At 33.3% G+C, this 72089-nt stretch overlaps 4 protein-coding genes and 1 long non-coding RNA gene across 13 annotated transcripts; 2 read left to right on the forward strand and 3 right to left on the reverse strand.

The window, feature by feature from the left end:
* Positions 1–22500: 22500 nt before the first annotated feature.
* LOC145031873 (uncharacterized) lies at positions 22501–24525 on the reverse strand. Its single transcript, XR_013677045.1, has 2 exons — positions 23055–24525; positions 22501–22938 (listed from the first exon to the last, which is right to left on the reverse strand). It is a non-coding gene; the product is annotated as an uncharacterized LOC145031873 (long non-coding RNA).
* Positions 24526–30409: 5884 nt separating this feature from the next.
* On the forward strand, positions 30410–32076 carry LOC145031874 (phosphopantetheine adenylyltransferase-like). 7 transcript variants are annotated; one of them, XM_078980522.1, is made up of 7 exons: positions 30410–30548; positions 30798–30840; positions 30923–31102; positions 31233–31304; positions 31390–31449; positions 31534–31698; positions 31779–32076. In XM_078980522.1, exons 3-7 carry the CDS (start codon positions 30971–30973, stop codon positions 31875–31877), a joined length of 528 nt encoding a protein of 175 aa, XP_078836648.1. In that variant the 5' UTR covers positions 30410–30548; positions 30798–30840; positions 30923–30970; the 3' UTR covers positions 31878–32076. The 7 variants fall into 7 exon arrangements, with proteins under 7 accessions (XP_078836648.1, XP_078836649.1, XP_078836647.1 ...); XM_078980523.1 differs by having other exon boundaries at positions 30954–31102; XM_078980524.1 differs by having other exon boundaries at positions 30428–30548; positions 30802–30840.
* An 8537-nt stretch (positions 32077–40613) lies between these two features.
* LOC145031875 (laccase-11-like) lies at positions 40614–42867 on the reverse strand. Its single transcript, XM_078980529.1, has 5 exons — positions 42673–42867; positions 42430–42581; positions 42080–42324; positions 41853–41981; positions 40614–41759 (listed from the first exon to the last, which is right to left on the reverse strand). The coding sequence occupies exons 1-5, from the start codon at positions 42787–42789 to the stop codon at positions 40705–40707; spliced, it is 1698 nt and encodes a 565-aa protein (XP_078836655.1). The 5' UTR covers positions 42790–42867; the 3' UTR covers positions 40614–40704.
* An 11641-nt stretch (positions 42868–54508) lies between these two features.
* LOC145031876 (tubby-like F-box protein 2) lies at positions 54509–56033 on the forward strand. The gene is made up of 4 exons (XM_078980530.1): positions 54509–54859; positions 54960–55047; positions 55126–55255; positions 55356–56033. The coding sequence occupies exons 1-4, from the start codon at positions 54509–54511 to the stop codon at positions 55984–55986; spliced, it is 1200 nt and encodes a 399-aa protein (XP_078836656.1). The 3' UTR covers positions 55987–56033.
* On the reverse strand, positions 55814–71154 carry LOC145031877 (transcription factor BEE 2-like). Of its 3 annotated transcripts, none has more exons than XM_078980532.1 (5): positions 70740–71154; positions 61127–61315; positions 60903–61037; positions 56303–56374; positions 55814–56220 (listed from the first exon to the last, which is right to left on the reverse strand). In XM_078980532.1, exons 1-5 carry the CDS (start codon positions 71028–71030, stop codon positions 56218–56220), a joined length of 690 nt encoding a protein of 229 aa, XP_078836658.1. In that variant the 5' UTR covers positions 71031–71154; the 3' UTR covers positions 55814–56217. The 3 variants fall into 3 exon arrangements, 2 of the variants coding, with proteins under 2 accessions (XP_078836658.1, XP_078836657.1); XM_078980531.1 differs by having other exon boundaries at positions 55814–56229; XR_013677046.1 differs by lacking the exons at positions 55814–56220; positions 56303–56374; positions 60903–61037; positions 61127–61315 and adding an exon at positions 67564–68134 and having other exon boundaries at positions 70740–70879.
* Between the last annotated feature and the right edge of the window lie 935 nt (positions 71155–72089).

Consider the following 72089-nt stretch of genomic DNA (forward strand, 5'->3'; position numbering starts at 1 on the left):
GCGGGCACCACCAATTCTAGGCCAATCAAGACTAAATTCTTATATGACTCAACATATACGCTCAGCGACTATAGTTGAAGTCTAACAATTTTAGAGGATGTGTAGTTTTAATATCATAATAGCTTTGTATAGAGACCCGGTACTTCGTATTTGTACCCATAGAGATAAAAGGTGATTTTAAATCGACATAAAATTCATTTAGGTTTTAAAAATAAAATCCCGTAAACTTATGGATTGTTCCCTATGTGAGCCGTTATAATCATAGTATGACTATGTGAACCTGCCACGACGTTCTCAGTGTCGCGAAAAATGAAATGACATTTGTCACCCGTAGACCTGCAGGTCCAACTGTAGCTAGTAGCAAGGTGTGGGGTGTCAATCCCAATATAGATCTATATACAAGTATCACGTTCTCCCTCAAGGAGATTCTGATTATAACTACCAGGAATTATATCCCGCACTCGGACGTACGGGGAGATAGAGAGATAGAGATCGAAAAAAATAGAGAAACTCACAATATAGGATAACAAGTTTACTTGAAATGTGTGTGAATATAAATCTTTCTTGTATGAATGTACCCTTTTTGTACGAGTGCGTAGAGTGATGTATCATAAACTATACCTATTATAGTTTATCTAAAATGTATGTAATATGTATGAACCCTTTTTATGGAAATGTAACTAGTGTTGTGAATTTATCAAAACATAGATTAACTTTCGTGAAATGTGTGCGAATAGAAATCTTTCTTGTATGAATGTACCCTTCTTGTACGAGTGCGTAGAGTGATATATCATAAACTATACCTGTTATAGTTTATCTAAAATGTTTGTAATATGTATGAATTCTTTTATGAAAATATATTAGTATTGTGAATTTATCAAACTATACCTCTTATAGTCTAATAATACGTGTTCCAAAATGAATGAATAATATTTAATATTTAATATGAATGTCTTAATTCCAGTTCATAATGATAAACTAACATGGAAACACATTCAAATATTAGAACTTATGATTATACACTTTGCTCAACATAATACAAAGTGTTATGATATTTACATGCTGTTGGCTAACTTTAGCCATTCTGCCCTGTATTTGGAAAAATCATAGAAAAATCATACGAAGTCGAAAACTAGATCCGTAAATTTTGAGAGTTCACAAAATGTGTCTAGTTTTCTCATAAATTTTATCTCAATTTATAATGACCTCTAACTTGGGTGAAAAAGTCCAAAATCACAGACTGGTCCGGATTGTTGTTTGAAATGATAGGCAGTTTTGTAAAAATCACCATAAATTGTAGAAAAATCGTATGGAGATGTGCAAGTAGCCATTTTAAAGCTAAAAACTTGAGAAAACATGAAAATGTAGGGGTATGAACTCACCTTGAGTGATTTCAGTAGATGATTGTTGAAGAATGGAAGTGTTTAATTCAAGAACACTTGGAGATGCCTTGAAGGTTTTCGAGAATCTAACATCATAGTTAGGGAGTTTGTGTAAGCAACCAAAGATTTGAGTAGAATGAAGTGAAATAATAATAGGGAGGATGAATTTTTACTTACTAAGTGTGGAAGAACACTTGAATCCAGCCTTGGATCTCGAAAATTTGTGTAGAAGAGTTTGAGAGAAAAAGTGATGTTTGTTACTTAGTGGAATGAGAGAAATGAGAGAAAATGAGGAGTGTGGTTGATTGTTCCAGCTCAAAAACGTGGGAGTGAGTGAAATTTGAGTGTAAGGGAACATTGAAGTGACATAGGTAAGGTGGGGAGGTATGGCTGGTCATAGAGTGGGTGTGGGGTGGTTGCTTGTGACTTTGATTTTTTTATATATATTTTTTTAACTTGCAAGGCACAATGGAATATATTACTCCTATAAAGGAAATTGACTCAATCAAGGACGATTTCACAATTACAGTTCGGATCATACGTCTTTGGACTCAAAAGTCAAGAACAATGTCTTATAATAGTCTATATCCCATTTTTAGTTTAATTTTCTAAATATATGTGTGGTTGTCTATGTGTGTGTATCTCTTTAAAAATTCTGCAATTTCATCATTTTATGACCCCCATTTGCGAAGTTGAGTATTTATTTCCAAAAATGCGAAACTCCAGGGACAATATTTGAAATCTTCTGTTTTCTTCCCCAATTCGCATTCTACTGTGAAATACTTCGCATCTTCATTCTTACACCCTTCGCATCCCTTCGCATTAATCACCTTCGCATTTTCATTCTTACACCCTTCGCATCCCTTCGCATTAATCACCTTCGCATTTTCATTCTTACACCCTTCGCATCCCTTCGCATTAATCACCTTCGCATTTTCATTCTTACACCCTTCGCATCCCTTCGCATTAATCACCTTCGCATTTTCATTCTTACACCCTTCGCATCCCTTCGCATTAATCACCTTCGCATTTTCATTCTTACACCCTTCGCATCCCTTCGCATTAATCACCTTCGCATTTTCATTCTTACACCCTTCGCATCCCTTCGCATTTTAACCTAATTAATCAAATGCGATTCACAAAATTTTTCATTCCAGATGCGAACACAGTTTAGTTCTTGAACTCTAAACTTGCGAAATCAAAATTTTCATATGTTGAACCCATATGCGAATATTAACCCAATCGACTTCAAATTGATTCATAGATGCGAACACTCGATTGTTTTACCTTCGCAAAATGAGCATCAACAACTCCACAATCGAGTTTTTAAATTCTTGCAACCAACAATTTCATAGTCCTTGACTTCGCGTTTTTCTTCATGAATCATCCCTCAATCATCAATCCAATTGCGAATCAAAAACTCATATGTTCTTGCTTTATCGATTCATCGACCTAATACACAAGGTTTAATAGAGTTGACCGGCTTGACTTGATGACTTGACTTGACTCAAGATTGACGATTGTCACAAATTGACCCGAATATGACGGTTGTCACACTATAATCAATGCACATTCGAAATAATCCATCCTTCTTCTTCATGAACAAGACCGGAGCTCCCCAAGGTGAGAAGCTCGGTCTTATAAAACCCTTGTTGAGTAGTTCGTTGAGTTGACCGGATAGTTCTTGCATTTCGGCAGGCGCTAGACGATAGGGCGACTTAGCTATGGGAGTAGCTCCTGGGATTAGGTCGATTCTGAATTCAACCTGACGTTTGGGAGGTAAACCTGGAAGGTCCTTTGGGAAGACATCAGGGAAATCGCATACTACGGGAATGTCTTTTGGCTCTTTCGATTTCTGGCTTGTGTCGACGATGTGAGCAAGGAAGGTGCGGTATTCCTTTCGTAAGTATTTCTGAGCCTGTATACTGGAGATGATACGAAGACTCGTACCTGGTTTATCTCCATAGATCATTAGGGCTTCGTAATCCGAAAGGTTCAGGCGAAGGGCTTTCTCGTAGCATAGGATATCAGTGCGATGAAGACTCAACTAGTCCAAACGAACAATAACATCGAAATTCTTGATTAAGACTGGTATAAGATCGATTGGAAATGAGTGATCGTCTAACGTGAGAGTGCAACCTATGTATATTTCGCTAGAGCTTTCTGTTTTCCCATTAGCCATTTCTACGATGAATGTTTCTTTTAGTGGTTGAGGGGTTTGTTTTGAGTAAGTGTTTAAAGTTATGATTTACGAAGCTTCTTTCTGCACCACTATCAAATAAGACACAGACATAGGAGTTGTTGAGAAGAAACGTACCCGTGACTACCGTGGGATCCGCTACCACTTCATTGTGACCGATAGCGAGTAATCTTCCTGTTCCCCCAGTATTTGTAGCCTTCGGACAGTTCTTGTTAAAATGACCAGCTTCACCGCAGCCATAACAAGTCGGGGTCACTCCTGCACCGGGAACCTGTGTGATAGGTTTGGGAGGGGCCTTGCAAAATCAGACAGTATGGCCCTTCTGGCCGCAGTTGGAACACTGCAATTCACGGCAGGGGCCATTGTGGTGGAAAGGGCACTTGGGACATTTGGGTAGATTCCCACTATAAGCTTTTGGTGGTGCAGGGGTGGCTGGAGTAGTGGCAGCATGGACCGCCACGATTTGCTGGTCCTTGGAGGAGGTTTGAGTTTTCTTGTCCTTCTTCCTATCCCAACGCTTCCTCTTCCTATCAGATGAATTGGGTGGTGCCGTGGTAGTTGTGGTTGTTGTTGCTGGAGTGGAAGAGATTTCATGATTGATCAGACTCTGGGCTAATTCCTTGGCGCTGTAGAAGGTGGTAGGGCGTGAGGCTAGAACATTTCCCCGATACGGGGGCACTAAACCCCAGATGTACCGTTCAATCTTCTTGCTTTCGAACGGTGTCATATTGGGACACATAGCCACCAAGTCACTGAACCTGGCCGTATACGCTATTATGTCCGTCCCTTTCATCTTGAGGTTCCAGAGTTCCTCCTCAAGTTTCTAAATTTCGCCCCTAGGGCAGTACTCCCCTCTCATGAGATCTTTTAGAGTGTCCCAGCCCATGGCATTGGCTGTGACCAAGGAGAGTGCACTGACATGGCCATTCCACCATGTCAAGGCCCTGTTAGTGAGGGTAGCAGTAGCGAACTTGATTTTGCTCTCTTCGGGGCAAGAGCACATTTCAAATACAGCTTCGGTTCTTTCGAACCATCGGGACAATGCCAGAATTCCTCTGGTACCATTGAAGAAGGTAGGTTTACAGTTCATGAAATCCTTATAAGTACATCCCTGCACTCGTTGGTGGACTTTACCAAATCTAGAATTTCCACCGCTCGCATCACCCGAGTTCACTTGATCCATGGCTACTGTCACCGCTGCAGTCATAGCCATTTGAACAGCACTGGATCGAACTGAGGAGGATGAGGTGGTGGTGGAGGAGAGGTTTGAGTTGCTGGTCTTCCTCTATTTGAACGCCTTTGCGGAGGCATCTTTCACTAGAAGACCATAGAAATGATAGCAATAGTAAGAGTTTATTGCGAAGATGAATAGAGTGTTTCATGGATTAAATCACATAATTCAAGATGAGAATGAGAGTCATGGCAATAGGGTAGTTAACTGCCAATATACTGGTATTAATGATGCAACACAAGTTCATGAAAATTGACCTAACAGTAGATCTTACATCAAACCATAGGGAAAATGCTGGCAGTTTAGAGGTTTAACTAGAGTACTTTTAAGCTAGGAATGTTTACAGACAAGAGATCTACAGACCATCGAGAGGAAAGGCTAGTCCTTTAAACAAAAGAGTGGGGTACTAGACGTCTTCTACTGGCGACGGTTACTTGTTGGGCGAACCCTCAGATCCGCTAGCTGACTCATAACTTCTTGAAGGTGTCGATCATGAATCCTTTGACGTGCTCGGAGTTCCCTAACTTCGGCTCGAGATGCAGCTAGCTGATGCTGCAGAGCCTCATTGGTCCTCCTTGTCCTGTCCACGGCTTCTTCGAGTTGGCGGATGCAGGCAGTGTTGAGATTCTATTTGGCATCCACTTCTACAACTCGACCAATGGCTGCTTGGCCCTGCTCAACATTCCTGGCGATACTTTGGACCATGATGGGCAGAACTCGATCCGCTGATCCTCCTTCGCTTATGTTGTAGAAGCTTCGGTCTCCATTGTAAGGCAAGGGCTGACCCTGCTCCTCGCTCCATCGGTGCAAGGATATGGCCCACATAGGAGTGGGACCCTGAGATGTCGGACGGGGGTTAGGGTTCGGGGCTTCAGGAGGTTGGTTGTTAACTTCTGGTTCGGAGCTCGAGCTATCTGAGAAGCCTTCAACATGATGATCATCCAGAGGGATTGGGTGATCATCGTCTGACTCCTCATCGAGCCATCCCCCATTGCCCTTGTTCAGATAGTACGGATCACCGGGATGGTGGAAGCCAGCCATGTTATCTACGCGAGAAAGGGGAAAGGAAAGGTTAATAGATGTACTATTCTAAGATACTTATAGGATGAATCGTTATTAGTCGACCCAATACTTGCGTAGTGCATACCGATTACATGTAACCGAAGCAAGATAGTCCTTCGAATAAACAATCCTAACTTCAGACCCCCAATCAAACAAGAACAGGGAATGAAGCAAAGGCTACAAATTCTGAGTCTATAGCGCCCTAGTCACATGTAACCGTGGTGTATCCACTTAGCAACTATTGTCCTACTAGTAACGACCCTTATAGTTATCGCATACGTATGTTTTTAGAGATACAGAATACTCCGATAGTATTCTTATGGTAACGTTATTGTGGTAGTGTTGGTAAGTTTTTAGACTTGTTGCAACATCACAACCAAACTTAGGCACATGCTAGTCACTCCCAGGAAAATGTAGTAGATCAGGCTACATTCCCCAAATGTGACTATATGTCTTTAAGCCCAATTGTGCTATCCAACAATCTTAATACTTTTGTTTTGTTCTAGGGTGATACTGACTTCTGTGTTTTATAGTGATGTGTGTGTGTATATATATATATATATATATATATATATATATACTTAGTTAAATCCTTTAGATATTTAACATTATATATTCTTGGTCAGAGTGTTTTAGTCCCGAAGTGTTTATAGTTCGTATATCTATTATAGGTTGATATACTTGATTCACTATGAACAATGCTCTGATACCAATCTGTCACACCCCAAAACCGATAACGGCGGAATATGTTTCGGGGTGGAGGACGTAGTGTACAGTATCATCACAATTGCATAATCGTAAAAACAAGAAACATACAACCATTTCATTTACATAGTGAGTTTAGTTACAAGTGTGTTACGTAATGTTCAACAAACACCAAAAGTAATACAAAAATAAGAGATGGATCTTGTATGCTCCACCTTCTCCAAAATGCTGCACCTGTACCTGTCTATCTTTGACCTGAGGATACAAGTTGTTTTGAAAATGAATATCAGCATAAAGCTGGTGAGTTCATAAGAGTTTAGTGTGCGTTTTTGTATCAAAAAGCATTAGAACCGATAGTATGAAAAGCTGTAAATTTACAGTCATAAGTAGTAGTAAAACCTAGAAAAATCCTATATATTCCAGAAATACATTGTAAGTGAAAACCTTTAAGAAACATGTCATTTTCATCTTTGAAAACCATTTATCGTAAAAGTATAATAGTGACCCTCCAATAAGTAATGCAATATGGCAAGTTATGCCTGAAGTCAATAATAGTGGTACCAACTTCCTTTAGTATTAGATACTTGGTTACTTCGGGATATTAACTTAACCTTTAGTTTAGTATTTTAGTGCGGTTATAGTGTATTTCTTGTATGTTACCAATAGTGTGAGTAATAGTGGACCCCATGACCTTCCCGGTCATGCACAGTGTAGTGAAGTAGTTGCATCCCTGGACCTGTGCGGCTCGGACTGAAGTTAACAGTCGGGATGTAATAGCGTCTGCCCCGTATAGATCTATACATATAGTGTCGTCTTCCTGTCGGAAAACTCTGGGCGTAGTGGGTAGCGAATAGAGTATCTCGTAGTGAGTTAGTGTGTTATCGTCTGTTTAGTGCTTTCTCTTTTGTTATAGTGTGGTAGTATTTTAGTATAGTTCATAGGGTGTTCTCTTACTAGTGTATTGTTTGATAATAGTGCATATTATAGTGTAGAGAGTAATAGCTATAGTGAGTAGTAGTAGTAGTAGTAACATTAACTATACCTATTATAGTTAACTTAGTGTGTATGGTTCTTGTCATGTTAGTGATTTAGGCATCTAATGAAATGAGAAGTACTCGTGTCCCATACTAATATACCGGATATATAACTAAGAAATCAATGACAGTCGGACGGATAACCACTACCCTAAGCCCACAGTCAAACAAGAACAGGAAATAAGGCGAGCTATCAGTCCTAAGTCCTTCAAGTCTTACTTATATAATTATATTAGCGTGGTTACATTTTATAAGAATATTTGTTTAATAAAAGTATTGTCCAAAAGAAGCATTTAAAAACTTGATTATTTATCCAAAATAGTTTTGAAAACGTAGAATCTATTTATAAGGCATAGTGATAAATCACATGTGATTTGAACTAGGGATAGTGAATCACATGTGATTAACTTCCGTAACATGAATAATTGTCTTGTATAAATTTCCATAAACATGTATAATCAACTTGTATCCCCCCTAAAACATATAAAACATTTGAAAGGTTCATTTAAGGGGGTATGAACTCACCTGAAATCGCGTAAATCGGGTGAATCGGGTAAATCGGGTGGACGTGTCGGTTGAGCGTTTTGTACCAAATAACGACTTGTGCACCTTTTAGGACCATAATGTCATATGAAATATGTATTTTACTAGAGATTAATCATTTTATGCCTTTCATTAAAGTATTTAGGCATTCTAGCATCGATTCGGGGTTTTAGGGCCTAGAAGGGGGTTCCCGGGAGTGGTACAAGGCCAAGAGGGGTTTGCGGGGGAGTCCATGAGTTCACTCCCTTCGAGTTTACGGCCCAAAGGCCACTCCTTGGGAGTTTACGGCCGTAATCCCCCTAGGCTTGGCCGTAAACTCATGCATTCCTCCAAAAGTGCAAGTTAAGGCCTTATTTCACTTCCCAAATTTTCTAGCAAGTGCCTAGGACCAATTTGGAGGGTTAAAATCCTCATTTTGTGACATTTTGGGGAGTTTATGGTCCTAGCTTAGGCTTGGGCTGTAAACTCCATTTTGTTCTTCAAAAAGACATGTTAAATGGTCCAAAACACTTTCCTACACTTTAGATAAATTTTTGAAGGCCTTAGATGGGGTTTTGGGGACTTTTTGGCATGATTATAGGGTGTTTACGGCCTAAGCTTAGTATTGGCCGTAAACTCCTCTTTTTGGCACCAAATTGTGTTGTTTAATGGTCTTAAACATTTCCTAGGGTCATAGCTAATTTCCTTCTTACCCTAGATGACTTTTTGGGACTTTTACCAAGGGTTTTTGGGTGTTTACGGCCTAAGCATAAGCTTGGGCTGTAAACTCCTTTTTAGGATTCAAAATCTTAAGTTTTCATGTCCAAACTCACCTAGGTAAATCCCTTAATTAGTACACAAGCTTAAAGGAAGGAAAAATGGGGCTTTTGGAAAAGTTTTAGGTGTTTACGGCCTAAGGGGCTTCCTAGGCCATAAACTCCCTTTTGTTCCCTAAATCCTATTATTTTTGGCCTTTAAATACAATGAAGTATGTTTAGAACAAGATATGGAAGAAACCCTTACGTTTGGAAGTCGGAATTCGCGGTTTTGTCGTCGAGTTCGGGTCTAGAGAGAGAAAGTAGTGAGAGAGTGTGAGAGGGTGGTAAAAGAGTGTCCAAATGGTGTTCACTCTTATTTTATATGCCTCGGGTATTGCACCCGGTACACGGCTACCCGATGCTAAAGTTTAACGGAGTTAAAACTTTTTACCCGGGTGAAGTGGTTAAAAGTATATAGCTTTGTTTGGTTGAACGGGGTTAACACTTACAAGTTATAATTACTTATGATAGTATCAAGAAATATAAATAACTAGATATTTATTTATTGACAACTCCAATCATTATGGGAAAATAATATATAACGACTAATTCCGTTAGTGAAGACGGGATTATGTAGCGACAATAAGTTTGGGTTGTCACACCAAGGCTCTTCAGGAAGGGATAACTGTGACCCGAGTCGAGGTTAGGGAACTTTGGGAGCATCAAGTTGCATTAGAGGGAAGTGTGATAGAAGCAATATCATAGTGTAATCCCAAAGATCTCATGTGCAGAAAACCATAGTGTGATGCGCTGCGATCGAGCTGGCTCATTTCCTTTGAAAATGAAGTACCTGAAACCAAACTGAAAACCGTAAGCACGCAGCGTAGTGAGTTCCCCAATCATACCATATACCATACAATCACATAGCATACATACTGCTGGGCAATTCTGGACTTCCCGACCTACCCATGTCAATCCATTGTAGGGTGCTGACCTACCCATGTCAAGCTATTATGGGGTGCTGATCTACCCATGTCAAGTCATTCTAAGGTGCCTGCCTACCCACCGGTGTATCTCACCCGGTCACGGGGACTATTTCACCCTACCACTATCACATAATAACATATAATAATCATGTTGTCAGACATATTTGGGGTGTCTGACCTACCCTGCGATCCTAATGACCGAATCGGGAGACTATTCCCCTCCTACTACCACTATCACATTTAGCGTATCATACTGGCACATAGAACACAACAGGTAGTAGCAAACCAAATAATTATCACAAAGACAATCATCTCAACTATGATCAACTACTATTGGGTCGGCCTTGGTGCCTTAGACCCACTTCTATTGGAAGGTAACTAACCTCACATTGCTGAAGTCCCGCAGATCCAACCCCAGCTGTTGGATGATAGGTTCCTAAACTATCAACATGAAAATAACACCCAATTAATAATTCGGTTCCAATACATAATCATATGTACATGCTTGGGGTAAAAGACTGCTTTACCCCAATCTTAGCTTGATCCAAACCCAAGGCCCAATCCAAAGGCCAACATATGACCCAATTTTCCAAATTGGGCCCAAACCTTTATATGGTTTCACTCTAAGGCCCAACCATTTATTCTAGTCCAGCAATTGACATTCTAATGGCCCAATATCATATAATCATTAAGGCCCAAACTATGGCCCATATATGGCCTAATTTTCCAAATTGGGCTCAAGTCCTCATATGGGCCTTACCCTAAGCCCATCAACATATTCTAGTCCATATCATTATTATTCGATGGCCCACCAATAACCCAATCATCAAGGCCCAATAGAAAGGCCCAACAATAAACCCAAATGAAATTAGGGTTTCACATAAAATGACAATTAGGGTTAAGTGTTTCACACTTAACCCATTAAGGACTTAATCCATTAAGTCCAACACTTTACTAAATAAATCATATGGTGTGATTGGGCTTAATACACAATTCCATTCCAATGGCCCAAAAGTGGGTCCCGATAAGTCCAAAGCCCATAAATCCAATACTAGGGTTTTCTAAACCCTAATTAGGGTCTCTAATCCCATCTTAGCCCAATAGGCCCAATAGCTAGGTCTTTTGATCAATTAGGGTTCATTATGCCAATTATGGTTTCACTAGGCCCATTAGTTACATGTGATGGGTTTTGGCCATATGAACATTCCTATGTGCACATGCAAACCCTAATGCTTGGATCTAGGTTTCTCTAATTAAACATGCATTGAATCCAAGACTTCTAATGGCTAATAAGGTATAAGAACAATACAAAATCAGAGTTAGAAGTTTACCTTGAAACACTTGTTTGATCTTCTTGTTCTTGGAGCTCTAGAGTCACAAATGTCACTCCTCTAATGGAAACACTAACTAGCAAGGAGGATGATTTAAGAAAGAGGAGAGGGGACAAAAATCAGCCAGGGTTCTTCCAAAGACACAAGTGCCAATTTCCCCACCCCAAGAGGTCTATTTATACTTGTAAGGCTCCTAGGGTTTCACCCTTAAACCCTAATTGGATAACTTAAGCCCTAAGCAATCCCAATCCTTTCCATGATAAGCCTTGGACGATTTTATGGCTATCCTTAGCCCTAGAAATCGTCCACCCCTTATCCTTAAAAGATATATAGCCCAAAGTGTAACTATCAAACAATTGACAGTTTATACCCTCTTATTTAATTAATCTCTTAAAGTCACCAAATTAATTCCTAATTAATTTATGACTTATATTAATCAAATAATAATATTATTATTCCTTATATTATTCTCATAATATATTAATAATATTTATTCTCTCATAATAAATCACCGTGTTAAGTTGCTATGGTGAAGGCAACCCAAAAGGACCATGCACAATCCGGTCAAATACTTGCCTAATATAGTTGCAGTCTTAGACACTATTCCAACAGTCTCCCACTTGGATAAGTCTAGTAACTATATGCACAAGTACAATCCGGTTTGCAATCGTAGCTCTCAAAGACGCTGTCAAACTCTGATCTAATCAATCTTGTCCTTTAGATAAGGGATCGTACAGTCCTCTGTTAGATATCACGCTGACAATTCTTTGGAATAATTAGTCTAGCATTTGGTTTCTCGATCTCCGATTTATTTGACATAAAACTTAATCGAACACATCAATTCAATTCTGATCGGGCCCGACACATAAGTCAAATCAAATCATCGAGCGACCGAGATATCGCTTTTACCCTCTTAGGATAAAAGTTACAGATAAACTTCGACTTATATGCATTTACTTATTCATTAATCAACTATATACAACAATACGTTTTATAACACCGAGTTACTGATGCGTTTTCGCATTATCAATGTACAATCAATTAACAAATAACAAACCATATATCTAGGTTTTAAGACTATATGATATTATCGTCTTGCGATCACCTTTTATATCACATTCCATAAGGTGATTCTAGCAAGCGCGGGTTTGTTCCAATGCTCAAAACCAGTTCATAAGCACTCATGAATGTTGCAGCAATCTTTTGCTATGTCTAATACCATTTAGACAATCTACACACCAATTCATGACAATCTTCATTCATATCTACTTCCGACATATGAACGATTGTGGACAATTTGAATAATTCAATTATTCCTAATAAACTCAATTATTCTGGAAGTCAAAACATGCAAAGTGAAACAATAGTTAAACAATTAACATAAGATAGTAACATTACTCATAAATAAAACTACTTTATTTAATCATCAAATGTTAATTACATTTATCTATTACATGTTTCTAACACTATCTAATCTATGCTAATATCATCCTTCATCCCAATACTTCTAGCATGCTGCAAGTGCTTAACCCTACTTAGTCCCTTCGTAAGCGGATCTGCTGGGTTATCTTCTGATGATATCCTCTTCACTACGAGTTGTCCTTCTTCTACACGATGTCCGATGAAATGATATTTTCTGTCGATATGCCGAGATCTACCATGATCCCTCAGTTCCTTGGTCAAGGCAACCACTCCTTCATTATCACAGAAAATCTCCATGGGCTCCTTTATGGCAGGTACAACTCCAAGGTCACCGATGAAGTTCTTTAACCATATTGCCTCCTTCGACGCCTCGATCGCTGCAATGTACTCTGATTCGCATGTTGAATTAGCTACGGTTTCCTGCTTGGAACACTTCCAAGTTACTGCTCCTCCATTCAGGGTAAGGACCCAGCCCGACTGCGAACGGTAGTTGTCCCTGTCGGTTTGAAAGTTGGCGTCACTATACCCTCGCACCTTCAAGTCATCACTCTTTCCGAGGACTAAAAACCATTCATTTGTCCTCCGAAGGTACTTAAGGATATTCTTCACCGCAATCCAATGAGCTCTGCCAGGGTTCCCTTGATATCTACTAACCATGCTCAAAGCAAAGGCTACATCAGGGCGAGTACAAGTCATAGCGTACATGATTGAGCCAACTGCGGAAGCGTATGGAACTTGGCTCATTTCAGCTATCTCAGCTTCGGTACTTGGACTTTGAGTCTTACTCAACTTGGCATTACTTTGTATCGGTAATTCTCCCTTCTTTGAGTTTTCCATACTAAAACATTTTAGTACCTTTTCTAAGTAAGTGTTCTGACTAAGTCATATTAGTCTCTTACTTCTTTCTCTTACTATCCTTATTCCCAAAATATAGGAAGCCTCTCCGAGGTCCTTCATAGCGAAGCACTTCCCGAGCCAGGACTTAACCTCATGCAAAGTTGGGATGTTGTTTCATATGAGTAATATGTCATCGACATATAGAACGAGGAAGCTTACTATACTCCCACTGGCTTTGACATATACACACGATTCATCTTCATTTCGTACAAATCCAAACCCTTTGACTTTCTCATCGAAGCAAAGATTCCATCTGCGAGACGCTTGCTTAAGTCCATAAATGGACTTCTCAAGCTTACACACTCTATTTGGATGCTTCGGATCGACAAAACCCTCTGACTGAGCCATGTAAACATCCTCGGCCAACTTCCCATTAAAGAAAGTGGTTTTGACATCCATTTTCCAAATCTCATAATCATGAAATGCGGCAATAGCTAGCATCACTCTAATAGATTTTATCTTCGCAACTGGTGAGAAGGTCTCATCATAGTCAACTCCGGGAGTTTGAGTAAAGCCCTTCGCAACCAATCGCGCCTTATATGTGTGTACGTTTCCATCCACATCAGTCTTCTTCTTGAAGATCCATTTGCACCCAACGATCTTACGTCCGGGCACATTTTCAACCAAATTCCAAACTTGGTTGTCATACATGGATTGGATCTCGCTATCTATTGCCTCTTTCCATTTCGCAGACTCGGGGCCTGCCATGGCTTCCTTATAGCTATTAGGTTCATCAAGGTTTATTAGTGTACTATCACTAATATACGTGTCGCCTTCAGTAGTAATATGAAAACCATATAACTGGGGTTGAACTCTAACTCTTTCGGAACGTCTAAGAGGTAATGATATGTCAATCGGTTCAACCGGAGTTTCTTCCTCGGGTTGAGTGCCAGCGGTAGAGGTTTCTTCATCTATCTGCTCTTGAATCTCTTCAAGCTCGATTTGCCTCCCACTGTCTCCTTGGTCTATGAGTTCTCGTTCTCGGAAAACTCCTCTCCTCGCAACAAAGACGACATTGTCCTTCGGTCTATAAAAGAGATATCCAAAGGATTTCTGCGGGCAGCCAATGAAAATACATCGCTCATTACGAGGTTCGAGCTTGTCGGGAGTATCTCGTCTTACGAAAGCCTCGCAACTACAAACCTTGATATGTGCTAACGAAGGAGCTTTCCCCGTCCACATCTGGTGAGGTGTTTTGGCATCCTTCTTGGTAGGGACTCGGTTAAGGATATGGGCGGCAGTCTCTAAGGCATACCCCCCAAAAAGAGATAGATAGCGAAGCACGACTCATCATAGAGCGAACCATGTCCAACAAGGTTTGATTACGCCTTTCTGCCGCACCATTCAACTGCGGTGTCCTAGGTGGCGTCAATTGTGAAACTATTCCACACTCCTTGAGATAATCGTGGAATTCAAGACTTAGGTACTCTCCTCCTCGATCAGATCGAAGCATCTTGATTTTCCTGCCCAATTGATTCTCCACTTCATTCTTGAACTCTTTGAACTTTTCAAAAGTTTCTAACTTTTGCTTGATTAAGTAGATATACCCATATCTACTATAGTCATCGGTAAAAGTCACGTAGAAGCGGTTTCCATCCTTCGTGGTAGATCTAAATGTTCCACACACATCGGTATGTATGAGGTCCAATAGACCCTCACCCCTTTCGCACGTACCAGTGAAGGGTGACTTAGTCATCTTTCTAAGTAAACAAGACTCGCATGTGTCATCTTCCCTAAGTTCGAATGACTCCAACACTCCATCCTTTTGGAGTTGGGCTATGCGTTTCTTGTTGACATGTCCAAGACGACAATGCCACAAGGATGCCTTATCCATACTATTGGAAGAATCCATGCATAAAACATCATTTCCTAAGTTATCAACAATCATAACAGTTTCATAAATTCCATTACACGATATTGCTTCAAAATAAAAGACACCATTTAGATAAGCCAACATAGAACCATTCTCATTATTAAAAGAAAATCTAAAACCTTGTCTAAACAAACCATGAAATGAAATGATGTTTCTAGCCATTTCTGGCGAATAGCAACAATTGTTCAAATCTAAACATAAACCATTCCTTAGCACTAAAGAATACACTCCAATCTTGGTCACAAGCGACGATCTTCTGTTCCCCATGATTAGATTTATCCTTCCATGCTCCACATCCCTATTTCTTCCTAGTCCCTGCACATCAGAACAAATGTGATAACCACAACCGGTATCAAGAACCCAAGAAATAGCATGAGATGAATCGTTATATTTAATTGTGTATATACCTGCGAAAGACTGCTTGATCTTACCTTCCTTGATAGCTTGTAGGTACTCTAGGCAGCTTCTCTTCCAATTCCCTATTTTGTGGTAATGGTGGCACTCTGCCTCCTTTGGGTTAGAAGTAGGCTTAGCGGGATCAACTTTTGTCCCACTAGAAGAGGAACCATCTCGAGACTTTCCCTTGCGGTGGCTCTTAGACAGAGCCTTCCTCTTCTTGCCTCTTCCTTGCCCAATGACCAAAATAGGAGCAGCGGGTGGATTGGGAGTAGGTGCAACGGACTTGTCCTTGAGATTGCTCTCAGCAACCCTAAGGAGACCTTGGAGCTTACTTAGGGTGACCTCTTCTTTGTTCATGTGGTAGGTCATCCTAAATTGGTTGTAACACGGAGGCAATGAGTGAAGCACCATGTCGATTGCTAAGTCTTACCCAAAGTCAACATTTAACTTGCGAAGACGATCGACATACCTTTGCATCTTTTGCAGGTGCACGGTTAGAGATTCACCATTACCCATCTTAACGGAGACCATGTTAATGAAAACCTCGTAAAGCTCTTGTCTCGCATTTTGATGGTATCTCTTCAACAAGTCTTGGTGCATTTCGTACGGATACATGTCCTCGTAGGACTTTTGGAATTCGGAGTTCATAGTGGCTATCATGATGCAATGAACCTTTGTTGCATCACGCTCATGAGTTTCAAAGGTGGTGATTTCAGCCAGAGTAGCGATTTCAGGATTGATCTTCTCGAGCTTCTCATCGTGGACATACTCCTTGTTCTCATAGCAAGCAATTGTGAGAATGTATCTTATCCATTCGCTAAAGTTCGTCCCATCGAAAGTGACCTTTTGACAAAGGCTCATCAATGTGAATGAGCTAGCAGCAGCGTTGTTCGCATTCGACGTCTACAAATAGAAAGGACAAAGATGGATTAGAATATGAATCCCTTATTATCACCAAATAAGAAAAATTAGGGCTAGGATCCAACAACAATATTTACATATTAGAAAAGGGATGCTGTAATCTAACATGAAAACAATTTGAAGGTAAGTGAATGACGATTCACTAATTCTCCACCACAAAACATAACTTTAATTCCTAAATGTATTGAGAATTCCTAGGTTTGGATGAGATTCATTGAAACTTTTCAATCGCATGTTTAAATCTCGATATGCCCCTCTTGTTTGTGACTGGGATACCGAGGATCACAAAGTGGGTGTGAATTACCATGCAAATGCACATGGTGCCTTCATTGTAACGATCACCTATTCGATGTGCCGGTAAACCACACACGCTCCATCGAACTATGATAAACAATGAATCACCCTTTGCCACCTTCGCTTAGAACCAATTAGTGTGCCGGTAAACCACACACGCTCCACTAACTTCTTAGCAAGGTGCAAAGTGTAATTTCATGGGACTGCATCAATTCACTTTTCCTAAAGTAACTAGGATTGGGAAATTTTTGAAAACATGTAGTTACTTTGTATTTCATATTATACTTTTAATGAGAGGATGAGGTTGCCCTATCCTACCCGTTCGGCTAACGACCCTCCACCGATCAAGCAAGCGGTAGGTGTGAGTGTACACCCATTAAGCGCCATTTTATAGGCCGCAACCTTATACCCACCTTATAGACCGGCTTCGTGAATGAGGCCTACTAACGGTAAGACTAGAATTTTAATTATACATATATATATATATATATATATATATATATATATATATATATATATATATTAATCTTGTAATATTATATTAGTATGGGGTTGGATTTTAAACTAGTAAAATTCTAGGGTTTGAAATTTAAATTGTCTAAATTAAACTTTTAATCACAAAACATAAATTTCAAAACTTGAGGGCAAGTTTTAAACTATTCAAAACATAAAGGATCATATAACAAACAATCTAAATTAACAATTAATCACATAATTATCCATATTTGATTTATTTATGATTTCTTGCCAAATAATTTACCAATTTAATCAAAATAATTAATTAATTATCACATAAGGAAATTAAATATTTTATTAATTGATAAATATCTTTAATTAGATCAAGATTACATTCATATATATCAAAAAATCGGATTAGGGTTGATCTAATATGATAAAGGCAAGTTTCCATAAGATAAATATCAAAAAATCCCGATTTTTGCTCGTCCTGACGCTCGGACTCGCCGAGTGCCCAACTGGACTGGCTGAGTCAGGCCAACTCGCCGAGTCCATGACTCAGAATCACAAAATTCAAATTTTGCAAGAAGGAAATAAACAATCATGCATCAATTTAATAGAAACCAATATAGGCTCTAATACCACTAATGGGTTTTGACCATATGAACATTCCTATGTGCACATGCAAACCCTAATGCTTGGATCTAGGATTCTCTAATTAAACATGCATTGAATCCAAGACTTCTAATGGCTAATAAGGTATAAGAACAATACAAAATCAGAGTTAGAAGTTTACCTTGAAACACTTGTTTGATCTTCTTGTTCTTGGAGCTCTAGAGTCACAAATGCCACTCCTCTAATGGCTTACAAACACCAACTAGCAAGGACGATGATTTAAGAAAGAGGAGAGGGGACAAAAATCGGCCAGGGTTCTTCCAAAGACACAGGTGCCGATTTCCCCGCCCCAAGAGGTCTATTTATACTTGTAAGGCTCCTAGGGTTTCACCCTTAAACCCTAATTGTATAACTTAAGCCCTAAGCAATCCTAATCCTTTCCATGATAAGCCTTGGACGATTTTATGGCTATCCTTAGCGCTAGAAATCTTCCACCCCTTTATAGCCCAAAGTGTAACTATCAAACAATTGACAGTTTATACCCTCTTATTTAATTAATCTCATCTCTTAAAGTCACCAAATTAATTCCTAATTAATTTATGACTTATATTAATCAAATAATAATATTATTATTCCTTATATTATTCTCATAATATATTAATAATATTTATTCTCTCATAATAAATCGCCCTGTCAAGTTGCTATGGTGAAGGCAACCCAAAAGGACCATGCATAATCGGGTCAAATACTTGCCTAATATAGTTGCAGCCTTAGACACTATTCCAACATGTTTGGGCTTTTAGGTTAATTAGGGATGTATTGGGCCCACAAGGGTTTATTAGGCCCATTAGGGTTTTAGTCCCTTATCCAAACATCCCAAACAAGTCACAATACAATCGAGGCACACCGCAACCTGACTCGGCGACAGGAGGCGACAGCCACCACCTCATGGTGGTCATAGGGTTTCTTTTCATTATTCACATTTCTAATTAAATTTTACAATGCTAATCTCCAAAATAACTCACACAACTAAGATAAATACACACACACAACCACCTTGTGGTGGCTGGCGGTGGCTGGTGGCGGCAGCCACCACTTCACTGTGGTGGTGGTGGTTGTTCTAGGTTTTCCAGCGAAACAAGTTACACACATAAAACACACTACAGCAAAACGAACACCCACATGCTTTCTTGCTTGCAAGTGGATCCAGCCACCCTCCTGGTGGCGGTTGGCGACTGCAGAAGCACAAAACGGTGGCAGCAGCGGTGGTATTGCGATGACAGCCACCATGGTCAGCTGCCATGGTGGTTCTCCACGACCCTTCTCGACAGAACATCCCCCACAGCGCACCCATGTTGCACACGAGCCTTGAACCATACCACCATTTACCGGTGATAGCAGGAAACGCCATGAGTTCCTCCACCCATAAGGCGGCAGGCGGCGAGATAAATAGAAGAGAAGAATAATAGCAGCGATTTGGAACAGCTATAACAGTCGTGGGGGTTGATTTGTGACCTCATCAACAGCGGTGGCACCGGAGGAAAACGAGATTGCAACCTCATTGATCTTCACATCCACTGGCGGTGGTAGTCGCGACTTTGAGCTCCCGGTCTCCCTTTCTTGTATGCTACGACCACGGTTGTTGCCTTTGTCGGTAGCGGGAGCAGCAGCAAGGAACGGTTCCGCTAATAACATGGTTTGTCGATGACTTGGTTGGTCAGAGAAGCAAGGACGTAGGGTAGCGGCCGGTGAGGAAGGTATAAGGGTGACTGGGAATAGTCTTCTAGGGTTAGGGTTAGCTTAGATCTTTATACCCGACTCCACTCAAAAGTTTTCCATAATGGCAACAACAGTCCCTCCATGCCCTTTTCCATTCAAATGTAATCCAATATTTACCCTTTCAACCCTGGCTTTGGAAATCTTCTTCAAATTAAATTCGATAATTACCATTTAAACCCTCATCATTAAAATCATTTACACCTTAGGTACAAAATTTACTATACAACCCCTAATATCTTAATTATGACATAATTAGCCCTTCCATCTCATTTCCATTTAACTTAAATCCAAATAATTACCACGAAGCCCCTATCTTCATATATAATTATAAACTAAGTCCGAAATTTACACTTTTAACCCTCAACTTCTAAATTATGCCAATTAGCTCTTTAAGACAATCCTTTGATATATAATTATTTATTTTAGGGCTACCATTCGTTCATTAATTTATTTATTTATTTATCTAATAAATAAACGGGGTGTTACAATCGACCTCCCTGAAAACATGGTGCATAACCTGCCTCTAATCCCAACTAACAAGAAATAGCAATAGAATCCTATTTCCTAAAGGATTCTATGTCTCCACAAGCCTTGGGCTCCAAGTGAGCCTCCAACTGCACCGCTACAATCTCGGCTCGAAAGGCCCCGAGATGACCATCCAAGAGCTCCAGAATCCATTCCTTAACTGAACCAAATATCACAAGAGTCCGCTCTAAAATATCATGGGTAAACTCTTGTAAGATGAATTCCCGCATCCGCTCATCGATCGGCTCAGTACCTATACCTGAGGTGGAACCCAAACCTGAATTCCCTTCCTGAGTGTTCAACACCATACTGAAAAACAACATCCAAAAGATGATAACATAACGAAGAATCCTCATCCCACAGGTTTCCTAGATTCTCAAAGACTCACCCCAATTCGAGTATGGATCGTGTGCTTTTAGTAGTAGGGTCCAATACTACCTTCCACACCTAGTCATACTTTCCTCAAGAATAAATCATGAATCCTCCAAGTCACATTCTCAAACCAATACTCCAAGCACTCGCTAAACAACACAACCAAACCCACTGAAGCATTTCCCAGGGTTTCCTAGGGTCCCGAACTCACCCTACCATCAACTGTTGAATAAATTCTCATAATGTGAGTTAGCTACTTCGTGAATACAATCACATGTAACAAAGCTCATAGAACCATTCAAGTAAAAGACTCATCCTTACAACGATTAGACTCAAACAAGAGTTGCACAATACAGTCAAATCCATCACTCTGAGAGTATTCAACCTTTATTACATGTGAGTTAACATATTCACTAAACAACTAACTCACATCACTCAAGAGTCCCACAAAGCGCAAAGCAAGCATCATTCATACAGTAGCACACCAATCCATAGAATAACCAAGGAACATTCAAACTCACACACCACAACTTATGCTAGGAACCTTCACCCTCACTGCTGACTGCCTTACGCATATAAACTATACCCACTCTAGCATTCCATGCTTCCTAAGCTACAAGGAATCACATATCAGGCCAACCTATCACTGACTAATTAGAATTAGTATGCAAGGCTACAAGCTCATACAAGAGGCGTACAAGGCGTCTCTCCTAGAACTCTATCATGCAAACACAAATAAAATCCAAAGCCCTAACTAGCATGCGGTTCATAGATTCATAAAAAAAAAATCATATCAGATAACATGTATGGGTATTTTGAAAAAAACTTACTTGAGCTCGGCAGATTGCACGCACCACTACCTTTCTTATCTTTGAAAACTCTTTTTTTAAAAATACTTTTCTTTGTGAAAACTTCACCAAAGCCTCAGTTTGAGTTCAGACACACCTAGGAGTATGTCCAAATCACGCAAACCAAGGCTCTGATACTAGCTTGATACGTCCAAAAAATATGTAACAATTGGTAAAAATTTGGTCAGAGTTCGGCGGACAAACTATCGCGAACCGCTAAGTATTACTGACCAATTGTGTATAACTTTATTTTTATAATGTATATTAAATATATTATATTTATAATTTCTTTTAGAACATCCCAAACTGTTTAGATCATCTTTTGTCGAAGATTGAATAAAAAATCACTAAAAATTCAATCCTATTTGTGACGTTAAAAATAAATTTTTGCTTTAATTATATTTGAGAGTTAAGGATAAGAAATTTAACTAAATTACGTTCTCTTGATTTCGTGGATATAAAAAAACGTCCAAAACGGAGGTTGTATGAGAGAGTTACACCCATTTTAAGTTACAAAAATAAGTATTTATCTGATTTTTCTGAAACAAACCGTACACTGCTTCGTTTAGAATAGTTGTGAACCTCGAAAATCAACTGTGAGCATGTTTTTGAATTCAAGTTATGGCATATTATTTTATTATATTTTTATAATATTTTTAACTTCGACCAAAATAAGATTCGCAAAATTTGTTGAATCTGACCCTATTAATCACGAACCTTTAAACGTAAATTCACAGAGTTTGATATACAGGAATTGAACTCCGTCTGTATTTTTGGAATCACCACGACCGAGACTACAAGCAGGCAATTTCATAAAATCGTATGGAATCGGGATTGATGGCACGAGAATCAAGAATGGGGGATTACAACACAAAATGAATGAATAAATAAATAAAATACATATTAAATAAATTTTACATATAATATCCTTCAAAATCTGATTTTTGTACAACAAATCAAGTGCAATCCAATTTCAATCCAATAAAATCCTGGGAAATCAAATTTTATACATTTCTTTACAATATTACGTTTCCCTTTCCTCACTCCTTCCTTCACACACTACCTCCATCTTCATCAGTTTTTTGACTGCTAAGACAGCAAACCTTCTCCATCACTTGTGTTGCAGGACCAAAGCAACCCCCAAACAACCCCCATTTCGATCCTTCTTCTTCCCCTTCACTTCCCTGTCAAATGATCCAACCTCAAACATCTCTTGCCTCCTTCATTTCCTTCTCCATTTTCTTTTCTACCAAGAAATCAAGAGACCTCTTCCTTCCCTGCATTTGATTAAGCAACCCCAAAACACCCTTTGATCGAAATTCATGTCTGTTTCATCATCATTTGTGTGGATTCCAAATCACAAAATAATAATAATAATAATAATAATAATAATAATAATAATAATAATAATAATAATAATAATAATAAAGCAAGAAGGTTACCGCCTGTACATATTTTCTGGGGAAGAGGAACCACCCAAACGAATGCCATGGTCGATGCTTGTTGCTGCAACCCCAACACCACCTTGCATCGTCACACCCTACCACCATTCCACCTCTGTCCCTTCCTGTTTCTGTGACCAAGCCTCAACTCAAACACCTGCATATTTCCTTTCATTTCCAGTCAAGAACAAAACAAGAAAACAAGAGAAAAAGAACACAACAGCAACCGGAGTTGCAACTGCCTCCCACGAAACCACCATCTTCTATTTTCGGGTGCGTGTTCCCGGACCCTCCATCGACCTCCCAGCCACGATCGAATCCACCACTCACACGACTGAAAAATCGAAACCACCTAGACCACGAGCAAGCTTTGCTATTTCCCCTTTTCTTTGAGCCCCGGAGACAAATCCTTCGCGAGCAATCGACCCCAAGAACCAGATTGCGCACCTGCGAGCTTCCTTGTCGCCATATTTGGTCGTTTCCCTTTGATCGATAAGCAAGCTTCGCTATTTCCCCTTTTCCTTCGGCCCCGTCGACCTCCGGAGACAAATCCTTCGGGAGCAATCGACCCCAAGAACCAGATTGCGCACCTGCGTGCTTCCTTCTCGCCATCTTCGGTCGTTTCCCTTTGATCGATCAGCAAGCTTCGTTATTTCCCCTTTTCCTTCGGTCCCGTCGACCTCCGGAGACAAATCCTTCGCGAGCAATCGACCGCAAGAACCAGATTGCGCACCTGCGAGCTTCCATCTCGCCATCTTCGGTCGTTTCCCTTTAATCGATTAGCAAGCTTCGCTATTTCCCCTTTTCCTTCGGCCCCATCGACCTACGGAGACAAATCCTTCGCAAGCAATCGACCCCAAGAACCTGATTGCGCACCTGCGAGCTTCCTTCTCACCATCTTCGGTCGTTTCCCTTTGATCGATCAGCAAGCTTCGTTATTTCCCCTTTTCCTTCGGTCCCGTCGACCTCCGGAGACAAATCCTTCGCGAGCAATCGACCGCAAGAACCAGATTGCGCACCTGCGAGCTTCCTTCTCGCCATCTTCGGTCGTTTCCCTTTAATCGATTAGCAAGCTTCGCTATTTCCCCTTTTCCTTCGGCCCCATCGACCTACGGAGAAATCCTTTGCGAGCAATCGACCCCAATAACCAGATTGCGCACCTGCGAGCTTCCTTCTCGCCATCTTCAGTCCTTGCCCTTTGATCGATCGATTTCAGGACATCGGTTTCCCCCTTCTTCAATCGATCGTATACCTGTGATTGTTCTTTCCCCTTGGACCGACGAGGACCGAGCTTTTTCCCTCCCCGATCGATTTTACTAGCGATTTCGTTTAGTCTCTATGTTTTCTCATCGTGACAGATTCTTGTTCCTCTTGATCAACTTGCCAGCTGCTTTCTTCTATCTTTCACTACCCAATCAACGAATGGAATCGCGAAACATAAGCCCTAAATTCGTTTGAAGTTCAAACCATTAAACAAAAACGGTCCTCTACGAGATTTTTATTTAAACAAAAGCCCTAAACCCTCTTATATTTATAAATGACCAAACTTCCCTTATTTTTAAATCATTTATTCAAAATGAATTCCAAACGCCCAAACATTGAACCCTTAGTTCAAAACAAACCCCCCTTTGGTATTTATTTTATCAAAACAGTCCTATGTTGGTTAAATTAAATTACAAAATAGCCTCCAATACTTTAAACTCGTTACGAAGCAGTCTCGGAAATATTTCGAAGTCTAAAAATGGTTGCATAGCGATTTCTCACGTGAAGCTTCACCAAAAAGCAAGTTGTGATCGAGATCACGCATCGAAAGTGGGTTTCTACGACCCCTGTTTTTCTACTTTAATATTATGGGGAGAATACATGCGTGCCTAATTAAGTTTTGATGATTTACAAATTATTATACGTTAAAATATCATCATATTTTATTATTGGTCAAAAACTTATTAAATAGCAATTTAAAATGTTATAAATCATTTATAAACTATACAAGTAAAGTAGATTGTTAAAAGTTAATATACTTATAGTTTCTTGCGATTATTAATATGTATATTAAGATATTATGAAATCAAAAAGTTATTCGAGTATAAAACGAATGTACGTTGTTAAAATTCATAGAAAGACCAAGATTATGAAAACATAATATTAATAGTTTAAATTATTGAAAATTAACTTTTAATATATATATATATATATATATATATATATATATATATATATATATAATATATATATATATATATATATATATATATATATATATATATATATATATATATATATATATATATATATATATATATAACTTATGTAAAAATGAATGTACAATTTATTAATATATTTTTTTATTAACTATAAAAATATAACTCATTCTAACAAGTTATGGATTTTATTGCGATAAATAACAAGATCAATTCAGAACTTAAGAGTCGTTATATGCGACACATTATGTTGTATTAATCACGTGAATTATAATTATTATGGTATTATTGGTTTCACGTTGGTTGAAACCTGGAAAATATTATATACGCATCCGTTATGCTTCCCAAATTTTGTCATGATAAATAATAAAATTTGGAAATGTGTTAAGTCTTACGAATCTCAAATACCATAAGACTTCAATCAACAATTAATCCTAAACACCAAACAATTATAGGTGTCTGATATACTTAATATGGAAAGTTTAGGATCACAATGCATAGACTCATTGTTAGGATCCATCATACCCACGAGACGTTCTATGAGTTACGTTTGTTTAGAAAGCTTTATAAGTTATGATCACTTCCTAAGCTGCATGTGTTATGTTTGTCACAATCCTAAGACCGTACATCTTAGTGGGAAATTCCTTTGTGTCATAACCGTTAATTTGTATTGGAACGATGAACTCTAGGTATAAGTTCAGGATCACATACTTATATGGGTTGACATCCTGCCACCGTTGCTAGCTACAACCATTGGCTGACGAGTCAAAACGAGCATTGCGTTTCCTAAACGATAAAGTCCCCAAGATTGAGCAAACTTTGGTGTAGACTTTTAGCACTGAAACTTGTAAGTGCTAGTGCAGAGGTGTACATCACAGTTCAGTTATGACCTCATCATAAATCCCGGGTGTGCCTTGTTATCGTATAGAATCAATATTATATTTATATGGTGTTTTGTTCAGTGATACTAGCGGAGAGAGATTGTATGTAGCGGATAGCTTGTGACTCAAAACGATAAGTGTCACTACCAGAATTTAAGTCATATATTACTTAATTAATAACCTTACCTTCATCGTCAACAATCCATAAATTGATGATTTTATAAGCTTCACAAACAATTTCTGCAACATAACCACTAATTATCAGTTTGTTTTTTTTTAACTGTGCATAGCTAAAAATAAGGAAGATGGTAGTTACATACCTTGTTTATAGGTATCAATTTATTTCCTATAATTAATTCATATTAAAGTAAATGGTAAAATTTCTATGTTGCCCTTAAGAAATGATTGGTTTACATTTGTTTTCGCGCTCTCAACCTTTTAACGTTTTCAATATAACCTCTCCATATATATATATATATATATATATATATATATATATATATATATATATATATATATATATATATATATATATATATATATATGCTTAGGTTATTTTGTTTTTATTAACTATTGTGTACCAGAATGCACAGATCTGGACCATCGTATAGAATAAAATCAAATATCACGATCTGAGGGTCTATGATATTATAATAGGGTAACATGTACCATATAATCACACAAATTTCAGCATAAGGACATTTTAGTCAATTAACCCTCATTAAAAAAGGAAATTTTCGGATTTTTAGGGATAATTAATTCATTTATTTTTAAAAATCTGAATATTTTAAATAAATTCAAATTAAAAAATCCGATTTTATTCTGTCAGAATGACAGAATATCAACCTTAAATTAATAAATATATTTTCAATTTTATTCTTGCAGAATATATTTTCCAATGCAAATATTTTTGATAATTAATCTGATTTAAGAATTCTAGATTATTATTCTTATACATTCAAGTTGGGTCTATGATTTTATTCTTAATACACATCCAAAATAAAATACAAATTCATACATATTCTTACAAACTAATATCCTTATACATTTTAATATATTTATACACATTCTAACAGAATATCATCAAAATAAATAAAATTCTCTAAAATTGCATTCTTGAATATATAATTATTGGACAAATACACTTATATACTTGTTGGACAAATACACTTCATCTTTGCATATATACTTGTTGTTGAACTCGATTCCAAATATTTCTCTTGTATGATCAATATTGAATTCTTTCTTCAACCATTCTGAAAGAATAACATGAATTACTTGTTAGTATTACCATATAAGAAAATAGACTTGTTGTTAACAAACATTCTTAAAGATATTCTTATAGAATGCATTTATATAAATAAATTTTGACAAAATACACCACAAAATGCACTTAAATCATAGTCTTTTCTTCTGTATGACAAAAAATAAAACAAACTTTAAATCATAGCATAATGTTTTTTACTTGTTCCTATCTTGCAACATTTTTTTTTCACTTTTCCTATCTTAACAAATAAGGAGATTGAAATTGAATTCTATCAGAATAATAGGCATCAAGTCGATAAGTGTTACTAACATCATTCTAAAAGAATATTGTGTCCTCTCATTCTAAAAGAATTTGCAGATTTTAAATAACGTTCATTATAAATTATATTGGTGGAATACCAAACTTTCCATGAGTTCACTATAAGAAAAACGCCTAGACATGTACCGAATGAAGAAACCTAATAGGACAAACAAAAAAATCATTATTTATAACCAAATAGATCACAAACATGACTTAACATTAAGTTGACTTTGAGAGTCAAATGAATACAAATTTTAATTAGTTAAAAGGTAATCTGTAATGAAAATGGTTTAGTGAAAACTACTTTGTACTTACCAGAAGGAGAATGCTTCCTCTTTTTCTTGATTTGTCCAACAAGATCATGCCAACAATAGTGATATGAATATGTATTTAACAATTAGTTATGTATTAACACGATATGAAAGAAATGAAACCAAGAAAAAAACTAAGACTTAATAGGGATTTCGATTGCATAAAATCTAATTCCATTTATTCCACACAATTGTTGGCACGCCATTAATCCAACACCAATCTAAAACATACGTAAACCAAAACAAAATTATAATTGAATAAAATTTACAAATCATGAAAAAGTTCTTATGCTTACAATAATCATCGCATCAAACAAATCCAATACTCCAGCATTAGGAAGTTTTTGAAAATTAAGTGTAGTCTCCCATATAAAGAAACAAAGAAACAAGCCCAATTGTCAATTTACGTTTGCACCTTTTTTTTCTTCCTATTGCTTTTCCTCCTACTAATTGAAAAAAAAAACACTACTCAGTTATTGTTGATTTTGGTTCCTGCATAAATACAAACCTTGCGGTGCGCATCGACCATATCACGTGCAAAAGCTTTACTAGCACCTTATCTGATGCCTGATGTGGACGAGTGCGACGGAGCTGAAGGTCGGCAACGGCAGCGCAGATGGAGGCAATCGTGATAACTAAGCGTAGGGTTTCTTGTTTATTATAGGCTCTGACTTAAATATCTTTTGTTTAAAGGGATAACAAGTATTTTAAATATTTACAATAATTAAATATAGCAAAAATTACTATTATACCCTTAAATAATTTATTTAATTTTGTATTATTTCCTAAATTGTCAATTTACGTTTGCACCTTTTTTTCCTTCCTATTGCTTTCCTCCGGATTTGTGACACGTGTAAAAAAGGTGGTGGTCTGCATCGCCCCTTCTAAAAGCCATGTGCGTGGCTCCCTGCCTGTGCACACACAAAATTTTCAATTTTTTTAAAAATCGTATATTTTTCATACGAGCTCCGGTTTCGACGTTCTTTATATCCACACGCAACTATTAACGAGTAGTACAACTTTCATTTAGACTCTATCAGCTAAATCTCATGTTATTTTTAAAGTTATATTTTTATAAGCTTAGATTGTAAAAGTCCGTACGAAAATCATAACTCCTTCATACGAATTACGTTATCGACTGTCTTTATATCGATAGTTTACGGGATCTTCAACTATCGCTTACATTGTTTTGGCTAACACTCAACTGATATAAATTTCGATTTCTGTGTCGCACAGTATTATACTGAAACTTCGAAAAAGTCATAACTCCCTCATACAAATTCAAATTTAGGCGTACTTTACATGCAAGTTCTCACTTTTACGATTACTACGAAGTTCTTTTAGATTATTTTGGCTAGTAAGCAACCTATCTCCGATTTTGTATTTTACGAAGCACCTTGCTATATCGAGCTGAACACAAAACTTCAAACAACTATATAACTTCTTCATACGAAGTCAGATTTGAGGGTTCTGTATATATACAAAATCATCATCACAACTACTATAATTTTCATCAAGATTATTTATCCTAAATAATCTTTTATCAAAAACATTATTTTTATCACTTAATGATAAGATGTCTATTTAGTCTGTAACAGATACAACTATGAATTAATAAAATTGAATATTTATTTATTATAATCACCTAAATCGTCTATTCCTAACTTACGAGGGTTACAGACTTAGATTGCCGTCTTTCTTGGCAGTTAGATCTGAACGGCACTTTCACAGTTTCTTCCATGAGATTTTTTATTGATAATACGTCTCTCATGAATTCTATATATGTGACTCAATGTAATTCTTTGGTTTTGATAAAGTTAAATGTGTTGCGTTTGCGGATTAAGATTAATCATATCCCTACTCATCTTTGCCTTTTGCAACGTGGCTTGAAGTTGGATTCCATTTTGTGTCTTGTTTGCTAGTCGATGGTGGCGTCGTCCAACCATCTTTTATTTCCTGCCCGGAGGTGCAGGTTGTGTTGTCCTTAATTAGTAGGTTTTAGAATATCGTTTGTCCTAATGCTACTAATAAGACACCCTTTAGACACCCTATAATCATTTCTATAAAAAGTCAACCTATAATCAACTACTTGTAATCAACTTTTTCGGAAAACAATGCAATTTCAACCAATAAAAATATTTCAAACATTAATTAGGGTTGTCTAAATGGTAAAATAGGATGTCTTTTTAACCAACCCCTTTATTTTTTATTTTTTCTAATTATTTTTTATTTTTTTAAAAGTTATAAGTAGATCTAAACTTTTTAATTTTGACTGTACAGGATGGTTGAAAAAAATAAAAATAAACTCTGACTTCTTTGTAAAAATTTTTGATACTTGCTTAAAAAAAGTATAGCAGTTCGGATAAATGAAACAGTAAAAAATAAAATAAAGTTAGCGAAAAAATATTTTAAAGGAACTTTCTTTGGTCTCTCTCCGATTCGCCATTTTGACTTCGTTCTAATCCGATTTCCGTTGCTTTCAAGGTTTCAACTGTGAATGGAGTGAGGACAATTCTATCGTTTATAGAGAAAAGGTATGCTTTAATTTCATCCTGCAATTCTCAATTTCATAATTTATAGCCGATTCCGCTATAGCTTCGTAATAAAATCTGTTCCGGTTAAGTCGCCGGTAAATACTGATTTTCTCTTTCTCAAGCTCCGATCTGATAACGCTTCGATTCTCCACATGGTGTTGTGGTTGCGTCAACAGTCTAATTAGGTTTTTGAGCTCTTATGCGAATATCAAATTTCAGAATTAATGACAATAGCATATTTGATTTCAGCCAGATGATTGCCAATAACCACTGTTATAGTTCAACATAGGATGTAAGGATCTTTTGCAGTTTGTATTGTTATGTGATAATGAAATCGCACTTGCTACTATTTAAGAAACATCGCACATATACAGTTCTTAGAGAAAAAACTCTGATATCAAACAGCTTAGACCGAAGGTAAAATGACAATCAAGAACTCAAATTCAGAGCTTGTACCTATCGCATCAACCATTTCTCCACCGAATTCATATGGATCCGTTGTTCTAGGAGGCACTTTTGATCGCTTACATGATGGTCATCGCCTTTTTCTTAAGGTTTGATTCTCCATATCTATTTTCCAATTCACAATCAAACACTCAAACACATCATATGCATGTATTGAACTATTAAAAGGTTCTTATTACATTTTCCTGAGATATGGAGACCTTCAATGGCTAACTGTAGGCAGCTGCAGAGTTGGCTAGGGATCGAGTTGTAGTAGGCATTCTTGATGGCCCAATGTTGACCAAAAAACAGGTTTGACCTTTCTCCTTCACTCTTTCATATCAACACACTCAATTTAACGGATTTCTATTACTCTTCTATTCACATTCACTTGCAGTTTGCTCATCTTATTACACCTATTGAACATCGAAAAAGAGTTGTTGAAGATTACATTAAGGTATTTGAATGTTTATTCTTCATTACTAATTTAGTAAGTATATCATATACAGTATACCCCATTTGTGATTCGTTTTGTTTTCAGTCTATAAAGCCTAATCTGGAAGTAGAAGTTGAACATATAACAGATCCTTATGGTCCTTCAATTGTTGATAAAAATCTTGAAGCCATTGTTGTCAGCCAGGAGACACTACCTGGTGGATTATTGGTAAACAAGAAGAGAGCTGAGAGAGGCCTTTCACAACTAAAGGTGCATATAATATGTTCTTCAACAATTTCACAATTTTTTTTTTACATATAATGGCTGAGTGTAAGGATTTTGTTTTGCAGGTTGAGGTTGTAAATCTTGTATCTGATGAATCTAGTGGAGAAAAACTGAGTTCTTCAACATTGAGGAAGGTGGAGGCTCACATTGCTGGAAAACTTTAGCTAGATTTAATAGGTATGAATCTGTAACATATTTCTACACATGAATCATTCCAATAATAGTTGAATCCAGAGGGATAAATTTGCAACAAAAGTCTTTGTGGACCAAACTTGCAAAAATGGTATAGCAGGGGGTTAAACTTGTAATTTTACAATGATAGAGTGTAGATCTAGAAATGATAAACGTAATTTCTTTCTAGAAGCAAGATCTTATAACTTTTATATTAAAGTGCCTATATGCTAAACAGATTTGCTTCCTACAAGTATGCAATTCAAGTACCCTAATTTTTATTGGATTTACATCTTAATTTCCGGATCTGTATGTTTTACAAATTGTAATATCATTTCTGGTTCTCCATCTTTTCATAAAATTAATGGTTAATATATAAGAAACATCAAGTTGAAAAAAAAAAAAAAAAAAACAGATGATTAGTTATTATTGAAATACTTGAACACTAGCAAATTTACAATTATTCCTGAAAGAAATCATGTATGGGTTATGTGTCGTTAGCAAAGCGGAAATAGAAAACAGAAACAAATGATAATTAATAATTTAATATTGATGGTTATTTATCATTTTGTTGCGTGTAAAAAAAACCTGAGTATTGTTATTATGATTACAAAGTTTGTCCAAGAACTGGTCCTGTATTCAGACGAATTAAAAAGACGGAATAGAGAAGATGAGGAGTTCTTCAATTGAATTCTTACTATATAACTCTGTGAATTAAGAAATAAAAGAAAATTATAATAAAATCGAGCATCAATTGCTTCCATATATTTATCGCTTTCCGAAAGTCAAATAAATAATGCCAAAAGAAAAATGAGATTTAGGAGGTGTTTGAGTTGTTTTTTTAAGAGTCAAAAGTTCTTTTTGGAAAAATTATAAAAAGTTAGGTTTTTTTAATTTTAACAAAAAAATAGTTTTCCTTCTATCTAAAATTCAAAAGTAATTTTTAAAATGTTTCTACCAAATATCTTTTATCTTTTCTCTTTTTCAAAAATAACTTTTGTTATTCAAAAATACAAACCAAAACCCCTTACTTTTCCCTTACATCTTGAGGAATGAATATGACCTTAGGTTAGAGGGACTTTGCCATTCTTTTTAGTGTAGGCGTCATATCACATTTATAAAATAACTTTTGTCGTTTGCAATATTTCATGAATGGTCATTTTGGCATTAAAATTAACTTTTTAACTGTTAGTTTTTTATGAAAAAAATATTTTGCCTTGGACCAATTATACAATAAACCTCAAAGATCATTTGTATAATTTTAAAAATTTTAAATTTTTATATATATATATATATATATACACACGATTATTTATTTTATTTTATTTTATTTCAACAATTTGATAACATTTTTTTTTTCTTTTTTACGGTTTTATACTTTTATTTCTATTTTTTAATTATACTTATTTATGGTTTTTAAAATTTTTTTTTTATTTTGGTTCAAATAAATGAACTTAAATTCGAGAAACCATATTGGAACAATTTTTCTTTTAATTTTTCTTATTTGTGAATTGAACCAGTAATGTTTCTTTTAATTTTATGTCGTTACGGTTCATTTTTTACGTGGATGCTCCAATAAATAATTGAAGTTGTTATATTTATTTATTGAAAATAAAAATTATGTTAAAGTATATATATATATATATATATATATATATATATATATATATATATATATATATATATAATTTAAAATTTTTAGAATTACACAAAACATTCAAACACCAAAATTATAATATACTCTAATATAATCATAAATTTTTACACTTTTTGAAAAAGGTCAAAAAACTTATCAAGTTGATGAAAAATAAAACGAAAAAAACAAAAAAGTTAATATACAAAAATATAAAAAAATTAGAAAAAACTAAAAATATAGAAAAGACGAAATGTGTAAGATTTATGAATATATTAATGTATATTACAAATTTGTTGTTTTCATTACTTGAATCAAAATATATAAAAACATTTAAAAAACCTAAATAACTATAAAAAAAACACAAAAACAAAAGGTGAAATATTGATACCTGTAAACTTAAAATTGCTAACGATACATATCCTGTTTGTCGTAAGGTATGCTTGGACTCCAATCACAAGGCATGATTGGACTCTTTTAAAGAGCATCCAATTCATTGTAGAGAGCTCTCGGGTTTCAAGTACCGACACAATATGGTAAGAAATGTTCTTTTCGACATATTTAAGCATGCTGAGGTTTCTGCTAAAAAAGAGGCACCCGTGAACTTTTTGACTGGCCATTTGGAAGGAAGATCAATTAGATTAGCTGATGTTTTAGTTTTTAGATGGGCTGGAAGGAAACATACATGTGTGGATCTAATAGGAGTTTCCCCTCGATGGGCTTTAAGAGTGGAGTTTTTACTGTGGGACAAACTGCTTTAAAAACTGTATCTTGCAAAGTAGCAAAACATGCATAAAAAATCAACGCATGTTTATACCTTTTGCATTTGATACTTTCGCTTTCCTTGTGTTAGATGCTCTGGAGCTCCTTACTAGAGTCCAACAAGTCATGCCTATTAATGTTATGACCCAAAGATCTATGAATGTTGTTTTTAAAATAATTAGTTTTGTCATTCAAGCACAACTTGTTGCTCGTTATATGTTACGTCGATGTAAAACTTTGCTTTAATATTAATATCATAGTAAATTGGTGAAGGAAAAAAAACAGAAAAACCATAAAAAACTAAAATTAAAAAAAAATTAAAAAGATTAAAAAAAGTTATCAAATTGTTGGAAAATAAATTAAATTATATATAAATACATAGCATCCACATAATAACCTAGCCACACACATATATATATATATATATATATATATATATATATATATATATATATATATATATATATAGGGCTAGGTTATTATCTGTTACGTCGATGTAAAACTTTGCTTTAATATTAATATCATAGTAAATTGGTGAAGGAAAAAAAAACAGAAAAACCATAAATAACTAAAATAAAAAAAAAATAAAATAAAAGTTTAAAAAGATTAAAAAAAGTTATCATATTGTTGGAAAATAAATTAAATTATATATACAATACATAGCATTCACATAATAACCTAGCAGACATGGCAATACAAAAGTACTTTGGATATTCATGGCAGACATGGCAACACGACAATATGATAATACTTTGGGTAAACACGCCAACATGATAGTACATTAGTACTTTAGATAGTCATGGCAGACATGGCAGTACAAAAGTACTTGGGATGGCGCAGCAGTACAAAAGTACTTGGGATAGGCACAGAAGTAGAAAAGTACTTGGGATAGGCACAACAGTACAAAAGTATTCGGGATAGACACAACAGTACAAAAGTATTTGGGATAGACACAACATTACAAAAGTACTTGGGATAGGCACAACAGACACAATTTATTATTTCACACACATTTCACTAACCTATCATAACCATTATCTCACACAACTCTATCACGACCTCTCATTTGTTATTTCGCACAACCCTTCACTACCCAATCATATTAGCATTAAGTATGATAAATATATGGTTAAATCAAGTAATACTCATATTGTATGACTACATTAAAAGCAACAAAGACAGTAGACATAGAAATTAAGCATTTATAATACTTGTATTTATGTGTAAGTAGACAGTAACTATGGACTCACTTGACTTAGGTGGGTGATTGGAGAATTCGGCAGCGCTCCGCCAAAATCCTTGACTTTTCTTCTGACGTACCCTAGTTATGAATGTCACTAAGTATTAGTTTAATATTCCTTGCGACTAATGATAGTCTAGATTCCTCATTAATCCCAATGTCTACATCAAGATCTATTAAGTAAGGAACAACCAGGTAGGATCATATCGTAGGTAGGGTCTGTTTGGTATACAGAGCATATTGTTTGGAGATCCTACTTTAAACATTTTACTACATTTAGCCTAGACATCATCCCTGTAAGTAGATCAATCAGTCTAATGACTTAGAATTACTGATAACTCTTAATTACAGGTTCATAAGAATGACTATGACTATAATTAAAAATTACACTTAAATGAAATAAGATAGTCATGGCAGACATGGCAGTACAAAAGTACTTGGGATGGTGCAGCAGTACAAAAGTACTTGGGATAGGCACAGGAGTAGAAAAGTACTTGGGATAGGAACAACAGTACAAAAGTACTTGGGATAGGCACAACAGTACAAAAGTATTCGGGATAGACACAACAGTACAAAAGTATTTGGGATAGACACAACATTACAAAAGTACTTGGGATAGGCACAACAGACACAATTTATTATTTCACACACATTTCACTAACCTATCATAACCATTATCTCACACAACTCTATCACGACCTCTCATTTGTTATTTCGCACAACCCTTCACTACCCAATCATATTAGCATTAAGTATGATAAATATATGGTTAAATCAAGTAATACTCATATTGTATGACTACATTAAAAGCAGCAAAGACAGTAGACATAGAAATTAAGAATTTATAATACTTGTATTTATGTGTAAGTAGACAGTAACTATGGACTCACTTGACTTAGGTGGGTGATTGGAGAATTCGGCAGCGCTCCGCCAAAATCCTTGACTTTTCTTCTGACGTACCCTAGTTATGAATGTCACTAAGTATTAGTTTAATATTCCTTACGACTAATGATAGTCTAGATTCATCATTAATCCCAATGTCTATGTCAAGATCTATTAAGTAAGGAACAACCAGGTAGGATCATATCGTAGGTAGGGTCTGTTTGGTATACAGAGCATATTGTTTGGAGATCATACTTTAAGCATTTTACTACATTTAGCCTAGACATCATCCCTGTAAGTAGATCAATCAGTCTAATGACTTAGAATTACTGATAACTCTTAATTACAGGTTCATAATAACGACTATGACTATAATTAAAAATTACACTTAAATGAAATAAGTGTAGCTTAACTTACAGAGAAACTGATGAAAACTTGGAATTAAGCGGCCATAAAAAAGATTCAAGAGGTCCTAATCGTTGGCTATCAGACACCGCAGGGATTCACTGACAAAAAGATAAGGCAACACTCACATGGAATCCAGAGAAATTGAGAGAGAAATGTAGGAATGGTGAGGGATTGAACTGAAATTCGATTGTTATTTATATAGGTATTTCGTCTGTGCACCGCGCATAGATAAGGTGCACGCTGTACATCTGGTTGGAAGAGGGTGAGATGTCACTTTATGTGTGGTGCCACTGGGTGGAGTAACAGTACTCACGACACACTTTGTCATTGCGCGCAGGTGCGCGTGAAGAATTTATGTTCCCTAGAAAGTGCCTATCTTTTTCATACGAGCTATGTTTTTTATGGGTTTATATCCATGTGTAGCTATCGACAAGACCTCCAACTTTCATTTAGACTCCTTCGGCTAGTTTTGACTTTATTTTTAAAACTATATTTTTAATAGGCTTAGACTATTAAGTCCGTTAAAAATTCATAACTCTTTTATATGACATCCATTCTCGACTGTCTTTATATCGACAAATAGGTAAAGATGAGATCTTTAGCTCTAGTTTAGATTGTTTTTCCTAACAATCAATCGATTTCAATTTCGGTTTCTGACTCGTATATTGTTATGCTGAATTATTAGAAAAATTATAACTTCCTCTCACGAAGTCAGATTTAGATGTTCTTTATATGTGTAGAATCTGTCATATATACTATAACTTTGGTTAAGATTATTTATACTTGTTAGGTGCATTTGATGTACCCATTTTGTAGCTTTATTTCATAAAAGTACATTGCATATAGGCTTAAACTCATGCATTTTGCATGTTTTTCGGGATTTTTCATGATGCAATTTCATTCAAATATTTTTGTGATATTTCAGGGACTTTTGGAGGTAGGATATTGTTGGAGGAGGTAAATAAAAGTTGCGGACAAAATTTTAGGACTTGCAGAGCACCGAGGAGCAAGATATCAAAGAAATGAGGATTTTGGCTTTACAGACGTTTACACGGCCGTGTAAATGGAAGCCTTGCGTTTACGCGGGCCGTGTAAACGTAGATTTCTGCGCAGTATATTTTTGCGTTTACGCGGGCCGTGTAAATGACAGTGTTAATTTACGCGGGCCGTGTAAACGTAAATGTGGGTTTTTAAGCAGTTTTTCACCATTTTTAAAGGGGGAAACCGATTTTTTACTTAAGGGGGTCGAATTTTGGAGTAGAGAAGGCGATTTCTTGAGGATTTTGGAGTTGATTAACAATTGGGAATATTTGATTTCATTTTGTAAGAACTTTAATTTCATTTTCTAGATTTGTGATCTTGTTCTAGTCATGAGTGGCTAGAACCCTAGTTTCTCCAACTTTATGTCTTGACTTTTTAGTTGTGATTTCAATCATGTGATTTGATGTTTACTTCCAATTCCTACCTAGTGAATTTGATTTTGTTTCAATTGAATGTTTGATTCTAATTTTAATTCTTATTGGCCATTTGAATTAGGGTTAGGTCATTCAAGTTATCTAATTGCAAAATCTGTAATTGTTTTGTGAATTGGACTAAGTAACAAACACTAAATTGATTTCCATTGAATGAATTTAGTGTAAATCTTATTCACATACTCTTAAACTCCCAAGCTTGTGAGGAGTATTGGGTGTTGTTGGGAACATTCACATAAATCTTATTGCAACCTTTTGATTTCTATCTAAGAGCTTGTTTAGACTTAAATTAGAAGGTTAGGTTATTTTCAAAGAGCTTGTTTTGAATTTGACAACTTGGTGAATGGGAAGTGTTAGAACTTGTTAACACTTTCAAGTACCAACTTAGGTGAAATTGAGTAGATATTATTTCATCATTGGAATCACATTGTTAAATTGTCTTGCATAGAGTTGGAGTTATCACAAATCCTGAATTTGTTTTATTTAATTGATCATTTACGTATTGCTTTATCCACTTGTTTAAATCATTGCATACCAACCCCCCCCCCCCCCCCCCATTTATGTGACCATTATTGTACCTTCCGCAAAAAGGTATAAACATTTGTTCCGTGTCTCTGTGGATCGACCCTACTTATCTTGTATTACATTTCTAGTACGAAGTAGTAGTGTTTAAGGAGTTATTTTACCCCTTTATTTGTTGGGTTTGACACGCCCTAACAATACTAAATAATCTTCTATCATAAAGTCAACTTTAACGCTTATAATAGTCAAATTGACTAGGCTTAATTTGTGGATGTTACAATACAATTAGAGTTTGGGTTTTCTCCACCTTTAAGCCACATATCAAGACACTTAAGGGTTGTTTGAGAACCTTTTGGATGGTTCAAAATATAGTATTTATACAGATAATTATTCACAACAATTAAAGAAAACAAGATTTTAGCACCAACGCAATGCAATTTAACTCCAAGATTAAGACCAATCCTTGAGCACCTATTCCAATATATGAGAGTGTTTTTCAAGATCACATCTTCAATTTATACATCACATTTTGATCATAAACTACACTTCGTGTCTCAGTCTTACGTGTCTACTCAACAACTTCCTTAACATAAGGCTTTGCCGGTCTCCCTAACTTCCCGTTCCCCTTAGTGTGCAGTAGTGTGCAACTTTGTCAACCGATCAACTACCACATCTGCCTTTCTCGAATGATAGTTGATCTCACAGCCATAATCAACTAGCAACTCCTTCCAACGTTGTTCTCTCATATTCGATTCTTTCTAGTTTTGAATATGGTGCAAACTCTCTTGTGGGTATATATATAGCGTACACATCATACGAGACGTATAATGACGACATAGCTTCAGAGCAAAAACTACCGCCGCCAATTCCAAATCTTGCACCAAATACTTCGCCTTGACACTCTTTGTCTATTGGGAAGTATACACAATCACCTTCATTCGCTACAACATATCACGCCCCAAAGTACAATAATATGTCGATACTTGTTTTCATATTGATCTAGTTATTCAACCTTCGATAATCGATAACCCAACAACATGTATTGTTTTTCTTTTATTTGTTTATCGAATTGGACCGATGCTCCCTAAGACGAGAAACTTTGTCGAATAACCAGCACTCAAGCAGCTCGTGAAGTTACGACACCATTTCCTTCATCTCTGAAGAAACCAACCGAAAAGGTGCTTTTGGCTTTAGGAGCCACATCAGGAGTAGGGTCAAAGAAGGCATGTGTGGTTAATATAATAATACTCGTCGACTAGCATGTGTAATTCTAGGTTTAATAAAGCTGATTTTGGATGTGGAAGGCCTGTATATATGGTCATTTTATGGGAATTTTAGCACAGATGTTCCTCTTTATGCCAATGTAATACTATTGATGGATACGAGCAATGGCAATGAGGTTGAAGCATGGGTAACTTTGAGCCAAGAAGAAATGAACATACTCGAGCGTGACCCTGAGCTCCTCTTATACGCTTCTGTTGAGCCTAGCTAGTCCTTTACAAAGTTAATTCATTTATGGCTCTTTTTAATTTATGTATTTGCAAAACAATACCAATTTATCAAATATCACTACAAGAAATTGTCTATTTTACGACGAGAATGAAGGTCAAACTTTCGTAGATGAATGCAATTTATCGTCGCAAAGTTTAATACTAGAAACAAATTAATCGTCGTCTGAATTCCTCATCGTGCTTTGTGTGGTTGTGGTAATGATCGTCGATTCATGCTAGTCATAAACTCATTAAAATCCTTATAAGACGCGGCGATTGACATATAATAATCGTTAATATTATATATAAGAAAAAATGAATTTAAAGAAACACACAATTTTTAATTAAGATGATTCAATACTTGCAAATTTACAATTATTTCCGAGAGAAATCATGAATGGGTAAGTATAGTCAGCAAGACGGAAGATCCTTCGGCGGAGGACGGACAGCCTGGTCTTTTCCGGGTCCATCTTCCACCACAAACGCCGTCTTCAATCCCCATCCAGTATGCAACTCCAAATGACAGTGAAAAAACCAAACACCTGGATTATCAGCTCTGAAACGAATGGCAGACCAGCCGCCGGTAGGAACACCGACGGTGTTCCTTTCTGGTGGATCCACCAAGTTATACTTCGCCGGATCCTTAGCCGGATCAAAATTCCCAGTCCCTGTTCCAACCACAAAGAAGTTGTATCCATGGAGATGAAACGGATGGGACTCAACGCTCAGTAAATTGGTGTCTTGAATCACAAGTTCAACAGTAGAATTGAAGGCGATTTTGCTGAGTCTTGTTCCATGAGAAGTGAAAAGATTAGCAGTCAAAGGTGCACCGGTGTAGTTAAAAGCTTTAGGTGGCTTATCGGGGAAATCAGAAGTAAACACCCCTTTTATCTTCAAGTAGTGAGCTTGAAGGAGTCCAGTTTGTGGCATCACGAACGTAATATTGTTAAGTGAAGCAGAAAGTCGGGTTCCATTAACGCAAGTTGGGCACACACTTTTTCCTAACCCAATAGTCACAAACAGATTCCGATCAACTTTCAAAGGAACATTCGCCGGAAAATTATGACTGTTGAGGCTCCGGAGCTTATCGTTATAGGTTAGTGCAAACGCGGTGTCATTTGGCAATGGCAGTTGAGGGAGTGAAGGTAGAACGGTATTGGGAATGCCTTTGTACTGGAGGATCGCCGTGGCGGTTTTGTTGTCCACCGGAATAGGAACGTCTTGGAATGGGCGGACTGCCATGAAATATCTCCCCGGAGCACTGTTGGCGTAGACCAAAACGTTTGTGGTTTGACCGGGAGCTATTAGTATAGCGGCGGTGGTGAAGGGTTTTGTGTAGACAGCGTCAATCTCAACCACCGTCATGTTGTGGCCGGAAACGGCAAAGAAAAGCTCGTCGTTTAGGGCAGCGTTTGCGATCCTCAGAAGATACTTCTTACCTTGCTCGACTTCCATGGCAAACGTATCTGCATATCAATTATCAAACACGAAACCAATCTTAATTAATAACAAAATATACAAATGGGCAAATGGTATTGCATGCATTATTGAGTCTTTACGTTTTTCTGAGCATGGAAAGAGTGGGCCAGGTTTTCCATTAATGGTGTGAGCATCAGACATGTTAGGAGGCAAACCCATTGCATTCCCTTGCTTTACAATATCTTCAACATCACCATGCCACCATTCTCCTGCATTATCAAGCCATGATATACGAAGATTTTTGTATAAAAAACCAAAATTATACGTTTTGAGTATTTTCATTCATTATTTAAGGGTTACAACTTACCAAACACCAAGACTTGTTCACCATCGGGCTTTGGGAACGGATATGGAGTTCCTTGTTGTGGTAAAATGACAATGGCACCATAAACAGTAGCTCGGAGCCAAAGAATATGAGCATGCCACCACAATGTCCCTCTTTGTCCGGTGACATTGAAGTCGTAGACATAGCTGCTTCCTGTTTGGATTGGACACTGTGTTATGTATGCTGGTCCATCTGCCCACCCGTTCGCATATTGTTTCAACCCGTGCCTAAAAACACAAGAAATACAAACAAAAAACGTCATGAAGCCAGACATTTAAACTAGTGGTAATTATAAGGGGAATAATCATGGATTGATAAAGATACATATATACCAGTGAATTGACATGTTATATTGTGCATGATTTGAGACGTTGATGACCACTCTATCGCCTTCTCGAGCGTAAATGGTAGGACCTGGAAATCTTCCGTTTACTGTCACTATGGGTTTTGCATGGCACAATCGGCTCACGTTATTCACTTGTACCTATTCATGATGAATAAAAACAAAAAGGGTCATCTTACAACCATATATGGTCAACTCATTTATCTCGTGTTTCTAAAGCTAATGAACTCACATCAAACTGATACTTCTTGGTGGCAGCTTGTGCGTGAAGAGAAACCAACGACACAAATCCAAAAAGAAAAAGATACAGGCCGCTGGAAATGAAGCGCGAACCACCACCGGATACCATTTTTTCTGTTGTGAGCCGGGAAGTGGTGTGTTTTCCGGTGAATTAGAAGGGGAAGGTGAAGGTGGATGGAGATGTACATACGAACTTGCGTATATATAGAGAGTGATTAGTTGAAGAAGAAGTGAGTAGATGGTAAATGAAAGCTTTGAAGTTAAAGTTTGTGTTTATGGAAAGATTTATATGGAATGTGAGAGGTACAGAAGGCCAACCATATTTGCTGAGCTTACCGAATGTGTCTTCCGCATTGATCTTTATCGTTAAGCAAAAGGAAGAGATTATGTATCTTTGGTTTATTACTCTTCCCTGATTATTCTAACATTTTTACTTCGGTTTGCAGTTGGGACTTTATGTCCAAATTAACCCTTGAATTAATCATACTTTTGATTTTGTTTGGTTCGGTTTTGTGGAAAGTTTGGTTCGTGATTTTTTTTTTAATCTCGTTTCCTTTTTTGCTGTTGGTTCGACGTCGCTGCCTTTTGCCGCCTTGTGCTAATTCATCGTTACAGATTGACCTATACAACGACATCTCGTCGCATGCTTCATTCTTTATAAACATTTTCTTAAATGAATAGTTAATTAAATTCATATATTGACGTCATATGGTAGAAGTAATTTATTTTTATAGGCAACGATATGGATTGATCGGTTTTGAAAAAGAAATTGTTATATTAATTTCCATAGTTAACACAGCAATATATATAAAGCCAATACATTCAAATTTATAGATATAATATCATACTACCCATATATACATTCACATTTCCAAAAAAAAAAAATAATAATAAATCCAAATTTTAACACAAAGCCATTTGAAGTTTAAGAAAAAACATCCAAAGTTTAATACCAAATGTATAACTCAAATTCCACTGAAATGCAATCGCTCACATTTTACTATCAAAACTAAAACTAAATATATTATATCTTGTATCCATGTTAAATGGTGATAATAATTATATTAAAATATTATTAATTTCATTTAATGTGAAATATATCAACATTTAACATCAAAATGAAGATGAATAAAAATAAAATATTATTTAATTTCTTTAAAATTAATATTCATCTCTCGTCGTCCTTTCATGTGAAATGCTTATTAAGATTATTTAATTTCTCCAAAACTAATATTCATCTTTCGTCGTCCTTTCATGTGTCGTCGTCCTTTCATGTGAAATGCTTATTAAGATTATTTAATTTCTCCAAAACTAATATTCATCTTTCATCGTCCTTTCATGTGAAATGCTTACTGAGATTATCAAAGTGGAGTTATTACACTCACCATAGTTATATTAATTTTCATTGTTTCGCCAATCTTTTTTTATTGTACTCGACAATGATACTCCCATGCATTAAACAAATTATACATAAATTTTGTAGAATGGATAACCCGCTTGTTTCAATATGTTGATATTTATCGGTCCATTGATTTTCAATGTCTGAGGCAAAATTCTAAATTAACATCCTTATTTATTTAAAAAAAATACCAAAAATGAAATAAACTTTATAGGCAAATCAAAACAAGGTTATACAAACAAAAGCATACATAAAATTCATCTAAAACGATACATTCTTCCATTTTTTGAAACAAAAACATCTATTATTTTATCATAATCAAGATTTCGTAGGAATTGACTTTCAATACTCAAAATTGCTAATCAATTTAATTTTTTTAAGTCATGGTACTTCGAAGATAATTTCAATAACTTCAATTTCGAAAAACTTTTTCCGCGGAAGCAACTGTGACCGCTACCGTCAACAAAATCATACATGCCACCAACACATTGGGAAACATGTCCATTTCCTTTGCAAACTCCATAATTTGAATAGCTATCCAAGGAAGTTCACACTTGTATGCTTCATTCGATAACATTTCCTGAAAAACTTGTAACTCAATAAATAAATCTTTTCTATCAATATCGTGTTCCTCACCATTTGTCAAATTTGTTTCAAGTTTCTTACAACATTTTTTTAATTCATCATCAAGTAAAAGATTTTAACTTTGAACCATCAAACAAAAATCCAAAAAATAGATTCAAAATGTTACATTTGTTCAAACCTACTTCTCACTTAAGTTAGAGTCATATCTACTATAACAATAAAATAATAAGTTCTAAATTTTTCTTGAGATGATTGATGTTCTTTTTCGATATTTGGAACTTCCTCAAATTGTTTTTTCTACCATAAACACGGTTGATAGAAAATTTTAGTTCAACTCTAATATTTTCTGCTGTCTTTAGGCTCATTAATAGCAAAATCAAACCTATTTTCCCTATATTTTTTAAAATAATTAACTAATCTCTTTAACTTTTTTATTGCAACATCAATAATCATATATTTGGATTGTAATTTTTTACTTATCAAACTAATTCTAAATAAAATTTTATAACATATCATTAAACTTAAAATAAATTCAAAATTATAAAATTCACCATCTACTAATGATTTTGTATCTCTACAAACCTTACCATCATCACTCACTTGAGCTAATTTTATTAATGCTTCTTTTATTTGAAAAAATTGAGTTTTTTTTTTTTTTTTTTTTTTTTTTTTTTTTTTTTGCTTTAACACTTTCAATGTGACTTTCTCAATGAGTAGTAGATAATGATTTTAGGGTTAACTCATCTACATCGTCAAATAAAACATTCCATCTATGTGTGGAGGTAGAAAAAAGATTATATATTGTTTGACAAGTACCAAATAAAGTTTTAGCTTTATGACAAGAATTTTTCATATCACACAAAATTAAATTTAAATTATGACATCCACAAGGCATATAAAAAACTCTTGAGTTTACATTAAACAATCTTTTTTGTACACCTTGATGTTTGCTTTTCATATTTGCTCCATTATCATATCCTTGTCTTCAAATGCAATTAATATCCAAGTCAAGATATTTTAAAGTATTTTGTAAAACATAAAAAAGTCTTAAACCAATACATTTTCTTAAATGAATAGTTAAATACATATACTGAGGTCATATGGTAGAAGTAATTTATTTTTATAAGCAACGATATGGATTGATCAGTTTTGAAAAAGAAATTGTTATATTAATTTCCATAGTTAACACAACAATATATATAAAACCAATACATTCAAATTCATAGATATAATATAATACTACCCATATATACATTCAAATTAGAAAAAAAAAACATCCAAACTTTAACACAAAACCATTAGAAGTTAAAAAAAAAACATCCAAAGTTTAATACCAAATGTGAAATGTATAACGCAAATTCTACCAAAATGCAATTGCTCAAAGTTTACTACCAAAACTAAAATTAAATATATTCTTACATGTTCTTCCTAACTATCTTCTATCCAGGAGCGGCTCAACTAATTTGAATTTTTAGGACCTTTGTACTCAACTTATATTGTCAACTTATATTGCAGTAAAGGTTGTACTACTTTTGTAATCTCCTTGACTTTGATGTGGACCTAAACACAATCACTATATATAGTGTACATATTATTACCTTAAATTAACATTTAGCATCTTCCAGTTTATAACACCAAATTAAATAATTATGTACATTAACTTATATTCATTTTTTTAAATATGTATTTCGAGTTAGTTAACTTTTAATTAGAATATTAGATACAATGACTTACAAATTTTAATAGTCCACAGCCACCCATTTTTCAAATATAGTCCATAATAGCATTTTTCAAATCTAGTCATGCTGAAGGTTCTATGAGTGTTCTAGATAGTTTGTAGGCTGGTGAGGCGTTCCAGTCATGCTGAAGGCTATGTCAGCGTTCCAGATAGTTTGTAGGTTGGTGCGGCGTTCCAGTCATGTCGAAGACTCTGTATATATGTTGTTGTTTTCTATTATGCTATGTGGTTATATTTTGGGGGAACTCACGAAGCTTCGTGCTTACAGTTTTGGTTTATGGTTTCAGGTACTTCAGTAGATTGTGACAAGGCGAATGCGTGATCATACACATCCTTGGTTTTACAATTGATTGGATCTTGGGAGACTCTGATTTTAATTAATGTTCGAAAACAATGGTTTTGTGACACTTCTAATAATAAAAGGGTTGTTTTGAAAAGTTTAGATTTGTTGAAAATTTTGGGATGTTACAAAATTACATCTTTAAGTGCACTTGCTCTTTTCACCATTACAAAAATAAACACATGATGCCTCGTAGATCTCTAACTACCTCCTCATCTTTTATTTCTTGGAATTTGGATATCATTTCTTCTTGATTATGGGATTTCACATCCTTGTGATTTCCATTGTTGACATTATCAAAGGTTATACAACTATTTTTATAATGCATCTCCACCAATATGGCCTATATCTACAACCTACTCGACCCATTTTACCCCTTCGCATGGAGGTTTTGAGGATCTACCCTCTTGGTTACACTAGATTATATCACAATTAAGTTAAGATAAATATAATATGTACTCAACTAATGGTATCCCTTATGTATATCTCTTTATTTATAAAGTGGTAGTATGTAATTTTCTCATTTTATATGAAATTTAATTCACTACAATATAAATTACAATGCCAATGTTGTATTTTATAAAGGGAAAATGACACGTTTGCCCAACAAAGTATTTCGAATTTGCCCATTCAATCCCTAAACATTTTTTGGTGCTTTATGAGGGAATAAACTTTGAAGTTACCAGTCTTTTTAGTCCCTCTAACCTATATTAGCCAGTTTCATGTGCCACTTAAACATTTTTCCATATAATAGTCAAAATCACATTTTAAACGTCAATCATACAAATAGACCTGAAATTTAGGGTATGTGTTTTCACTCTCGGAACTGCCATACAAAAAGTTGGTACGAACTATGTATCGTCTTCTTTCTATGGTATTTAGGGGGTGTTTGGGATTGATTTTCAAAACATCTTATTGGCTTATTGGCTTTTGAAAAGATAATAAGTCAAAAAAAATATTTGGCAAACTCAAAAGCACTTTTCAGAAGAGCTTTTCCATTAGCTTCAAAAAACACTTTTTAAAATATGTGTGAAACTTGGCTTTTGGAAACTGCTTTTGGCTTTTTCAACCAAAATAACTTCAAAAAACACTTTTTAAGCCAAACACATTTTAACTTATTGACTTATTGGCTTTTTCACCATAAAATCTAATTCAAACACTTCTTAAAAAACGCATGTTGCCACCACTATAAGCCAATAAACACTTTTATCTAAAAGCACTTTTAGAGTTCAAAAATCACTCCTAAACACCCTCTTAGAGTATAACAATACTTGTAGTTGTCTATGGGGAAATACATGTGCCTTTGATACTGAATTGTCTTCTCGTTTGGGTTTTTGATCTCGATTGATGTTCCATGGCGAACGATTCCAAAATCTGAAACCCATGCTAGACTTGTTTTAGGGTCGATTTGATTACTTGTGTAACATCCTATTTCGGATCGTTTTGAGATTCAAGGCTCATGGGTCGTAATTTGAGTATGAAAGGGTTTTGATGTCTTGAAGGAGAAGGGTTTAGGCCCATCTTGGATATGGATAAGGTGGCTTATGTGATAAAAGGGTTCGAGTTGTGCTTTGGACCCCTAGGGTATCGGTAAAGGTGTTGGTTTGGGCCTTTCTTGGATTTTGGATTTTAGTTCGAGTGGATTTCAGGAAAAATAAGGTTGATAGAAGTGTAGGGATTCTCGTTAACTTTCTGTGGATATAAAAAACATCAAAAACGGAGTTATAACGAAGAAGTTATGACCATTTGAAGTTATGAGGGTTTTGGGCCGAACCGGGTACGCGGGGTATACCAGATGGGAACGCATGGCGTTCAAAGGAAAAGTGATGTAGTCCAAGATGGGAATGCAGGGCGTTCGCTGTGCTGTTTTAAAGACTCGTTTTTAGGGTTTAGCCCCTTTATAAGCGTCATTATGGACCCAAACATCTTCCATTCTTCAACCTCCATCCCTTCCAATCCTAAGAACGAAACCCTAGCCTCCATTTGAGTGATTCTTGAACTTTTTGGTGAATAAGAGGGTTTTGGTGCTTATTATGGAAAAAGGAGTTTCTTAAGGAAGCATTGCTTGGCTTGGAGTTTGTGGATCTAAGCCCTAATCATATGGATCTAGCTCAAGAAAGTATAAAGTTTGAATCTTTGTGGCTTTCTCATGTGGATCTAGTTGGGTTGTGACTCCTTATGTGTAACATCCCCCTCTGGCACGTATCACAATATTGTCTGCTTTGGGCCACTCGGCACGAGGACTTCCCAGGGGGTCACCCATCCTGGTACTACTCCCGCCCGAGCACGCTTAACTGCAGAGTTCTTATGGGATCTGCTGCCCTCACGGTTTTAAAACGCATTCTGATAGGGAAGGTATCCACACCCCTTATAAGGAATACTTAGTTCTCCTTCCCAGCCAATGTGGGATCAGATCTAACCCACTTGAAAGTGGGTTAGATCTGATCTCACATCGGCTGGGAAGGAGAACTAAGCATTCCTTATAAGGGGTGTGGATACCTTCCCTATCACAACGCGTTTTAAAGCCGTAAGGGCAGCAGATCCCATAAGAACTCTGTAGTTAAGTGTGCTCGGGCGGGAGTAGTACCAAGATGGGTGACCCCCTGGGAAGTCCGCGTGCCGAGTGGCCCAAAGCGGGCAATATTGTGATACGTGCCAGAGAGGGATGTTACAAATGGTATCAGAGCTAGGGCATGGGTCGATGTGTTCGACAGGGACGTCGAACCCTATAATGGGGGGTGAAAGTGGGTTAGATCTGATCCCACATCGGCTGGGAAGGAGAACTAAGCATTCCTTATAAGGGGTGTGGATACCTTCCCTATCACAACGCGTTTTAAAGCCGTGAGGGCAGCAGATCCCATAAGAACTCTGCAATTAAGCATGCTCGGGCGGGAGTAGTACCAGGATGGGTGACCCCCTGGGAAGTCCGCGTGCCGAGTGGCCCAAAGCGGACAATATTGTGATACGTGCCAGAGAGGGATGTTACATTATGTTTGGCCCTTAAAGAAGAAGGAACTTGGTGATCAAGCTATGGATGGGGTAAAGCTTCTAGATCCAGAACCTTCATCATTTTTGCAAACTTCTAGTGGTATAAAGTTTCCATCTTCGTGAATCATGTGTTTGATCTAGCTAGTTGTGGGTTTTATGTGCTTTTTGTCCAAAAGCTTTGGTCTTTATGAGTATGGGCTACTCTAGACCATTTGAGTTGTCTTTTTTGAGGTATTTGAGTGTTCTAAGTCATAAAAATGTGATCTTATTCCATTCCTTTTATCCATGCAAAGGATTATGAAGTTTGGGTTTTTGTGTTAAAAGATTGGGTTTGGGTTTTAGAACATTTAGCCCTGTCAAGGCATAAAGTTGGGAACTTTATGCTAAGAAATGCCTTCTTGGACCAAATCTGAGTATTAGGTGAAAGGACTTAATGGATTAAGTCATTAAAATAAGAATTGGAGTTTCGCCGGGAACGTCGTGCGTAATCGCTTGGAATGCATCGCGTTCCGGCTTGAGTCCCTATCAGAAACTCGGCGACAAACGTCGTGCGTTCCGCTCATGATCGTTGCACGGTCATCCGATCAGTAGAGTTGTGGGCTTTGGACTTGGACTTGTTATTGAGGACGGGCTTTTCTGTTTTGGGCCTTGATGGGCTTGCCTTGTTGGATTGCCCTGTTAGGCCTTAGGAGTTTTTAAGTTGGGCCTTAGAGCGCCCATTTAGATTGGGCCTTGTACTTTGGGTACAACTCTATGTTATCTGAGAATGATCTTGTTCGGATTAGTAGGTATGGAGTCGTTGTGCAGCGGATACGAGTGTAGGAATTTCTAGCCGTCGACTAAGGTGAGTCTTCTCACTATACTTTACCAAGAGTGGTAATTAGAGCTATGTGACAGAGTATCTTATATGCTATTTATATGATGTACACTGCATTATTTCTATGTGATTTGTGCTATGTACGATTAAGAGTTTACAGAGTTAGGACCGGAAGGTCCACAGAGTTAGAACCGGAAGGTCCATAGAGGGTCCACAGAGTTATGGGACTGGATGGTCCCACTGAGACACATTGACCAGAGGGTCATACAAAGTTATAGCCTCGAGTGGCTAATATGTGTTGTATGTGGTATTTTGGGGAACTCACTAAACTTTGTGTTTACCGTGTTATGTGTTATGTGTTTCAAGTTCTTATTTGGATCACGGGAAGGCGGCGGCTCGATTGTACACACACACACACACAAGAGAAAAGAGTCACAAATGGGGATCCTGGATTTTGATAATTACTTTTGAAAACTATTTTGAAATATGTTATGACATCGACGCTTGAGATTTTGAGAATTATTATAGGTGATGTTGGTAATTTACAATTGAAAATTTTGTTTTGAAAATTCACAGTGTTACAACTTGTTTCTCCACAATCGATACATACAAAGTCTATAGTGATTATACATGTTACTTAATTAAACACATGAATCTTCAAATTAGTGTAGAAGATGAAGATGGCGACATACCTGTAACTTGACAGAGAAGATGAGGGATTGAGAAGGTAAGAAAAAATAGAAAAAATTGAAGAATTAAACCCATGAAGGACGTGATGAATTAAGTAGAAAAGGGTTGAAAATTATGAGGAAATGACAGCATTTCAGCGAATTGCATTCTCATTTGGGTTTTCAATCTCGACTGATGTTCCATGAAGAACGATTCCAGAATCAAAAAACGCATGCTAGACTTGTTTTAAGGTGGGCATGATTACTTGTTCTTACATAGTTGATACTTATGAGTTTTGTAGTGATTATATATGCTAATTAATTAAACATGAGAATCTTCAAATTTGGTGTAGAAGATGAAGATGGTGGCATAACTTTAACTTGACAGAGAATATGAGGGATTGATATGGTGAGAAATAGTAGAACAAACTGAAGAATTGAACCCATGAAGGTCGGGATGAATTAAGTAGAAAAGGGTTGAAATTTGTGAGGAAGTGGCATCGTTTCAGTAAATTATTAGGTCTTGGATCGACTTAACAAATCTTGAAGTCTGGACTCCACTTGAATTGACTTGTCTTTTGACTTTTATATGGAAAAGTGCTTGAATGGAACATGAAACTGACTAATATAGGTTAAAAGGACTAAAAATACAGGTCATTTCAAAATTTATTCTCTCATAAAGCACCAAAAAAGTTTTGAGACTTAATGGGCAAATTCTAAATACTTTGTTGGGCAAATGTGTCATTTTTCCTTTTATAAATAATAATTTACTAGGCTACACTAACTCAAAATGTCTAGTCTATGTCGGGAGCGGCTCAACCAATTTAAGCGTTCTAAGCAAACAAAAAAATTGAGGCCCTTTGGTTTTATATCTTAAACCAAATCCTAAACTATTTTTTAATGCATCTCATCTAATCACTTATATAAACATGAATTTTGCTAAAGTTTTGATCTCCGAGCCGATATGGGACTCAAAGGTAGAGTTAATATGAAGCAAGAGGATAGTCGGGCTTATATAAGAGAGGAGATTTGGTTGAGTTTCATTCATGAGCGATGCGGGATATGTTTAAGTAGTTTTCAAAATAAAATGAATGAAAAGTAAGCATACATATTCACACCTGAGACATTTAGTTTGATAAACAACACTTTTACCACCGGGCCAACCTCCAACTTGTCTTTGTAACCCAATAAATACGCATATATACATACATAATTAATAGAATGAGCTTAAAAATTAGGGGGTTTTTAGAATTGGGGGCCATAAGCCCCTGCTTAGTTTTGCAAATGGTAGAGCCGGCATTGGTCAATGATCACTCAAGATTCTTGAGTGATCATTGACCAAGGTCGGCTCTACCATTTACAAAACTAAGCAAAGGCTTAGGGGTAGGTGAGTTAAGGAGACATATATATTCTTGAGTCAAGAATATATGTCTCCTTAACTCACATACCCCTATTTAAAGTATATATATATATATATATATATATATATATATATATATATATATATATATATATATATATATAGAGAGAGAGAGAGAGAGAGAGAGAGAGACGTATTTCACTTAAATGATAACTGTAATACTAACTTGTAATGTTCCGATTTAAAAAAAAAAAATACCTAAAAATTTTAATTAAAACCAAGACGTATATAAATATCAAATTGGGTGCACTTCTAAAACATAAGCATGACTTGGAAAATATAGAAAATTTAATTATAATATCCCAATAAGTGCATATTTTATGCGACATTATATATATTGGACCTTGGCTTTTTATTATCTTGGCCTAAAATAAAAGTTGATTAGAAATATATTCCTTTTGCATGTGATTTCATAATACTTGTTAATTGTTAATTAGACACGTAAATTTATGAGTAAGTTATAGAAATGATCTATGTGGTTGGCATAAGGTCATAGTTTTAGTCCAAACTTTTGAAAATCACACACTAAGATTGTTTTTCCAAAAGAGAATGGGTGTTCAACATATATAATCACTTATATTAACGTATATAATCACTTATATTAACGTATCGTACCGATGTGATGTGAGATACACTAACAGTTAGAAACTAACTAACAGTTATAAGTGAACAACTAAGAAAACTTACAAAGCTTTACCATTACCACTTGATAGCATGAATATAATATACTACTAGGATTGTTTGATGTCCAGAAGTTCGTATCACAAAAGATCCACCACATGTGTATAATACAATTTGCAACAAAAGAGAATATACGTTTGGATGAAGGTGGAAGATCCTTCTTTATAAATCGGATTCGAACAGGAGTGTGAAAAGACTGAAGTACCCTTATGTTCAAGTTACATGAGGCGGCCTTAATGGGTGAAGGCTAACGAATGCTAGAACATGGGACTAGAAGTGTTCTAAAAGTATAAAATAATGACGAAAGATAAGGTTATTTACTACGTAATTATGAAAACATAATATATTCCACTTGTAGCAATTTTCAAGAGACAAGTTTAGTTAAAGAAATTAATTAAAAAAAAAAAAAAAAATCCTGATACGGATTACGGTGTACGTAATCAATTAACGAAGTAGTGGGGTATAGATTTTGGGAGAATAATCAATCTGGAAGATCCTCTCAGTATACTGTGTAGATAATACTAATTAAAGGCGTGGGAATCCTTCGGCGCTTGATTGAAGGAGTTGTTTCTCTTCATCCGAAAGAGCTCGTCAGGCGGTGCCGGAGACTGCGGCGGTGAATACGGTGGAGATGCCTTGATCGAAGCAAACTGTGCCGACAAGGGGATCTGCTCATTTGCTGTAATCCTAACAACCCAGAAGTAATCCATGACGTTCTTCATTTTCCGCCATTTCTCCGATCTGAAACTCCTTTCTATCGTCCGAACTAAACTATATTTTCCGATTTTCCCAATCTGATTCCGATCGCTTCAGAGGTATGCAAATTTTCATCAATCCACTTCAATTGACGTTGTTCAGATTACTTTGATTTTTATTGCATTAAGCTGAGTTGATCATAACGTGTTAATTTCTTATCGTTACTTTTCTTCGCATTTCACAACAGGAGACTGATTCAAGCAATTAATTTCTATTAATTAGTGGTGGAAGTTTGGTCAAAGGATAATTAAAAAACAAGGTGTAAAATACGACAAGTTTTCAGAGTTCACACCTTACATGATTCAAAGTCAGCAATGCAGTTTTGTAAAGTCATCGCCTCAGATCTATCTGTACTACATCAAAATTGATAATTAAACTCTACAACTCTACCAAACATTTCTAGGGTTTCTGCCTCAGGTTAAGCTACTACTAAAAAATGTCATTCAAAACCATTGTTCGCGAGCTGAAGGAGATGAGAGACGTGATCGGAAGCATGTCAAGAAGAGGAGTCGAAGGAAAACACTGGAGAAATTGTACTCGATCATCACATATTGCCCCTGATGTACCTCCATTAGAATCAACAACCGAAGGCCGATGGGCAGACTTGCCTCCTGAATTGCTTTTAGACATAATTCGTAGAGTTGAAGAAAGTGAAACATCTTGGCCTGCAAGAACTGTTGTTGTTTATTGTGCTTCGGTGTGTAAGCCTTGGAGAGACATCACTAAAGAGATTGTTAAAACTCCTGAAGAATGTGGAAGGTTAACATTCCCCATCTCCTTAAAACAGGTTAGATTTTCGTAATTTGCTATCTTCATTCTTCCTTCTTCTTTCTTCATTCTTCATTCTTGGTTGTTGATTGCACGTATGTTTCTGCAACTTAAAACAGCCGGGTCCTCGTGATTCTCCAATTCAGTGCTACATAAAAAGAGATCGAGCGACTTCTACTTTTCGTTTGTACTATGGACTCACTCCATGTAAGTAATGATGCTTAATTTTATGAAAGAATTCAACTTTAAGATGTGAATTCATCATTAAGTTTACTTTAATGACAGCTGAAGATGAGAGTGATAAGTTATTGTTAGCATCCAAGAAAATCCGAAGAGCAACAAGTACAGAATTCTTGATTTCTTTGGTTGCAGATGATTTTTCTCGAGCTAGCTCTGCTTATGTTGGCAAATTAAGGCAAGTTTTGGAAATTTCTAAAGTCAATATTTGTTTATCAAAGATTCAAATCCCTTTTTTACTCCATTTAATTCTTATTAAAGAAATCTTTTCACAATAGGTCCAATTTTCTTGGAACAAAATTCATAATGTACGATAGTCAACCTCCAAATGATGAATCATTTGAACCAAATCACACCCGTTCAACTCGAAGGATCAACACAAATCAAATATCTCCCCGCTTACCAGCATATAATTACAATATTGCCACTATCACATATGAACTCAATGTACTCCGTACACGAGGCCCCCGAAGAATGAACTGTTCAATGCATTACATTCCCATTTCCTCAATTCAACAAGGGGGCACTGCCCCCACTCCTAAATCCTTCCCACATTCTCTCTCCTCCTCACATTCTATAAAACAAACTGAAAAACCATCTCATTCCAATTCCACTATCAAAGACTCTTTAGTCCTCAAAAACAAATCCCCAAGGTGGCATGAACAGTTACAATGTTGGTGTTTGAATTTCAAAGGGCGAGTTACAGTTGCTTCTGTTAAAAACTTTCAACTTGGAGCTTCTGTTGAAGATTGTTACAATGTGTCAAATGAAGAAAAAGATAGAGTGATTTTACAATTTGGGAAAATTGGACAAGATATTTTCACTATGGATTATGGATACCCGTTATCTGCTTTTCAAGCCTTTGCAATTTGTCTTAGTAGCTTTGACACAAAACCAGCATGTGAATGACATTAATCTCATTCTTATTATGACAAATATGGATTTGTGTGATTTAATCTTTTCTTTTTTTTTTTTTTTTTTATTGCAACAAATTATTGAATAATGTTTTCGTAAACAATGAGAAAGAAGGTTAAGCCTCCATAGGTAGGAAACTGGTCTTAAAACAGGGTCTCTGATCCATTTATACCAAAATTCCAATGCTTTTAGCTTCACCTAAACCATGATGCTGGTGAACCAAGGTCACTGCAGTTGCTGAAAATTTACAATATGAGTAAGGAACTGAGTTGTGTGGTGTGTGGTACAAATTTCAATTACTAGTTTTTACCTGTGTAGGCAATGAGTTGTCCATCATGGAGTTCACAATTGTAGTTGAAGCTTCAAGTTTCATGTTTAGAAGCTGAAAATGAAAAGAAGACAATGAAAATAAGCTACTAAAGACCGAATAAATTGTAAAAATGAGATTAAATGTCTATTTTAATCTGACATTCCAGTTACCAAATTTTGGTGAAATTCATCATGGGAGGGAGAAAATTAAGGATGAATGGGTAAAGAGATAGTATTCCTCATTATTTTATTGTAACCCATTAACTCATTCTATATGGATTAAGTAAAAAAAAAAAAACAGTAATGTAGATTCTTTCAATAAAAAAGAAATAACCCGTTAATCATCCTTCTTTTTACCACAAGTCGAAAATTATGTAGATTGAGATGAGGATTGTAATCCCTTGTCATGTTCAAAAGGGCTCATTGTAATTTTATAAAGGATATTAACAAATTAATATATATATATATATATATATATATATATATATATATATAAAATAAAAGAATAGTTTTATTCTTTTTTTTTGACATGTGTCATTTTATTAGGTCTCTTAATTAATGCATATTTTATTTTTCTTTTGCAATGTGTCATCATATTATATCTCCTAATTAATGTATGTTATTTGTAACCTATTGATTTTCCATTTCAAATTTCAAAATTTTAATTTTCCACTCTAATTATATTAAATTAATAATATTAGAATAAATATTAAAATAAACTTAATACAAACTATAAAGTGATATAATTTCACATATTTATTTAAATCAATGATTAAAATTTATATAACTAGAAAACTCTCTTTATTAACAATTTATTTAAAATAATTGATTAATAATTTTTAATTTTTATTTTAAAATTTTAATTAATGTATAATCATGGTTACCACGGGTTATAAACTAATATATATATATATATATATATATATATATATATATATATATATATATATATATATATATATATATATATATATATATATATATATATATAGAGAGAGAGAGAGAGAGAGAGAGAGAAAAGTGAGATTGAATTGTAGCCAATCATGTATATTTTCTGGATTTAATTAAAATAATTAATTCAAAAAGTATACTAATCATAATGGTAATTACAATTTATGGAAACTGTCATCTTCAATAACCGTATAACTATGAATATGGTTTAATAATTCGGACTTCATTACTCTTTTAAATAAAACTCAATATTTTTCAAAATTTGAATATACAAGGAGAATAAACTAATTGATTTTACATGGGGAATTTGAAACAAAAGTTGATTATACATGGAGAATTTGATACATAAGTTGAATATATATATATATATATATATATATATATATATATATATATATATATATATATATATATATATATATATATATATATATATATATATAATTTGATACACAAGTTGATTACAAGTGGAAAATTTGATACACAATTTACATATAGATTGATAAAACACAAGTTGAATATATTCAACACTAAATAAATAAGTTGAATATATATGAAAATTTTGATACACAAGTTCTCTCTCTCTTTATATATATATATATATATATATATATATATATATATATATATATATATATATATATATATATATATATATATATATATTCATGAGTTTATAAGAGAGATAATGAAAGTAGACTCATAAAATAAGAAAATTTTAAAAATTTATTACTAACTATAGTATGATTGTCAATCTAGGTTAATATTACATTTTAATAAACGAGACTTAAAAATATTCATAATTTTATTTTGTTTTTTTATCTTTTAACAGAAGATGGTTAAGATCATTGTAAGATAATATGATCTAAATAAAAAATAATTATTATCTTTTGATGAAAGGAAAAAAAAAATATACATCCAATAGTGCTAAAACTTAATTAGTTTCTTTGATATTTTTTTTTATATTATTTGCATAAAATTATGTCTTCCAAATGTAGTAAGAGACTAACACTTCAAATAATTGAATTGTAACTTTACAGTTAATTGCTTAAATTATGTGAACTTTACAGTTAATTTGATATTCAACATGTATTAAAACGAAATCCTTAATTATATTGATTTAAAAATCATGTTGAATTTGTAACCGTTCAAAATCTTACTGATCTCGTAATCATGATGAAATTAATGACTTTGTTATTACAACAAATCCAACCTTCTGCATTATCTGCATTATACAGTTACTTAATAATATTGTTTTTCTAATTAATTAAATCCAAAACGTCAAAATTTAAAGAGATCAACGAAAAAAGGAAGAGTTCTAGACATTTAGAATGAACGGATATGCATCGGATTATAATAAAACCTACTTCATTTTTTTTTTTTTTCTGTTTTTAGGATATTTTTTGTAGAAAAAAAAATGAATATATTTCGTTATCTTTCCATAGAGATCCATATTGATATACAAAAAATGTATTTTTTTTTCAAAAAAAACTCATTTCATTTTTTTTTGTTTTTTGAAAAGTTAAGATCCATTTTTTATCAAAAATTTTTAATTAATAAATTAAAATTCATATTTTTTTTGTACTCTTTAGACATGTTCATATTGATATTGATGTAAGAAAAATGGAATTTCAATTCAGATTACATTGTGAATGTGCTCTGATTAACATTACGAATCTATTCAGATTCACATTACAAATGTACTCAGATTTATAGTGTAAACAATAGTATGTCAAATTCGCATTGTGAATTCTTAAAACTAAATTATATACTGTTTTATATTCACAATGTGAATAAATCCATTTTTTGATATTACAAAATTTATTTATTAGTAATCAAAACGTTAAAATATTATAAATTTACATTGAAATATATTTTGATTAATATGTAAATTTCATTAAATTAATTTGTAAATGATCAAAAAGTTGGAATAGTAAATCAGATTCACTTTGTGAATGTTAAAATTGAAATATTTATAGTTCAGATCACAGTGTGAATCTGAAATGATAGATTTTTTTTAGCTGATGTTCATGTTTATTAATAAAGGACAAAAATTTAAAATTTTTGGTATAGTTAGTTTTTTGGTTAAAAATAAGCTTAAAAAAAAAATAATAAAAAACAAAAAAAAAAAAAAACAAAAAAAACAAAACGAAATAGGATTTTTTCGATTTTTTTTTTTAATATATCGACATGGATCACTATGGAAATATGACGAAAAATCGTGAACAATATATTTGATTTTTTTTTTCGATAAAAACATGGACTAACAAAATTTTAACAAAAAACGAGGTGAATTTTTTTTGGTAAAGATGTGAATTTTCGGTATAATTCGGTGTACGTTCATCGAATGTATAAGTGTACATCTAATCATTTGACTATTGATCATTATGATTTTCGACACTTATGATTGGTTCTTTTCTTTTTTGTTAATAATGGTTCTCTATTGAACATCGTTATATATATATATATATATATATATATATATATATATACTAGCAGCGTACCCGCGCAAAGCGGCGGGGTGTGTAAATTCTTTCGGTGATATGTTTCCTCTACAAAAATATTATGTTACAAAAGAAAGTACATGTCGAAAACAAAATAATCAAACTATAGTGTTATTTGGGAGATGAAGTCATTTTTTGTTCCTAGACGGTGGCTTTATAGTAGATGAGGGAACAAAGAGGTATATGCGATTGGAGGGATATTTGAATCAACATGCTAAATTTAAGGATATCTAAAAGGGTTCAAAATTTGAATGAATCCGGGATTTGAGGGAACAATATCAAATTGTTGAGAAATATAAGGAGATTTGATGATAAATATTTGAATTCAAAATGTGGTTAAGATTTAATATTATTTTATTAATGTTTACTTGTACTATCAGCTTCATTATTTGGACGTCTTAAAAAAATATTATTATTATAATCAATCTATTTTTAGAAATAGTTAGATTTCTTTTATAAGATAGTATATATATATATATATATATATATATATATATATATATATATATATATATATATATATTAAAATAACCTAGTTTTCTGTAATGAATTATTCCGTACCCGATAATGGTCCGGTACTTAGCTCGGTTACTGGTGACCTATTGAGGTATTTGTTTTCTTATAAAAAAAAAATTATTCTTGACTAAATTCGAATTTTGTACAAGAAAAAAAAAAGTAAAAGCTATTATGAATTTCAAGAACAAGTTTGAAATACGATGAATAATTTCGGAATTTTGAAAAAATATTTACTTTTTACTCAAATGTAACAAAAAATTAAAGAAACATAGTAAATGGAAAGTAATTACGATTAAAAAACTTGAAATGTTACATTTTATTCCTACACAACAATTCGTGATTTAAAATGTTATATTATACAACTATAAAACATAAATTGTTATATACGGGAAAAAATTGTTGTGTACGAATCAATATCAATTTTTAAATGAGCATTTCGCAAATATGTAGAAAAGAAATTTGAAATATAATTAATACTATATGTTAGTCTTTTTATCGAGATGAACATTTCATTCATAATAATTATTTTCATTAATATCTCATTATAAAAATAAAAACAAAATAAGGTTAAAAACAAAATGTAATTTCCATAAAGATATCATAAAATAGTAAAAAGAAAGGTCATGTTACCTGAATTTCTATTTGAAGGGATTGAACGTAAGCAATAATTTCATCAAGAATTGCAGCCTTGCTGGTGAAATTATTACACCCTGGAACCAAATCTTGCAAACATTGCATTTTCTTTTTTATTTTCTCCCTTCTTGCCTAAAAAAAATAAAATAAATAATCATAAGATCTTTAGGGTTTCAACCATGCAACCTATATATGGCAATTTTTATTTTTATAAAACTCACTCTTTCAGCTAAGCTATGGGTATCAGTGGCTTGTCCACGACGAGCCCTTACATGAACGTAATCGGGCTTCACATCAATCTTTGGGTTTAATTTTTCATTGAGATTGGGTGGTTGTGGTTCGATTAGGGATGCATCGCCGCCTTCCACCCTTTTCTTTTGAGACATCACTTCTACTTCTACATCATCAAACTAACTCGTGAATTAGACCCCTAACCAAAATCCGACTACTGCTTGATAAAAATGCTTTTAAGTAACATCAAAATAATGATAGTACTTCATATGATTTATTTTATAGTAACAAAACAAAACAATATTTACAATTCTCATGCAACGCTTTGGAATTTTTCGAAGCTTTTTTTTTTATTTGTTTATTTTTAATAAAAAATAAAATCTATGATAAATGTTTAGATTTATCAAATATAATCATTTTAGTATTATCATATTGTTTCTATAAAGTATTTTAAATATATATTTTAATAATACAATGATGTTGTAAGAATATACATATTTAAGTTTAAAAAGCATCTTATTATATTTGATAGTATTGTAGATAATTTTTTTGGTGGTTTTCGTATAGAAACTCTTAAGATCTTGTTTGATAATTTCTGTCTGAGAAAATGTTGTCTGGTACAATATTGTTGGGGAAAGTTTTCTGATTGGAAAAGAAATCATGCTGTTTGATTGTGCATTTCATTGACTGTGCTGAATGAAGAAAAAAAGTAATAAAAAAATAAAAAATAAATAAAAAATAAATAAAAAAAAGTTATTTAAAGAAAATTAATAATCCAAGAAAGAAAGAAAGAGACGGGGTTTGGTGCATAATTATCTTTCCAGTCCATTCAACCAGAAAAATATGATTTTGGGGCTTTCTGGGAAAGACATATCTTACCGGAAAAGACATTTTTTTTGTGCAAATCAAATAGTCTTTCCGGTCTATTTAACCAGAAAGATCCGTTTGAAACTGAAAATATACGTATCAAACGGGACCTAAGACTAGGATTGCTTGGCTCTCTTGGATGCAAAACCCAATCCTGCATTAAATGTTCTTGTTTTTTTTTTTGTTTGTTTGTTTTTTGGTTAAGTGCTAGCTAGCCTACTTTTTGGTTTTAATATATTGTTGGCGTTCAAAAAAAAAAAACCTTTTTCTTGCAATTGTGAAAACATGCTTTTATCGAAGTAGTTGTTGTGCATATAATAAGAGATATTTTTATGTAAAAGTTATATATCAATGTAATTTGTTATATTTTTATACAATTTAATGAAGTATTTAATAGAAATAAAAAGTTCAAGAGTATATTAATCACAAGTCAAATCGTTGTCTTTTCTATTGTTAATGGGGTTTTTCTAGCACCAGTTAATATGTCAACCTAAATAATGTAAACATAGATTTAAATAACTTTTCAACAATAAACTAAAGAATGTTAAAAAATATTTATTTAAAAAGTTTATTAATTTATACTATAGATTTTAAAATCATTATAATCAATATATTGGAAAAACGTCTCTCTTTTAAGTGATCGATGATTCAAGTCATGTGAGGATTAATCGGGTGTATTTAATTTTCAAAAATAAAACCATATATATATATATATATATATATATATATATATATATATATATATATATATATATATATATATATATATATATATATATGGGACGGTTCCATTGAGATTAAAAAAAAAAATTAGAGATCTTGAGATTGAACCTCAGTCACGTATTTCTTACTTGCCGCTCTAACGCTCCAGCGTACCGGCAGCAACGGACTATGCCTAATTACAAATGATTATATGGCAGAGAGGTATAATCATACATGATTATGCATGTTTATACATATATGTCTGTTCACAGACTGAGTAATTATATATGATTACGACAGTTGGTGGCAGAAAAGGTGGTGGTGACAAAGATAGCGATGATATAAGTAACAGAGGTGACAGTGGTGGAGTCGGCTGGTGTCAGAGGTGCTGGTAGGAGTGGTGGAGGTGGCGGTTATGGTGGTGGGGATGGTGGCGGAGGATAAAGGAATGAGTAGTGCTGTGTAATCATTTATGATTATTCCAGACCTGTTGCGCCGGTACGCCGGAAGGTTATTGCGGCAAATGTGAAATACGTGGCTGAGGTTGAATATCGAGATTTCTATTTTATTTTTAATCTCAACGGAACTTTTATATATATATATATATATATATATATATATATATATATATATATATATATATATATATATATATATATATATATATATATATATATATATATGGTTAGGTTCATGTGAGACGGCCTAATTTTGTGAGACCGTGAGATGCATTTTTTTATTTTTTTATTTATTTTATTTATTTTTATTTTTTTAGTTAATTCAAGTTCCGAAAATAATATTTAAAAAAAGAATTTTTGGATTTTTCCATTTATTTTGCATTTTTCCATTTATTTTGCATTTTAAAATTATTTTTTAGAATATGTACAGTGTAATATTCTATTAGAATATTTCACGTATTTTTCAAAAAAAAAAAACGGATTTTTTTTTACTTAATTCAAGTTCCGAAAATAATATTTAAAAAAAGAATTTTTAGATTTTTCCATTTATTTTGCATTTTGAAATTATTTTTTAGAATATGTACAATGTAATATTCTATTAAAATATTTCACGTATTTTAAAAAAAAAACGGAATTTTTTTTATTTTTTATTATTTTTATTTTTTAGTTAATTCAAGTTCCGAAAATAATATTTAAAAAAAGAATTTTTAGAAATTTTCATTTATTTTGAATTTTAAAATTATTTTTAGATTTGATTTTACGGTTTAACAAAATTAAAATGATCTCAAATAAACCTGAACATATATATATATATATATATATATATATATATATATATATATATATATATATATATATATATATATATATATATATATATAATTTACTACTAATAATATAATAATTAAACAAATAATCTATAAGGGGCGAGGAATAGCTAGATGATAGTGGAGGAGACATCTAATCCTTGCTATAAATGATTAGGATTATTAGCATTATTAAATTATTAAATAGGGACCCTATTAAATATCAAAGGAATAGATGATAGTGGAGGAGATATCTAATCCTTCCTATAAATGATTAGGATTATTAGTATTATTAAATTATTAAATGTCGATAATGTTTTAGATTTGTTTCGCTTAAGTATTTTGAAACTTTCTTGAAGACGTTGTAGTATCCAAGTTTCGTTTTTCTTCTATTTATGAAAAGCGATATACTTGTTTACTCGGTTATTATTTCATTTGCAAACCAAGTTTACCTTGACTACTGAGTACTGACCAGCATGCTAGAATTGCAAACCAAGTTTCGCTTAAGTATTCCGAAACCCTTTTTTTTTTTTTTTTTTTTTTTTTTTTTTTTTTTTTTTTTTTTTTTTCTAAATACATAAAATTTATAGGTAAAACTTCAAAAAAATCTTTATATATTTACTTCATAATCGATTTAGTGTTTATAGTTATTTTTTATTCAATTAAGTCTCCAAAACAAGTAATCATATTCAATTTGATATTTTTACTTAGTTAACAGGTCATCCAACTTTTAAAAGTTACACTTTTAGCATATATTTCGAATTTTTTTATAAATTTGGTTCAAAATTTACACTTTGGCCTAGGTTTTAAGTTTTATTAAAAATTGGTAAAAAATTTACTCTTTTACCTTAAATTTTAGAATTTTATTATGAATTCATTCTAACTTTTGTCTTTCATACAATATTTTTCTCAAAAAAAAAAAAAAAAAAAAAACAAAATTCGAATATATTTTTTTCTTTATAAAATCATATTTATACAAAAAAAAACATATTTTCACATAAAAAAATCTAATATTTTATTTTTTCTAAAAACATATTTATATGTTTTTTTATAAACATCTTGTTTATAATAAATACATTTGTATTCAAACACGTTTATATATAAAATGTATATAAACACATTTTTATAAAAATATATTCAAACGCGTTTTTTATAAACAAATGTGTACAAACATGCTTTTATAAAAAAAATATATACAAACATGTTTTTGATAAAAAAAAACATCATTTGAGAAGTAAATTATCGACAACTAAATTATCTTTTTAAATGTATACTTTATATAATAGCTATATAAGAGTTTATACCATAAAATATAAAGCATATCCAAAATTCAAAAGAAATTTTGATCATTGATGAAAAATGTGCGTCTTCAAATTAAAAAACAAAAGTATTGTTATACATTCTTTTTCAACCAACACAACGTTATATTTTTTTTTTAAAATCCAAAATAATATATTAAAATGGGTTAATTTCTAAGTTATAAGTTACCATCTTCCAAAGCAAATTAGATTTCACTTTTAGGGTTTATTTTTTCATTACCTTCGTAACAAAGTTGGGTGCCCAATTATATGTTACCGAATAGAAATAATACTGAAAGAAACTATTCGCACCCATCATTTAACACGGGTAAAAAGCTAGTGGGTGTGTGTGTGTTTATATATATATATATATATATATATATATATATATATATACACACACACACACACACACACAATGAGAGAGAGAGAGAGAGTAGCGCACACACACATGTTTACTATGAAATATATATATATATATATATATAATATGTGTATGTATACATTTTATTTATAAAAACGAATTTGTGTATATTTATGTACTTAATAAATACGTATTTTTAAAAATAGATATTTCGTATAAAAAAAACTTTTTAAAAAAATTATATATAAAATATAAGATTTTTATATGAAAATATATTTTTGTTGTATAAATATGATTTTTTTAAAAGAAAAATCATATTTGAAAATTTTTTTGAGAAAAAAATTGTAAAAAAACTAAATTTGTGACAAATTTATAACAAAATTCTAAAATCTATGTCAAAATGGAAAACTTTTAACCAAATTTGTAATAAAATTTAAAATCTGAATAAAAAAATATAATTTTTTGACCAAATTTATAAAAAATATATTTGAAATTTAGGTTAAAAGTGTAATTTTTTAAAGTTGGATAATCTATTGATCGGGAAAAATGGTTAAATTGAATATGATTACTAGTTTTTAGGAACTTAATTGAATAAAAAAATATATAATAACTAAATCGATTATAAAACTAATATGTAAGGATTTTTTTATTGTAATTTTCCCAAATTTATAATACTACAAAACTTTTTAATCAAATAAGCTTGTCAAAAAATTAAAAAAATCTATATTGTGATGTTTTTCATCCAAAGTATTTCATATTTCTTGTAAATATACATACTCTATGCTCGTTTTACATACTCTATGCTCGTTTTGTGAAGCTAGTTTAAACTCTAGTTTTTATAAAATATAGTTTTATATTTTAATTAAAAATATAGTTGAAAGTTGATAAGTCAACGTTTCAATTAATAATATTTGATAAAAAATAATATAAAATGATATAAATAAACATTTAGATATAACTAAAAGAAATAAAAATAGATATAATTAAATGCATGTTTGGAATAATTTTGAAAAAACTTCTAAGATTATTAAAAACTATCTCAAATAATTTATCAAAATTAGTTCATAAATTAGTTTATAAGCTAAAATAACCTATTTTAATAATTTTACCAACAATAAACTATCTAACTTTTGCCAAACAAAGTCTAATATGATTTTCTTTTTAATTCAATTTTTTTTTTTTTTTTTTTTTTTTTTTTTTTTTTTTTTTTTTTGTAGATATCATTAAATAAGTTCTATGACTTTTTTAGTATCGTGAAGATATGTTAAACCTTTTTATCATTTGTTGAATTGATAATGATATCCCACTAATTATTTCTTTTTTAGAAAAAGAAAAAGTTTCCTTTGCTGTGCATGCTATTATTTATCTCACTTCTTTTATAAACTTTTTTTTTTCTTCTAATGGTATGACAGTGACACATACTTCAATCAAAACACACATTACTTTATAAAGAGGATCTCACCATTTTAGAAAAAAAAAAAAAACAATTATCTTTTATTTTATAAAAAATTAAAAATGCATACGTATATCCCCACTTCGTTATAATAACACTTATTTTATTATTATTATTATTTTTTTTGAAAAGTTGATAAATTAACTTTAACTAAATTCTTGATAGATTTAACTAGGCTGTTTTTTTTGTGGATGTGTAATATCTAATTTTCTATTTGGTAGGAATCATTTTTGTAATTATTTTTAAGCATACAGATTGTTTCTATAAAAAAAATATATGCAAATGAACTTTTTCTGTAAATTACAGGAACAGGTTTTAAATTTATATTCTACACAATAATTATAAAAATTATAAAAAACTATAAAAAAACACATGGTTTGTTTCGGTAAAAAAAAAAATTATAAAAAACTTTTCTGTAAATTACAGGATTCTAAACAGAGACTAAACCGACATCGTACAAAACTTTTATGACCAACGTCTCAACCCAAAAGTATACTATTATATATTCATTTCTCAACTGAATTGAAGTTAGTATTACATATGGCTAGTGATCTACCAGATTCCACACACATTTGTTGCTTGTGGGTGATATCACTTTGTAAGAAGGAAACTAGAATTAAGGATTCACAAACAGAAAACATGTAATAATCAAACAGTTTTGATGAAATGAGAATCATATATACTTGAATTACAAACGGGAAAATAGTAATAATCAAATGCGAAGGATAGAAGGTAAGTTATGATGTAATGAGAATTAAAGCTGCAATTAAGGAAGGATTCATAAACAAAATGGTAGTGTTCAAGCATGAACAATTATAGTTAGCTAATAAGATCAAAAATGTAAGTATTAGTTAGAGATGAAATGAGAGAATTAAATTTAAGGATATGATTATAGTGATGGGATTATGTTTGTAGTGAACAGGGGAAGCAAGGTGATACATCTTCACTCGCAATCTAATTATTGATCAGCGAGATGATCTCCGACAAAACCTGCGCCACCGGTCACCACAATCCTTAACCCCTTCCGTGTAGGTTCACCATTTGTACCCACTATAAACAAAAGAAACATTCAAAAAGGTAATCATATCATTTTAAAAAAACAAAAAAAAAAAAATTTAAGATTCATGTGAACTCAACATTTACGATATTAAATTGCGAATATAGACTTCTATATCAAATTGTAAATACTTAAAATATTATATTAGTTACGGACTTACGGTTTAATTAGTATATAAATAATGTTATATTAATATTATGATTTGTTGGTTGTCGCAGTCTATATTTGTATTCGAAAAAAAATATTAAAACGAATTTAATTTAATTATTAGTTTTTGATATTTGTCGGAATATCTTTTGGTTCATCTTTATTGAATAAAAAACTTAAAACTATATACAACCATTAAATTCGAAGCTAGAGACTTATTTCTTAAAAAGATATTAGATTTCAAAAGGGGTTTTCTTTGTATACCTCCAAAATTCTCATTTCTACCCTTTTTTATTGTCTTCTCGTCTTTTTTGTTTTTTATTGTTTTTTTTTTTTTTTTTTTTTTTTACTTTTTAATATTTTTAATAAATACATAATATATATATATTTTTTTCGTCTAGACCATCAGTGTCTTACTTTTTTTTTTTTTTTTTTTTTTTTTTTTTTTTTTTCATCTGACTATCCCTATATTGTTTTTCCATTCTAATTATCTATATGTTATTTTTCCGGACTATATATATATATATATATATATATATATATATATATATATATATATATATTTTCTTGAGATTATCTCTGTGTTATTTTTTATTAAGATTATCTTTTTGTTACTTTTTTTTCATTCAGATTACTAAAGAGATATCTAATCAAATCATTTTTTAATAATAATAATAATAAGACAAAAGATAAAAAACAAAAAACAAAAAACTACAAAATAAATAAAATATGTCCAATAAAAAATGGTATTAAAGACAAAAAAATAATAAAAATTAAAAATAAAAATGGTGCAAGAAGGAATTTCAAAATATGGGGACACATAAAACAACACCCATTTAAAATTGGTTATTCTATTTCATGTGATAAAAGAATTTTAATGTAATAATCTGAAGTTGAAGTTGTTATATTAATATTGTTTGAAATTCGGGTCATTTGTCTTTTTACTACATTTGGTGTACTGAGTTATATATTTGTAATAAAACTGTCGAGAAAACATAATAATCCAAAATTTTGTAAGTATGACACATTTAATTAATATAACAATTAAAAGATGACATTTTTTAATATGTGCCCTAAGGGCAGTATTAATTAATCATAATTATTATCATAATTAAATGTTAAACACAGTAATTATAAGAAATGTTACTATAATTAAATATAAAATTCATTAATAATCTTCATAATTAATGCATTTCACATTTAAATATGATAATAATTATGATTAATTAATACTTCTTATATATGTTTTTAGAGCACATATTAGAAAATCCCTTATTAGAATTTATTCATCTAATCTACTATAATAAACGAATGATTTTTTTTTACCACATGTCACACTCTAATTCAATTTGTCAAATGTCATTTTATGGTTATTTTGAATTAATTTCTTTTCCACATTTCATTTTATTATTTTTTCTATTTTAATAAATTTCACATAATACTTTAATGTAATAATTACAATAAATGTAGTAATAAATGAATATAAATTCCATTAATAAACTTACCTTTTTATTTCAAAATAATAAAATTAAAGTGTATTAGTTTATTTTGCTTATTTATTTAAATTTAAAAGATAAAAAAAAATCAATTTTAACAATTTATTATTTTTCTTATTATCATATAAATTCAAATTTATTAAATATTTAGATCTTTATATTTAATTTTTTTAATTAACGAATATAATATATGGTCTTACACTTGGTCAATAATAAAGGGTGTTCATAATTAGTTATTTAAATTGCTTATTTCATTTATTCCGATTTAACATTGGTTTTAAATAAAGAGTTTTTTGATAAGTCATTTTCTATTTATTTATGTTATTTAAAAAAATTTTGATAAATTATTTTATTATTACATATAAAATAAGAATTTACTAAACATTATTTATCACCTTTTTTCCGTTTTGAAACCGGATAAACTAATCTATAATTTTTTTTAAACTCTTTGATAAACTTATAAACACTTTTACATATAAGTATAAACTAATTTAAATCAAGAGTCTATTTTCTATTATTACATGAAAATCTTTTTATATAGAATATTAGCCACACAAATTCTATAAATTTACATATTTTATAAATTAAACTTCCTGTGATTTATTTATATATTTACACAGATTTTATAGTAAATAAAACTTACTAAAATTATAACAAATTTTAAAATTTAACGGCTAAATCTGTTTAAAAAAAATCCAAGGCAACTTAACTGAAACAAAACTGAAGAGTCAAATGTAACAACCTAAAACTTAATTACTAAATTAATATTAACCTAAAACATAATTACTAAATCAATTTGATAACCCTACATTTTTTTTTTCATATATAACTGGAGATAATTATATATATAAAAAAAAAGTATAATATGTAATTGCTATTTAATTATTCAAAAAATCCATACAAGTTGTATTATAATTAAATAGAATTTTCATATGTTAGCGGTGCATCGACAAACCTCAAGCTTTCTCTTATTCAAGCTCCGATTATGCCCGGCGACGGCGGTCACCTTCGATAACTCATCAACCGACGAACTCCAGGAGTCCATGAAAGGGCTTCCGGAGAGCTCCGAACAGTGAAAATTATCGAAGATACCAGGCGAGAGGAAATCGGAATCCATCGACCAGTTGAATTGGGATTCAATGTGTACACGATCTCGATGAATTTGAGAAGGTGGAGGAGGAGGCATTTGATGTTGGTGGTATGGCGGTGGAGAGTAGTGTTGGAAGATCTGTAAGATTTCCGACATTATGAGAATCTCGTCGATTTCCGCCACTGTATTTTCCAAAAGTTTATATGAACTTTCGTTTTGATAAATGTATGTCGATGTTATCTGATGCCGGAGAGTTTTATAGGGAAGGGAGGAATTGGGTGGTGTCGTAGGCCGTAACGCCGTAGTCCATAAACATAACAGACATTAACGGCGGTAGCAAGCAGGGACCACCGTAATTGGATCCAACGCAGGTGTAAAAAGCGACGTCGTTTTCAAAAGGTCTTAGTCACCAGGATGGCATTAATCTCTGGCCAAATCCAGCCTTGACGAATTGACGGTTACGTGACAATTTTTTCTTCCGACGACGGACGACGATCCCTTAAAATTTCAGTAAATAGAAATGATTTCTATAATTAATTAATGGTCTGTTTCTTTTTAACTTAATTTATATATGGTATAATGAATGTCTTAATTGCTAAAGTGTTGTGGTACTGTATAAATTCAGACGTCGTTTGTGATTCTATTTCACATATTTGCCCTCTCAAATCCATAATTTTCCCTCAACCTCAACTGACAACTGCTATCGTGATTTTGCGTATGTTTTTTCTTTTTCTTATTTTTGGGTGTGTGCTTATATAATTGTTTATGGCTTATACTATAGATGGCAAAATCTTTTGTGTTTGCATTCTCATTTCTAGGTTGTTGTGTATCGTTGTTTTGTAATTTATTTAATTAAATTCTTTTACTTTTTGTTTCAAATAAATGCTATTTTGTTGATATTCACTACCTGAAAGATTTTTTTAAGAAATTTAAAGCAATTTATTTTTAAATTTGTATTAAAATAGGTCAATATAAATGTTTTGTTTTATAAAAAAATAGATATCTTTAGTTTCGATAAACAGCAAAATCAAATTAGATAAAGGTTTATAATAAATGTATCTTAACATTTTCCGTTAATTTAAGTAGTTTATCATGTTACAGTATTTTTTATTTATTTGAAAATTTAAAACTATTTAATGTGATAAGTATATTTTTAATTTATAACAATTATTTAATAAATAATAATTTTGTTATTTGTCCATTTAAAATAAAAAG

The sequence above is a fragment of the Lactuca saligna genome, chromosome 2 (genome assembly GCF_052625555.1).
Source record: "Lactuca saligna cultivar CGN05327 chromosome 2, ASM5262555v1, whole genome shotgun sequence".
Taxonomy (NCBI): domain Eukaryota; kingdom Viridiplantae; phylum Streptophyta; class Magnoliopsida; order Asterales; family Asteraceae; genus Lactuca; species Lactuca saligna.

Bases quoted from the DNA above. Each gene is read 5' to 3' on its own strand.
- LOC145031874 (XM_078980521.1), top strand. From the start codon at position 30,971: ATGACAATCAAGAACTCAAATTCAGAGCTTGTACCTATCGCATCAACC. The intron at 31,450-31,533 runs GTATTTGAATGT...TTTTGTTTTCAG, and splicing joins TTGTTGAAGATTACATTAAG to TCTATAAAGCCTAATCTGGA. The intron at 31,699-31,778 runs GTGCATATAATA...TTTGTTTTGCAG, and splicing joins GAGGCCTTTCACAACTAAAG to GTTGAGGTTGTAAATCTTGT.
- LOC145031875 (XM_078980529.1), bottom strand. From the start codon at position 42,789: ATGGTATCCGGTGGTGGTTCGCGCTTCATTTCCAGCGGCCTGTATCTT. The intron at 42,582-42,672 runs GTGAGTTCATTA...CATCATGAATAG, and splicing joins CCAAGAAGTATCAGTTTGAT to GTACAAGTGAATAACGTGAG. The intron at 41,760-41,852 runs GTAAAGACTCAA...ATTGATATGCAG, and splicing joins CTTTCCATGCTCAGAAAAAC to ATACGTTTGCCATGGAAGTC.
- LOC145031876 (XM_078980530.1), top strand. From the start codon at position 54,509: ATGTCATTCAAAACCATTGTTCGCGAGCTGAAGGAGATGAGAGACGTG. The intron at 55,048-55,125 runs GTAAGTAATGAT...CTTTAATGACAG, and splicing joins GTACTATGGACTCACTCCAT to CTGAAGATGAGAGTGATAAG. The intron at 55,256-55,355 runs GCAAGTTTTGGA...TTTTCACAATAG, and splicing joins GCTTATGTTGGCAAATTAAG to GTCCAATTTTCTTGGAACAA.
- LOC145031877 (XM_078980531.1), bottom strand. From the start codon at position 71,030: ATGTCGGAAATCTTACAGATCTTCCAACACTACTCTCCACCGCCATAC. The intron at 61,038-61,126 runs GTGAGTTTTATA...TATTTTTTTTAG, and splicing joins CCCATAGCTTAGCTGAAAGA to GCAAGAAGGGAGAAAATAAA. The intron at 56,375-60,902 runs GTAACATGACCT...TTTCATTTTCAG, and splicing joins CCCTTCAAATAGAAATTCAG to CTTCTAAACATGAAACTTGA.